This window comes from Amaranthus tricolor, chromosome 11, assembly GCF_026212465.1.
Source record: "Amaranthus tricolor cultivar Red isolate AtriRed21 chromosome 11, ASM2621246v1, whole genome shotgun sequence".
NCBI classification, from domain to species: Eukaryota; Viridiplantae; Streptophyta; class Magnoliopsida; order Caryophyllales; family Amaranthaceae; genus Amaranthus; species Amaranthus tricolor.
The window spans coordinates 25,009,588-25,068,946 of NC_080057.1; the positions used below are offsets into that span (position 1 = coordinate 25,009,588).

Here is a 59,359-nt window from a genome sequence, read left to right on the forward strand (position 1 = left end):
CTTTGGAGTAAGCTTTTTCCTTCTTGGAGGGTTATTTGGTTGAGATGTTTGTGAGGGTTGAGGTTGTGATATCTCATGGAAAAACCTCATCAACTGTTGGGGTAGCAAACACTCTTACATATTCAATCCCATCATCATCGATCAACATTCAAAATAGGGACCTCTACAGCCACAGTATATGCCAGCTGGGCCAAAAACTGCTCCTCAGCTTCTGCTTCCTCTGCCATCCTTCTATTCTCTTCCTCCATTAGCCTAATATTTTCAGCCCTGTTCTTCAAAGTTTTTGCCTAACTAGCTTCTGCAGAATGAAACACTAGACATGGTGTTTCTGTCTCTTCTATAAACACTTCAATTTCACTCTTCCCTTCATTCCACTCCCATATTTTTCAGATTGCCCCATCATCAACTAACTCTAACTTACGATTTGTTCTAGGTTTAGTGACAAACAGGGTGAAGTATTTAGGGAGATATACGTTCTGTTTCACTGAATCCTCAAACATATACTCAATCAACTCCATCAAATTGGTCTTATCAGTGTCATCAACCCTCACATCAAAAATACCCCCTGGAGCACTAACTAACAATCACATTGTACTCATCCTAACAACAACATTTACCAACAACACATTACATCACAATCCAAACTATAAATCGCATACAAAACAAAAACACATCACTTTAGCATAATTCAAATTCGCATGCAACACATCATACTTAACCCTAACCCTAACTCAATTTTGCAAAAAAATACAAAATAGAGAGTTTCTTGAATGGAGAAGAAGAAAGATGGATGCTCAATGTTTTGAAGACATACGTTGTGTTTGGGGAAGTCAACCCTAACAATGGCGCCAGTTGAATGCGTAGGGCATACTAGTAATTTACTACAAATGGCACACTGACGACAGTTGTCATGCTAATGGACGAAAACTCGTATATGGTGAATTAAAACATTTTGTGTGGTATATAGTGAATTTCAAAGAAACTCAATGGTATATCATGAAATATCCGTTTTTTTTATTACGAAGTATAAAATAAAGAAAGAGTCACCAAGTTATAAATTACATGAATTAAATAAACATTTTTAGAAATAGCTTTTTTTCTGAAAGTGAAAGATTGAAAGAAACAAGGGAGAAATTGTAAATATCGTTAATTTTTAATCAATTATAATTCATTATTTTGAATTAAAAACTTTCAAAAAAATATAATGTTTGACATATAAACACCTCAATAAGTCAACATTATTATAAACAAACAAATAAAATAACCATCATTATGATTAATAAATAAAATGTTATAACAAGTAAGAATGACGTTTTGTGTTAAAATAAATAATAATTCAGAAATACATATGATTACGGTTTAGAATCGAATCCGAGTCTAGAAACTTAGACGCAAAATTAAAGTCTATTTTTTTCACCTAGATCCAAATACATCAGTAAAGACTGTACTCATAAAATCAAATTATTAGACTCATACTCTTAAATTAGAGCGAGTCGAACAAGGCCTTGATAGGGTACTAAATCCATGCAGATGCTCATCCTTATTCGTCATAACTTTCATAATAGAACTAGGCTATCAGTGCTTATAAAATAGATGTTACTTTTACTGGTCTTCCAGCTGCTGCTGCTGCTACTTGACGATACTTGGAATCTGCAGAGAGCCCTTCCGGTCAAGGATTAACCACAACTGTATACGTTAGAATTACAAATGCCGGAATCAAACTCTACCCCGGCCCAAATTTGGTTTAATAAACATATCTGGTTCAATACACACCAGTATGCCGTATGCGACTATGCGTACTCCACTAAACTTCATCGTTAGGGTTAAATCATGAATTTATTAGCTGAACTTCGGTCCTTGATCCATCTGAATGCCAAAGACTTGGTATCTGAGCTGTAGGGCCAAAACATAAATGCCCATGAGATCCAGCAAGTCTGCAGATATGATAAAGTTGTGATTCGTAATAAGACCAATGACCGTGCTTTTTCCAAGGGACCAACTACCAAATCTGTAATATCTCTTATAGCAAGTTAGTAACCCAAGTTATAAACCTGCGGGTTGGTATGAACTATGAACTGTGAGCTATGGCTAATACATAAATGACACACTAGTAACACCTACAATTTCCACCTACCGCCAGGGATGAGAGGTATATATGATGAAAACATAGAAGAACAACGCTAAAGAAGCTAACGTGTTAAATTTTATAGTTCCAACTATAAAGAAAAAGTGAATATGTGAAAGATTACAATTATTGGGGGTGTTTGGCAAAACAACTTGTTGGACAATTTTACTTGGGTACAAATAAATGGTTTGGTGGTTAAACCATCTAATGCTAGTGTTTGGTAAATTGAATGTTTGAAACATCTAATTGTTCTGAACTAGCTAATTTACAACAAGTTGCTCCGACCAGCATGTTTAGAAGAATTTATTGGTCAAATCAGTTGATAAAATCAGTTGGTCAAATCAATCACACCAATCAGCTATCAGTCCTAATCTTTGTGTACGGAGTACATAAAAAAGTCAAAACATCACAGGAGCTAAGCGGGAGCCCCAGTCCTCGCAAAGTTCAAATTTAATAAAAGTTTTAATGTATAAAGTTGAACTGTTTTTGAAATATCGGTTCAAAGTGTTAACTTGGCCCATTTTAAAAACTTGATAAACAAGTTCTCCCCTTAAGAAAAACTCAAGTTCTGGCCCTGCTACAGTTATGCAAAGCAAGAGAATCCTATTACATTTACCTTCACCAGAGAGTTTCTTGCTAAGATTCAGTGCTGATGGGAATTGCTTCATCAATGTTTTCAGTTAAGTTGAAGAAAGGTGGTTTTGCCGCACCATAGTAAAAGAAAGCCATGATCTTAGATAATTCCTCAGCTGGTCGTATAGCTGTGACACCCAGAATAATATTGAATAACAAGTTAAAAGTTCTGTAGCAAAGACAAATGAGTAAATAAAAAAGGGTTACCTTTTTCACGATATAATATCTTTCCAGATTTTGTGAAAATGAGTTCTGGAAAAGTGGACACTTTCAAAGCTGCGGCCAACTCACAATCAACAACTGCATCTATTGCTATGCACTGGAATTGGTAAAGGAACTAGTCAGTTCTTAGTAAATGAGCCATACTAATATAAACATTCAAAAGAATAAGAGGCAGAGGGCTGACCCTAGGTGATGGTAACCTGCAGTTCCATATTATATTCACAGCTCTCTCCAATTCATCTCGGCATAGTTCATTTTCTCTTGGTCTGAAAAGATGCACATATTTAATAAAATTTGTGTGAAAACATCAGCATTCAGCACAATGTCTGTAACCCATTATCCTATAGTAATCCTACATCAGTATCTCATACCTGATATCACCAGTGTCAAGTATAGACCCCCTATAAGACCACTAGTTTAAGATGTAACAGACCACACCTCAATAAGCTTGAACAAACCACAAGTTTAGAGGCCTATGCTGATGAATTTGAAAACTATAGTCTATAGGTCTATGCTTATGAAAAGTGGTCATAGATTAGAGGAAATCATATTCTAAACAGCTTTGTGTGAGGACTGAAACCTGTAGTTAAGCCATTTGTCAAGGCATTCAAACCACAGACAGCAGTAAAAGTAATTGAATATGCTAGGTTGAAGGAAGATTCATAGAATGCTATGTCGTTCAAACCTAGTAAATCATCTTTTGAATCTCATGCTTACCAAGAACACATTAAATCTGCTCCATACAAAATAAACCATCATTACTTCAAAAATCAACAAAATGAGCCTACTTCATTTCTATTAACCAAATTCAACGCTAAATCTCCACAAGTTTACAAACAAAAGAATTTTAGTTTCTGCTTATTTGGAAACTGAGATTAAAATCAGTTATGAGTTCGACCTTATTTTTTTAACAGTCCATAAATTAGAGAATCATCAAGCAGCTCCTTCATATAAACTGCAAGGAGGTTTATTGAGACTTAACTTTATATAAGCAGTTGAGCTGATATTATGCAATGGCAGCATGCTAGCCTTGAAGGTAGACATACAGACAGAGATCATACATGCAGCTTAAAAGGCTGCTGGATTGAAAAGGGTAAAATAAAACGAAAGGCAATAAATTTGGAAATGTGTAACTTGCCAAGCTACAAAAACATGCACACAGAATCAATTTATGCCACATATTAAAGGAGGGGGAACCGGAGAAGGAAGAAACGATAAGAATGAAATCTGTTCAACATACTACTCCTATTTCCAACAGTTGCTGTTTTACACTAGTAAGTAGAACATTATTTAGCTTTCTAGGGTCCAAAGTTTAGACATTAATGACATTCCATGTAATCAAAAAGATTGAAGAAAGATGGATACATAACCTTCTATAACGGTTGTGCACCAAAATAATAAGAGGACTGATATCCTTGAACACTGTCTCCTCCCATTCTGAAGAGGTGATATCTTTAATTGGGCGAATGTAGTCATCATCCTGCCATATAATCTCATTGTCACTGTCATCATTGTCATTCCCATTATCATTATTTTTCTTCACATTCTTGATGCTGATCTTGTTAAAGAATTGATCCAGATTGAACCCTCGTCCATCTGAATCCTCAGGCCAATCAGGATCATCTTCATCCACAACAAGGGGATAATCGGCTAAAAGCTTCTGCATCTTCCTCCTCTTCTCCTCGAGATCAAGCTCCTCTTCCACGTTTGGGTACTTATCAATCACTTCCCATATCTTTTTTCTCCACTCACGCCTTTCATCTTCATCCATAAGACCATCCCCATCATTAGAGCTCACGTAATCCGTATTCTTAGCATTTCCACACCTCCACCTTCTGATATCAGAGTGCTGATATTTTGTAGAGCATGAAAACATTAAAATATACACCAAAGTCCAGCTACACTATAAATACGAAAACACAGCAGAAAACAAACCGTGAAAGAGAGAGCTAGAGGTTTCATTGAAGAAGCGCAAAGAATCCTTCCCCTTTCTGTAATCGGAACAAGGGTTGTCTTTTGTTGCGAAGTAGAGAGATTTCCACTAGAAATCTGGCATGCCTTCAAGCTATTCTCTAGTCCAAAGAGAGAGTACTTAAATGCTGCTACATATTGTAAAGTCATCTCCCTTGCAACCATTGAAAGGAAGATTAAGCAAAACCCATAGACAAACTTATCAAAAGTACTCCTTGTCAAACATCCTTACTCTCATAAGAAAAAGATAAAAGAATTGGGAAAAAATAATGACTTTGATGATTAAACTTAATATAGAATAGCCAAAACGACCACAAAAAACTTATGTGTTATCACTAGCAAAGGTAAGTTTGTTTACATCCGACCCCTAACTCCATCTAAGTTTTGTGGTAACCAGTAATGGAATGTTAGTTTAATATAAACTAAAATACAGCTTATGCATAGAGAATCTATCCAATGAAAACTATCTTCCAAAATAGTTTAATACAATAATCAAATTAGAGGAAACAAAATTGGTAGCATAATTTAGCAAACACAAGCAATATTCTTTTGGATCCTAACCATAAAAAAGAAATAAATTTAGAACAAAACATGACTACGTGTGAATTAAAAATTTCAGCGAAACTAATTTGCTATGGGCAGTACACTAGTACCTTTGTACAAGGTCTTAATTTTGCAAGGAACAACAGTTGTCTAAAACCCTTAGTAAAAAACCCATGAAATGTAAAATACAAAAATCAGCTACATCCTAAAGAAACATGGATTTGAAGTCAAGGCATGAGCATTTATAGTCCAAGCAATTCGTCAAACACATGGTAGGCAAACCCCCAAAAGCGACAGATAACACCATATGTCCATAATCTCAACCCCTTTCACCAAAATGGCAAAATACCACACAAAAAATGGTGGATATACCCACTTCACTCACCCCCACCCTTCCCCACCCCCAATTTACTACACAAATTATACCCCAGTTTTAGAAAATAAAACAGAATACAAACGGCAACTACCAAAATTCCATAAATTCGAGCGAAGAACCAAACAGTTATGCAGTAGAAGCAAATTTCAAGAAATAAACAAGCAGACGAAAAATTTAAAAAGAAATTATTGCAACAAAATTGCTAAGAAATTCAACCTTTACTGCTTGAATCCGAAAGTATTGCAAAAGAGATTGATTCCAGAGAAATAATCCTGCACACAGGTTAGTTGTTAGCACTAGCAGCATAGGTTGAAGCAGGAGAAAAAGAGTGACATTTTCTGCAAAAGAGCATGTTAAATATTCCCTCTCGTAGAACTTTGTTCATTTTCAATTCATGATCCTTAAAACTTCGCCACTCTTTTTATTTTATCGCCACCCCTTGAAAATACAAACATATCCCTAAACTTTAAAAAATTACAAATTTGCCCCTGAACTATAATAATAATAATAATAATAATAATAATAATAAATTTAATATTTAAAAAAAATTTAAAGGGGTGAGTCGCGGGTTTTGTGTGACCGAGCCGCGGCCGAGTCGCACAAAACCCGCGACTCACCCCTTTAAATTTTTTTTTAAAGTGTTTTTAAAATACTATTATTATTTTATTATTATTATTATTATTATTATTATTATTATTATTATTTTAATATTATTTTTTTATTATCATTATTATTATATTATTATTATTATTATTATTATTATTATTTTTAAATTTTTTATAAATATTATTTTTATTATAATTATTATTATTATTATTATTGTTAATAATAAATGATAATAATAATAATAATGATAATATAATAACAATAATAATAATAAAAATAATATTTTAAATTTAGAACAAATGTGTAAGATGTATAAACCCGAAGCAAAGGACAATTGATGGACATATGCTTTGTACATCCATTCCACAGAATTTGTTCAAACAATATTTAGTGGACAAACTAAAACATTAAAAACTGAAAATTAAAATAATCGAGAAAAATTGATAAGTTGAATGTGTGACACTGAGAAAAAGAGTAGGCCATTTAGGGAACTAGGGACTAAAATAGAAAAGGCATTGTTATATATCGTCATTCTTTTTATTTTATCGCCACTCTCAATGAAATTACAAATTTGCCCCTAGACTTAAAATAACAACAATAACAATAACAATAATAATAATAATAACAATAAAAATATTTTTAAAAAAAATTAATAATAATAATAATAATAATAATAATAATAATAACAATAATAATAATAATAATAATTATAATAATAATTATAATAATAATTATAATAAAAAGAATAATAATGATAATAAAAATAAAAATAATATTTAAAAAAATAATAACGATAATAATAATAATAATAATAATAATAATAATAATAATAATAATATGTAGAAAAAAAAATAATAAATAGTCGCGCGCAACAAATTTTTTTTTTTTTTTTTTAAATAAATTTAAAATATTATTTTTATTATTATTATTGTTATTATATTATCATTATTATTATTATTATTTATTATTAACAATAATAATAATAATAATTATTATTATTATTATTATTATTATTATTATTATTATAATAAAAATAATATTTATAAAAAATTTAAAAATAATAATAATAATAATAATAATAATAATAATAATAACAATAATAATAATAATAATAATACTAATAATAATAATACTAATAATAATAATAATAATAATAATAAAATAATATTAAAATAATAATAGTAAAAATAATAATAATAATAAAATAATAATATTTTAAAAACACTTTAAAAAAAATTTAAAGGGGTGAGTCGCGGGTTTTGTGCGACTCGGCCGCGGCTAAGTCACACAAAACCCGCGACTCACCCCTTTAAATTTTTTTTAAATATTAAATTATTATTATTATTATTATTATTATTATTATTATTAATATTATTATTATAATTATAATTCAGGGGCAAATTTGTAATTTTTTAGAGATTAGGAATATGTTTGTATTTTCAAGGGGTGGCGATAAAATAAAAAGAGTGGCTAAGTTTTAAGGATCATGAATTGAAAATGAACAAAGTTCTACGAGAGGGAATATTTAACATGCTCTTTTGCAGAAAATGTCACTCTTTTTCTCCTGCTTCAACCTATGCTGCTAGTGCTAACAACTAACCTGTGTGCAGGATTATTTCTCTGGAATCAATCTCTTTTGCAATACTTTCGGATTCAAGCAGTAAAGGTTGAATTTCTTAGCAATTTTGTTGCAATAATTTCTTTTTAAATTTTTCGTCTGCTTGTTTATTTCTTGAATTTTGCTTCTACTGCATAACTGTTTGGTTCTTCGCTCGAATTTATGGAATTTTGGTAGTTGCCGTTTGTATTCTGTTTTCTTTTCTAAAACTGGGGTATAATTTGTGTAGTAAATTGGGGGTGGGGAAGGGTGGGGGTGAGTGAAGTGGGTATATCCACCATTTTTTTTTTTTTTTGTGGTATTTTGCCATTTTGGTGAAAGGGGTTGAGATTATGGACATATGGTGTTATCTGTCGCTTTTGGGGATTTGCCCACCATGTGTTTGACGAATTGCTTGGACTATAAATGCTCATGCCTTGACTTCAAATCCATGTTTCTTTAGGATGTAGCTGATTTTTGTATTTTACATTTCATGGGTTTTACTAAGGGTTTTAAACAATTGTTGTTCCTTGCAAAATTAAGACCTTGTACAAAGGTACTAGTGTACTGCCCATAGCAAATTAGTTTCGCTGAAATTTTTAATTCATACGTAGTCATTTTTTGTTTTAAATTTATTTCTTTTTTATGGTTAGGATCCAAAAGAATATTGCTTGTGTTTGCTAAATTATGCTACCAATTTTGTTTTCCTCTAATTTGATTATTGTATTAAACTATTTTGGAGGATAGTTTTCATTGGATAGATTCTATATGCATAAGCTGTATTTTAGTTTATATTAAACTAACATTCCATTACTGGTTACCACAACACTTAGATGGAGTTAGGGGTCGGATGTAAACAAACTTACCTTTGCTAGTGATAACACATAAGTTTTTTGTGTCGTTTGGCTATTCTATGTTAAGTTTAATTATCAAAGTCATTATTTTTTCCCAATTCTTTTATCTTTTTCTTGTGAGAGGAAGGATGTTTGACAAGGAGTACTTTTGATAAGTTTGTCTATGGGTTTTGCTTAATAATCACTTCCCATATGTCTTCAAAAAATTGACCCCCCATCTTTCTTCTTCTCCATTCAAGAAACTCTCTATTCGTCTTCATTGATCTGGAACCCTTAAAATCCATCAAAAATTTGCAAAGTGTCGATTTGTGTGAAGTGAATTGCAGGTTTGTGAAGTGATTTGGAACCTAAACACAGGTGGTCGTGACTGAATTTCACACAAAGTTCGCTAATTCGGTAGATTTTATATTTTTTTGCAAAATTGAGTTAGGGTTAGGGTTAAGTGTGATGTGTTGCATGCGAATTTGAATTATGCTAAAGTGATATGTTTTTGTTTTGTATGCGAACCCAAACCATTAATAACAATTGCCGTCAGTGTGCCGTTTGTGGTAAGTTAATAATTCACCATATACCATTACATATTAATAACCACCTTTTTATTTTATTTTAAGAGAATAACCACCTTTCTTTTCAAAAATAATAAATAAATATGAAAATGAAATCTGAAAATTGCGAGTGACTTGCCTAATTAGTGTTGGAAAAAAAAAATTCTCAAATTGGGGCCCACCAAATTTATTTCCCAAACTAGTGTTCATTAAAAAAAAATTAATTAAATCTATTTGATTGTGGTATGAGAAGTTCCAAACCTATTAATTCTCTCCCAAGCAAAACTAAACTGGCTAAATTTATTCCAATTCCTATAGCAAGCCTATTAATTTTCTCAAATTCCTAAATTAAACATTTGTAAAACTGACGACAGAGAAGTTGAAGAGACCGACGATAACCACCATCCACGCCAACCGTCGGCTTCCCACCATAGCCATTAACTCTCTTTTTTTTAACTTGAGGTATATATGTATTACAATATTCAATGTATTATTTTTTATATTAAAAACTCACTTGATTTTTATGATAGATCACAAGGATGATGCTAACAACAGATTACAAGGATACACCATCTTCGACAAACATCTCTATTAATTTTGACTTTTGGACTTGATTGAGATTTTTGGTTGTATTTTGAAGTTTTTTTTTGATATTTTACTTTTTCTGTAAGACTTGTGGGATTTTTTAAATTTATTTAACACTATATTTGCTTGACAAAATAATTTTATCTTCTTGCAAGTTTGGAATTACCAAACCAAAAAAATATAGCTTAGTATAAATATTTTAATTATGAACACCATTTTGGGAATTAAGTTTTAAAGAACATCAAAAATGAAAATTTTTTATATTTCAACCCCAATTAGGCAAATCAGTCGAAAATCACTTCAAGTTTAGAAATTGTGTCTTTAAGGACATTGGCAATGTGAGATAGTCTTAAATTGGGTTGCATCCTACATTGTCCAACTAAATCAAACTAAACATTGACTTTCGTACTTAAAATATTCGTTTTAATAATTATTTGATGTTTAACATATTATTTTAAATATTAAAATTAAAATTCTAAATATAAATTAAACTAAACATTCATTTTTTATTTAATGTTCAACATATTATTTTAAATATTAAAATTAAAATTCTAAATATCATAATACTCATCGTAAAGACTTGTTACCTGACAAAGTATAAGTTTTCATTTAAAAAGATCTCATTGACTGTGAGGAAATTTTAAAATGGAATAAATAATCTAACTAAACTAATTAAAAACATTCAATTGTATAATTATCAATCAAGACGGCCGTATACATGCGACCATTTACAAGCCTAGTCGACAGCCTAATATTTTTTTCCCAAAAATAATTTTTCGATTGTCGTTTTAAAATTTAAAATGAAAATTGTAGACCTTGAAAAAGACATTTTAAGTTTTAGAATTGATAATTTTAAACTTTTAAAGTATAAAGTGGATATTTTAAGTCTTGGAGTAGTAATTTTAACCTTATTTAGTTTAATAAATATAACAATTAACCATTTTGATTATTCCATGTGGCAAATCAATGTAAAGAAATCTTTTAGTTAATTGTAAGATATTTAGTTTAATAAAGATAACATTTGAACAATTTGATTATTTCATATGAAAAATCTTTGTAATACATGGAATTTTCCAATAAGTTTAGTTAAGTGTATGATTTGATTATTCCATGTGGCAAATCATCATAAAGAAATCTTTTAGTTAATTGTAAGATATTTAGTTCAATAAAAATAACAATGAACAATTTGGTTAATTCATAGGACAAATCTTTGTAATGACACATGAAATAATTCAATAATTTTAGTTAATTATATGATTTATGCCTTGTAATACAATAAAATAAACTTTACTTTATTTAATTTAGTAAATATAACAATTAACCAATTTAAGTATTCTATGTGGCAAATCTTTGGAAAAAAATCATTCTAGTTAATTATACATATATATATATATATTAGGGGTGTTCAAAACCGGATACCGGGTCGACCTGGTTCTGAAAAACCGGGGTACCGATTTTCCGGATACTTAAAATTCTGTTCCGGATCCGATCCGGTTTAACCGGATACCCAGTTAAATCGGATCGGATACCGGATAGCCGGTTTTGTAAAACGACGGATCTTCCACAAAAGTTCCTACTATTCTTCACGAATTTCACACCCAAAATCTGCATTGTCTTAGATCGGACCAACTATATTCCGAATTCCCAAAAGTACAAACCAAACTTTCAACAAATCCCCCAAAAAAAAGATAAACATGAAAAATTCAACAACCCAACTGCAAAATATCAACCACAATTACAATGGGTTTTTGAGGATTTGGAAGTACAAACAAAAATCTCACCTTTAAGACTTGAAAATCCTTGTTTTGCAGCAATAAAATCCAGAAAAACTAGATGGGTTTTGCAAGATTTAATGATAGTTCGGCTTTAATTTTCACTCTCATATAAAGATCCACCAAAAAATTGTATCAAATTCTATAAGTAAGTAAGCATTAAGAACACAGTAGGTAAACATTAATCTTTAAATCTTGCAAAACCCATCTGGTTTTCTAGATTTTATTGCTGCAAAACAAGGATTTCCAAGTTTTAAAGGTGAGATTTTTGTTTGTACTTCTAAATCCTCGAAAACCCATCATAATTTTGGTTGATTTTTTGCTGTTGGGTTGTTGAATTTTTCATGTTTATCTTTTTTTGGGGGGATTTGTTGAAAGTTTAGTTTGTACTTTTGGGAATTCGGAATATAGTTGGTCCGATCTAAGACAATGCAGATTTTGGGTGTGAAATTCGTGAAGAATATTAGGAACTTTTGTGGAAGATCCGTCGTTTTACAAAACCGGCTATCCGGTATCCGATCCGGTTTAACCGAGTATTCGGTTAAACCGGATCGGATCCGGAACAGAATTTTAAGTATCCGGAAAATCGGGTAGCCGGTTTTTCAGAACCGGGTCGACCCGGTATCCGATTTTGAATACCCCTAATAAAAAGTATTTGTTCATTAAAAAAAAAAAAGGATATAATGAGATAATCTTAAAAAAAATACTTAAATAACGAGCTTTTCTATGCATTTACACCAAATAATAAATCCTCAAAAAGAGATACATAAAATGATTTACAAGTTGTTCCTATTTACAGGTTTGTTAAATTTGTTATGTTTGGTTACATTTAAAATCCCCTAATCTTTAGCCTAAAAAACAAATTCATGATAATTAATCTCTCCCTTATAGTTGTTCCTTTTTGCAAATTTAGTTTGTTTTATTTGTCCCACCTATAAAAATCTTTCTAACAAATTTTAGATAAAATTAAGGCTATTTTTGAAGGAACAAGGGGACTCTATTATATTAAAAATGAACCCTAAAAGTCCTAAATTTCTAAATATCAAAAACAATAAATTCTGAATGTTATGATTGTACGAAAAAAACAAACAAAAATAATAAAATTCATCCAAATTTGCAACATAATCAAAATTCAATAGTAAAGTAAAAAATTAACACTAAACATCTAAAACATATAGACAGGCTACAGTAACCAAGTGAGCTATTCCTGTTATCAATATCAATCAATAATCTAAAAAACATCCCTAAATATAAAACTTAAGAACAATTTCATCATAACCAAGAACAATTTCAAAATAAACCCTAAAATTCCTAAATCCCTATATTCAAAAACAATAAACTATTAATATCAAAATTCAAAAAAAAAAAATCAAAAATAAATTCATCCAGAATTTTGAAAATAATCAAGATTTAAGAACAAATTAATAAATAAAATTCCTTTTCAACAAAAAAAACCGCTAAAATTCCTATAAAATGCAAGAATTAAGAACAAATCACGATGAGAAGACTCACGGAGTAAAGTTGTGCACTGGTGCTACGTATAACCGTTGAAAAAGAAGGATGAACGGCGGCAGACGAAGGAGGATTAATGGCGGCAGACGAAGGAGGATTAACGAGATAGGTTAAATGGCTTACAGAGATTGAGGATAAAACACAACAACATATATATAAATATTAAAAAAAAAAAAAAAAAAAAAAAAAAAAACCCTTAAAAAACGAATGTTTTCCCATAATATTGCTTAAAAAAAATTAATTCCCACTTTGCATTATGTGGGAAAGTATTTCCCACATTACCGTCCACGTGGAAATTTTTTTTTTTTTTCAGACAAAACCGCCACTTGAGATGGCGGTTTGCCTTAAGCACTAAACCGCCACGTGAAGTGGCAGTTTGGTCAAGGCAAACCGCCATCTCATGTAGCGGTTTGGTCTTGGTTTTTTTTTTTTCATTTCCCTTAAATAGGGAACGCAACCTACATTAAACTAGTTCAATACCATCTATTCTATAATAATCAATTACGAACCAGCTTGATTTGAAAAAATTAATTATGAAAATAATGCGAAGATATATTACAATCATGGAAAGTCAGAAGTTCAAATCATATAAGAATATACAAAGTTTGTTACATTACAATTCCCGGCCCCTTTTGTTTTGCGCACCGGTGGATGAGTAACCAATTGGGCAGTGGAGCCCTCCCACGCAGCTATGCTCCTGTGTGTTGCCTGAAGCGTAAGCACTGATAGATCAACTGGGCCCGACATCGCCATGATCGCTGTTACATACATAAGTGTTATAAAAATCATATAAATATTACGTGAATCAACATGATATTACAAAATATTAAAAAAAAACATACTTTGTTGACCTTCGAGGGCATGTTTTCTTATTATGACCACTAAATCCACAAAAGCTACACGTGTTACGAGGACGCGTCAATGGTGCATCCATTTCGTTCCGTATACGAGTTGATCAGGGACGACCCTTTCCACGCTTCGTTGAGGGATCTGGAACAACTGTAGGACCGTTCCAAGGATCGCAGGTGAACATGTCTGGAACAGGCATGAAAGTCTTCTTATATGTCGATACGTATTTTGTAGTGCGAAACGAAGTGTCCACAAAAGCATCATACGATATGTTACGAGCTCGACATACTGCAAGAACATGTGAACAAGGTAACTTGAAGATGGTTGATTTCTGACAGGAGCATGATGTTGCTGTGAGGTCAACCATGTAGGATTTTCCACCTTTTCCTGCTATCCTGTTGCCACAACCAGTAGTAACCTCAAATATCCCACGCACTGTGTCATATATCCTAACATCATGAAAGCGTGCTTTTTCAGCATTCTTATCAACCGTATCAATTGGTTTCTTGGCATACACATGTCCATTGTCTATTCTGTTTCTCCCTAAATCCCTCCTTGTGGCAAAGTATTCGTTAACCCGGAAGAATGTCATCCTAACCAATGAAGTGATTGGGAGTGACCTGGCCCCCTTCATTACGCCATTGAACGCTTCAGACATGTTTGTAGTTCTCATTCCATATCGATGCCCAACGTCATCAATCAAAGTCCATTGGCGCTCAGGAATAGAACCATCCACTAAGTACTTATACGCATCCTCATGAAACTCTTTAAGCCGATTCATGTAGAAATTATATTTCCGAATCTTTGTCTGTTCAGAAGCTTTTCCAAATAAGTTTTTGACTGCTATGTTTTTGAACTTCTTATGCACGTTCGAAGCTAGATGACGTTTACAAAATCGATGGAATGCAAATGGCTCTTTCCAACCTTTTTCAACTCTATTCATTGCATGCAAAATTCCCTTGTGACGATCAGATATAACACATAAGCCGTCCCTCTTAGTGACATAATGCCTTATACAATCCAAGAACTAACTCCATGTGTCATTGCTCTCTCCCACCACAACGGCAAAGGCAAGTAGGAACAAATGAGAATTTGCATCTATCGCCATAGCAATCATAAGTGTGCCTCTGTACTTTCCGTACAAATGTGTACCATCTATAGAAATAAGGGGACGACAGTGGGGAAAACCCTTAATGGATGGTCCGAAAGCCCAAAAAATTCGCTTAAACATCACTCTGGTAGGATCCATTGCCGGTTGGACTTCCCATTGCACCACTGTTCTTGGATTAGATTGCATTAACGCTTGCAGGTACCTTGGAAGCTCCTCAAAGGACTTATCCCAATCCCCAAATACTTTTTGTAACACCCCGTCATTTATCGGGTTTAAAAATAAAATATAATATAATAAAATAAAATATAACAAAATAAAATAAATAAGTGATATTAAATTATATTATTTTACATAGTTAATTATAAGTAACAAAGTGGGGTATTTTTAACGGTAACGAGTTTAATCGCATGACGTTTTGTTTCAATTGTAATAATAACACAATAATTACTCAATTAATTAAATGATTAATTAAAAAAAAAAATAATAATAAGGGGGAATTTGGAAGGGGTGGCCGGTTATTGTGAGGAGGAATGGGAGGAGTTTGTAACTCCTCTCATAAGTGAGTATTATGGCACATTAAGCTCACCTCTTAAGTGCCTATTAATTCTTAAGCATCATTTGAATTTCCTCACATTTCCTAAGCTTTCAAAGTGAACAAAATTCAGAAAAATTTCCTCTTTTCTTGTTCTTGTTTCGGTATTCAAGAAGAAAAAAAAAAAAAACTTTGTTCAATCCAATCTTCAAATCAAAGGGTAAGTAAGTTGAGTTGTTATTTATAAATTTTATTTATAAGAAATTCTAGTATGAGATTATATAATATTTCTTTCAATATGATGACATCCTATGACTTATTAGGAGGATTGAGTATTTTATATAAGTTTTCTTTAATAATCCTTTGATAAAATTGATTTGTTAGAAGGGTTAAATCATATTTCTGTTATGCAAATTTTCCTTGATTTACATTCTTTAACAAAGTTTAAATTTGTTATAAGAATAAAGTCTATTCAAATGTTAAATTGAATTTATTTTACGATTTATATTTCTCTAACAAGATTTTAGTTTGTTAGATGAAATATTAAGTGTGTGGATTAAGTGATGTAATTATCCATGAGTTTATAAATCCTTTAACAAAATTTGATTTGTTTAAAGGATTGTCCTTATATATATATATATGTTCGATTTAAAAAAAAAATGTTGGTTTATGATTCTCTACAAAATTTAAATTTGATAAGAGGATCAAATATTTAATTTACTTATCATGGTTATGAAATTTTAAATGTTTTTGAAGATCTTGATGATGAGTATGTCTTAAGTTGTTAGCCTTATGTTTTGATGATGGCTTAGATTGTTGATTGGACTTTGTGTATTGCCAAATGTGTGGAAATATCAAGTGGTTGTGTGATAGGAAATTGGTCTTGTTGTTTTATTTTAGTAGAATGAAAATTCGGTTTCGGTTGGTATGTAGGTTATGAGATTTTAAAAAAAAAAAAAGAGGATTTAATAATTCGAATAATAAAATAATAAAAAAATAATAATTAAAGTAAAAGGGGATTCCGGACAGCAGCTGCTGCCTCGGTAGTGACGCCCCGATCCGGGTATCGGGTGTGTTTCGTTGTGGTTTTATTTAACCGATGTGTTTTTAAACCTCGTTAAAACGCTTAAAATAATTAAAAATAGTAATCGGATGCTAGAAATTATGAAATTTGGTACCCAAGATAATTGATGCGTTCCGGACGCAGCGGTGAAGTCGGATTTTTAATTTGAATTTTCTAAACTGTCCGATTTAGCCATAAAAGTTTCTGGTCAGAATGGGAATTTTGGAGCGAACATGAATTGGATGAAAACATTTGAAATTATCAAGTCTTTGTGATATTTTAGTAGTATGGAGTGGATTGTTTGTGAAAACCCGTTATTAAACGTGGTCGTTTTGTGTGTTTGTTAATTAGGACCTCGATTCATAAGAGGGTGAAATTCTTGTCGTGCTTGAACGTTGTTTGGAATTGCTGTGCTTAAAGGTACACGCTTAGACCATACTGTTTATATGGTTGTGCAAGTAATGTTGTTTTATTCCTAATCAAGGCATTGTAATCACATAAGGATTAGACACCTCAAATAATATGAAATGATTATGTGGAAATTGAGAATTTATGGATATGTTACCCAAAAGGGTTAACAAATGAATTGGAAAATTATCAACTATTTTTCCCATGGCATTCAGGGATCTTTATGATCACCATGGGGGTATGCATACTTAACCTTTGGCGACCCGAACAGGACGGGCAACGTCTTAGGTAGGTGGTTGCCATGGGATTAGCTCTCCTAAGTGTATTCCACCAAACAAATTGGAAATATGACTTGCACGACCCGCACATGTCGGGCAACGTTGCAAGGTTGGAAATAATGAACAAAGATTACATAATAGAGCCTTTGCATGCTAGGGTAAACTCAATGCTTGTATTCAACCTGTTTAATATATGTATGAAGTCTCTGACGTGTATTGGTTGTTCTTTGGAACCTGCTACGTGTTATCATACGACGTGCAGCAGGTTAATCGCAGGAGGGGGCTGGAGTGAGGATTCAGCTCAGAACCCGTAATTATCAAGTCTAGACTTACTTTGTAATGAGTCTAAATAATTCAGTTTATGTAACCAAAGTTTGTGATGTTTTCTTTTATCTCGTACAATTTTAGTTAGTCTAGAGGCCGATGGGCTCTCGAGTTGTATGTAAAGACTTCCGCTGTTTGTTTGGTTTTGTTTTGTTTAGCGCTATTTTCTTTGTTGACCATATTCCTTTACCGTTGGAACGTTGACGATCCGAGTAAGGATAAGTTTTCTTGCGTCCGTTTGTGAGCCGGATTCATGTTCTCACATGATATTCCGGGTCACTTAAACCGGGCCGTTACACTTTTGTTATAGCCTTATTTTTGGCCAACCAAGCTCTCTTATATGTTATAACAAATCCGTATTTATTTTTTACAAAATTAACGATTGACTTCACCTTAAACGCTGGATCAACTCTGATCATATCCACGATAAGATCAGCAACAAATTCAGAAGTAAGGAGAGGATGGTCGTCACTGTAATGTACTGAGCAATCTTTAATATGACCCTTATATCGCACAATCTTAAATGATCTCGTTGCGGTCATAACAGCTCGCATCCTCCATTCACAACCAATATCCTCCGCATTAGTGCATTGGATAACGTACTTTGAAGTCTCCGACTCAATTCACAACCGATTGCTTGGTTTTATAGCTACCTATCGTTTTTTCCATTACCCTGATAGTTCGCGGCTTCGACTTAGTCAGGTTTCAGTTGTATTTTCAACTTTTCATTCATCTTAAACTAGTTATACCAACTCCCAACAACCAATGTTGAATCTATTATCAATATTGTTTCAGATACTTATATTGCCTCCGTATCAACATAAAGGTTATGGACGACATCTTGTAGAGCTACTCAACCATGTCGCGATGTCGGAGGATGTCTATGACTTGACAGTTGAAGAACCAGTGGATTCCTTGCAACATGTTCGGTATTACATAGATGTACCCCGTCTTCTTACCTGCAGTTCTGTGCAACGTGCTGTTGAAACTGCAGCAACACACCTAAAAGAAGCGAATTTGTCAAAAAGAACGCAGGCTTGTCAGCTCCTTCCACCATTAGCAGCGGTTGAAGAAGCGAGGAAGAGCTTGAAAATTAACAAGAAACATTTAATAAAGTGCTGGGAGATTCTTGTGTATCTTGCCTTGGATCCCATCGACAAGTACATGGAAAACTACAGAATCTTCATCACAGATCAAGTGAAGATCAGCGTAATTGGGAAAGACTCGGGGACTAATGGAAAACAGGTAATCGAAACACCTAATGAATTTGGAGAAGCTTTTGTTTTGTACGAGCCTCAAGACGAAAAAGATGGCCAGATTGAGGTAGATGTTGATGAGGATCAAAAGAAACAGCAAGAGGAACAGCTACTGCAAATAGTCGATGAAAGGCTAAAGGAGATCCAATTGGTGGCTCAAAAGGTTTCGGCTACCCATTCAAATAGCTAAACTCGATCTATTGGTGGCTCAAAAGGTATTGACTACTGGTGCCTGAAGATCTTATGTTTTTAGACGTAGCGTGAGATCCTGATGTTTAGCGAGTCGTTTTAGATGTTATACTATTTTTCTTTTAATCTCCAAATGTAGTATTTGGAAGCTGTCTTCAGATGAGTTTAAGACGATCTAACTGTGCATACTAACATGAGAAATATGCATTCTTCTCCCTCCGGTGTCCATTGAGACAAATCCCGAGTTATAGTGTTTATTGGAAAACTGTTTCTTAAGTCTGTTTTCAGAGATAGTCAACTAGTTTTTGGGTTAACAATTTTTTAAGATCGAAACCAACTAATTAAGGCATTGATATTCAGATGGTTAATACCTATAAATTGAGATTTTTTACCACAATGCATTATATTGGTCACAGAATATCAAACCTCTATAATAAAAATACAAATATCCCTAATACGAGAGAGCGGATTTAACTAATTATTGGTCATAAGGCACCGAGTCATTTAGCCGGTACTAAATAACACTAATCAAAGTGAGAGAATTTTAAATGTAGTATAGCAAATTCAAAGGGCAGACGAATATAAAGAATATAATTTTATGTAAACATATTCACCATGGTAACATTTTAATTTAAAATCAAAGAATTAAAACTTCAGCTCAATTGAAAATGATTTCAAGGATATTAAGGATGATGATGATAACTGTATTGCTGAACTTAGGGTTTTATTTGAAACATCGTCAAAATTAGTGGTGTTCTTAGAAAATACTCCACATTGTTTGTCGGAAGTTTAATAAAGTAGCCAATTTCCATTCTTCAATTCCTGAAAGAACTTTGATCAATACACATAGTACGTAAATCAAGACTAGGACAACAGAAAGCAATAGAGTGATCAAATTCACAATCCAAAGAAAACCGTAAATTATAACATTCGATCCAAATTAAAGGTAATCAGAAACCCTAACCCTAACCCTAAAAATTATTCAAACTTCTTAACAAGAGCAAGATCATTAAGCATCTTTTCAATAGCTTCATCATCTAAATCTCTTCCTTTATCCTTAAGGGAAGGGACCATAGCAATAGCTTCTTCAACAGTTTCAGGGCAAAGATTCCCAAGAACAGCAAGCTCAAATTCAGCTAATTGATGTCGGCTAAGAATTTCTCTAACTTGTCGCACAGCATCTGGATTTTTGTAACGACTGAATCGCTTCACGTACTGCAAAGATTTTTCGAAAACTTGAGGCATCTGATTTAAAGGATCTTCAGAAACCTGTTGAAGTTGCTCTAATCTGTGCTCTAAAATCATGGAAACTTCTCCATTCATTAAACATTTTGCTTTGACGAAATCTTCACCCAATTTAAGCTCTGCTGCGTTCTCTTCCTCTTCTCCTGACATTGTTGCACTTCCTTGGTCCGTCTCTTCAGAAAATGCTGCAAATGATTCTCTCTCCAAATTATTTGCGATTTGGGGGTTTTTTATAGGAAGGGCTAGAATAAGAGGACGTTAATGCGTGAAATTAACCCAACTATTACTACTACACCTTATGAGAGATTTTAAAAAATAAGTTTTTTTTTGATATTTTACTTTTTCTGTAAGACTTGTGGGATTTTTTAAATTTATTTAACACTATATTTGCTTGACAAAATAATTTTATCTTCTTGCAAGTTTGGAATTACCAAACCAAAAAAATATAGCTTAGTATAAATATTTTAATTATGAACACCATTTTGGGAATTAAGTTTTAAAGAACATCAAAAATGAAAATTTTTTATATTTCAACCCCAATTAGGCAAATCAGTCGAAAATCACTTCAAGTTTAGAAATTGTGTCTTTAAGGACATTGGCAATGTGAGATAGTCTTAAATTGGGTTGCATCCTACATTGTCCAACTAAATCAAACTAAACATTGACTTTCGTACTTAAAATATTCGTTTTAATAATTATTTGATGTTTAACATATTATTTTAAATATTAAAATTAAAATTCTAAATATAAATTAAACTAAACATTCATTTTTTATTTAATGTTCAACATATTATTTTAAATATTAAAATTAAAATTCTAAATATCATAATACTCATCGTAAAGACTTGTTACCTGACAAAGTATAAGTTTTCATTTAAAAAGATCTCATTGACTGTGAGGAAATTTTAAAATGGAATAAATAATCTAACTAAACTAATTAAAAACATTCAATTGTATAATTATCAATCAAGACGGCCGTATACATGCGACCATTTACAAGCCTAGTCGACAGCCTAATATTTTTTTCCCAAAAATAATTTTTCGATTGTCGTTTTAAAATTTAAAATGAAAATTGTAGACCTTGAAAAAGACATTTTAAGTTTTAGAATTGATAATTTTAAACTTTTAAAGTATAAAGTGGATATTTTAAGTCTTGGAGTAGTAATTTTAACCTTATTTAGTTTAATAAATATAACAATTAACCATTTTGATTATTCCATGTGGCAAATCAATGTAAAGAAATCTTTTAGTTAATTGTAAGATATTTAGTTTAATAAAGATAACATTTGAACAATTTGATTATTTCATATGAAAAATCTTTGTAATACATGGAATTTTCCAATAAGTTTAGTTAAGTGTATGATTTGATTATTCCATGTGGCAAATCATCATAAAGAAATCTTTTAGTTAATTGTAAGATATTTAGTTCAATAAAAATAACAATGAACAATTTGGTTAATTCAATAATTTTAGTTAATTGTATGATTTATGCCTTGTAATACAATAAAATAAACTTTACTTTATTTAATTTAGTAAATATAACAATTAACCAATTTAAGTATTCTATGTGGCAAATCTTTGGAAAAAAATCATTCTAGTTAATTATACATATATATATATATATATATATATATTAGGGGTGTTCAAAACCGGATACCGGGTCGACCTGGTTCTGAAAAACCGGGTACCGATTTTCCGGATACTTAAAATTATGTTCCGGATCCGATCCGGTTTAACCGGATACCCGGTTAAATCGGATCGGATACCGGATAGCCGATTTTGTAAAACGACGGATCTTCCACAAAAGTTCCTACTATTCTTCACGAATTTCACACCCAAAATCTGCATTGTCTTATATCGGACCAACTATATTCCGAATTCCCAAAAGTACAAACAAAACTTTCAACAAATCCCCCAAAAAAACATAAACATGAAAAATTCAACAACCCAACTGCAAAAAATCAACCACAATTACAATGGGTTTTGAGGATTTAGAAGTACAAACAAAAATCTCACCTTTAAGACTTGAAAATCCTTGTTTTGCAGCAATAAAATCCAGAAAAACTAGATGGATTTTGCAAGATTTAATGATAGTTCGGCTTTAATTTTCACTCTCATATAAAGATCCACCAAAAAATTGTATCAAATTCTATAAGTAAGTAAGCATTAAGAACACAGTAGGTAGACATTAATCTTTAAATCTTGCAAAACCCATCTGGTTTTCTGGATTTTATTGCTGCAAAACAAGGATTTCCAAGTTTTAAAGGTGAGATTTTTGTTTGTACTTCTAAATCCTCGAAAACCTATCATAATTTTGGTTGATTTTTTGCTGTTGGGTTGTTGAATTTTTCATGTTTATCTTTTTTTGGGGGGATTTGTTGAAAGTTTAGTTTGTACTTTTGGGAATTCGGAATATAGTTGGTCTGAGCTAAGACAATGCAGATTTTGGGTGTGAAATTCGTGAAGAATAGTAGGAACTTTTGTGGAAGATCCGTCGTTTTACAAAACCGGCTATCCGATATCCGATCCGGTTTAACCGAGTATTCGGTTAAACCGGATCGGATCCGGAAAAGAATTTTAAGTATCCGGAAAACCGGGTAGCCGGTTTTTCGGAACCGGGTCGACCCGGTATCCGATTTTGAATACCCTTAATAAAAAGTATCTATTCATTAAAAAAAAAAAAAGGATATATTGAGATAATCTTAAAAAAAATACTTAAATAACGAGCTTTTCTATGCATTTACACCAAATAATAAATCCTCAAAAAGAGATACATAAAATGATTTACAAGTTGTTCCTATTTACAGGTTTGGTTTAATTGGTTATGTTTGGTTACATTTAAAATCCCCTAATCTTTAGCCTAAAAAACAAATTCATGATAATTAATCTCTCCCTTATAGTTGTTCCTTTTTGCAAATTTAGTTTGTTTTATTTGTCCCACCTATAAAAATCTTTCTAACAAATTTTAGATAAAATTAAGGCTATTTTTGAAGGAACAAGGGGACTCTATTATATTAAAAATGAACCCTAAAAGTCCTAAATTTCTAAATATCAAAAACAATAAATTCTGAATGTTATGATTGTACGAAAAAAACAAACAAAAATAATAAAATTCATCCAAATTTGCAACATAATCAAAATTCAATAGTAAAGTAAAAAATTAACACTAAACATCTAAAACATATAGACAGGCTACAGTAACCAAGTGAGCTATTCCTGTTATCAATATCAATCAATAATCTAAAAAACATCCCTAAATATAAAACTTAAGAACAATTTCATCATAACCAAGAACAATTTCAAAATAAACCCTAAAATTCCTAAATCCCTATATTCAAAAACAATAAACTATTAATATCAAAATTCAAAAAAAAAAAATCAAAAATAAATTCATCCAGAATTTTGAAAATAATCAAGATTTAAGAACAAATTAATAAATAAAATTCCTTTTCAACAAAAAAACCGCTAAAATTCCTATAAAATGCAAGAATTAAGAACAAATCACGATGAGAAGACTCACGGAGTAAAGTTGTGCACTGGTGCTACGTATAACCGTTGAAAAAGAAGGATGAACGGCGGCAGACGAAGGAGGATTAATGGCGGCAGACGAAGGAGGATTAACGAGATAGGTTAAATGGCTTACAGAGATTGAGGATAAAACACAACAACATATATATAAATATTAAAAAAAAAAAAAAAAAAAAAAAAAAAAAAACCCTTAAAAAACGAATGTTTTCCCATAATATTGCTTAAAAAAAATTAATTCCCACTTTGCATTATGTGGGAAAGTATTTCCCACATTACCGTCCACGTGGAAATTTTTTTTTTTTTTTCAGACAAAACCGCCACTTGAGATGGCGGTTTGCCTTAAGCACTAAACCGCCACGTGAAGTGGCAGTTTGGTCAAGGCAAACCGCCATCTCATGTAGCGGTTTGGTCTTGGTTTTTTTTTTTTCATTTCCCTTAAATAGGGAACGCAACCTACATTAAACTAGTTCAATACCATCTATTCTATAATAATCAATTACGAACCAGCTTGATTTGAAAAAATTAATTATGAAAATAATGCGAAGATATATTACAATCATGGAAAGTCATACAAGAAGTTCAAATCATATAAGAATATACAAAGTTTGTTACATTACAATTCCCGGCCCCTTTTGTTTTGCGCACCGGTGGATGAGTAGCCAATTGGGCAGTGGAGCCCTCCCACGCAGCTATGCTCCTGTGTGTTGCCTGAAGCGTAAGCACTGATGGATCAACTGGGCCCGACATCGCCATGATCGCTGTTACATACATAAGTTTTATAAAAATCATATAAATATTACGTGAATCAACATGATATTACAAAATATTAAAAAAAACATACTTTGTTGACCTTTGAGGGCATGTTTTCTTATTATGACCACTAAATCCACAAAAGTTACACGTGCTACGAGGACGCGTCAATGGTGCATCCATTTCGTTCCGTATACGAGTTGATCGCGGACGACCCTTTCCACGCTTCGTTGAGGGATCTGGAACAACTGTAGGACCGTTCCAAGGATCGTAGGTGAACATGTCTAGAACAGGCATGAAAGTCTTCTTATATGTCGATACGTATTTTGTAGTGCGAAACGAAGTGTCCACAAAAGCATCATACGATATGTTACGAGCTCGACATACTGCAAGAACATGTGAGCAAGGTAACTTGAAGATGGTTGATTTCTGACAGGAGCATGATGTTGTTGTGATGTCAACCATGTAGGATTTTCCACCTTTTCCTGCTATCCTGTTGCCACAACCAGTAGTAACCTCAAATATCCCACGCACTGTGATATATATTCTAACATCATGAAAGCGTGCTTTTTAAGCATTCTTATCAACCGTATCAGTTGGTTTCTTGCCATACACATGTCCATTGTCTAATCTGTTTCTCCCTAAATCCCTCCTTGTGGCAAAGTATTCGTTAACCCGGAAGAATGTCATCCTAACCAATGAAGTGATTGGGAGTGACCTGGCCCCCTTCATTACGCCATTGAACGCTTCAGACATGTTTGTAGTTCTCATTCCATATCGATGCCCACCGTCATGAATCAAAGTCCATTGGCGCTCAGGAATAGAACCATCCACTAAGTACTTATACGCATCCTCATTAAACTCTTTAAGCCGATTCATGTAGAAATTATATTTCCGAATCTTTGTCTGTTCAGAAGCTTTTCCAAATAAGTTTTTGACTGCTATGTTTTTGAACTTCTTATGCACGTTCGAAGCTAGATGACGTTTACAAAATCGATGGAATGCAAATGGCTCTTTCCAACCTTTTTCAACTCTATTCATTGCATGCAAAATTCTCTTGTGACGATCAGATATAACACATAAGCCGTCCCTCTTAGTGACATAATGCCTTATACAATCCAAGAACTAACTCCATGTGTCATTGCTCTCTCCCACCACAACGGCAAAGGCAAGTGGGAACAACTGAGAATTTGCATCTATCGCCATAGCAATCATAAGTGTGCCTCTGTACTTTCCGTACAAATGTGTACCATCTATAGAAATAAGGGGACGACAGTGGGGAAAACCCTTAATGGATGGTCCAAAAGCCCAAAAAATTCGCTTAAACATCACTCTGGTAGGATCCATTGTCGGTTGGACTTCCCATTGCACCACTGTTCCTGGATTAGATTGCATTAACGCTTGCAGGTACCTTGGAAGCTCCTCAAAGGACTTATCCCAATCCCCAAATACTTTTGTTATAGCCTTATTTTTCGCCAACCAAGCTCTCTTATATGTTATAACAAATCCGTATTTATTTTTTACAAAATTAATGATTGACTTCACCTTAAACGCTGGATCAACTCTGATCATATCCACGATAAGATCAGCAACAAATTTAGAAGTAAGGAGAGGATGGTCGTCACTGTAATGTACTGAGCAATCTTGAATATGACCCTTATATCGCATAATCTTAAATGATCTCGTTGCGGTCATAACAGCTCGCATCCTCCATTCACAACCAATATCCTCCGCATTAGTGCATTGGATAACGTACTTTGAAGGCTCTGACTCAATTCACAACCGATTGCTTGGTTTTACAGCTGCCTATCATTTTTTCCATTACCCTGATAGTTCGCGGCTTCGACTTAGTCAGGTTTCAGTTGTATTTTCATTCATCTTAAACTAGTTATACCAACTCCCAACAGCCAATGTTGAATCTATTATCAATATTGTTTCAGATACTTATATTGCCTCCGTATCAACATAAAGGTTATGGACGACACCTTGTAGAGCTACTCAACCATGTCGCGATGTCGGAGGATGTCTATGACTTGACAGTTGAAGAACCAGTGGATTCCTTGCAACGTGTTCGGTATTGCATAGATGTACCCCGTCTTCTTACCTGCAGTTCTGTGCAACGTGCTGTTGAAACTGCAGCAACACACCTAAAAGAAGCGAATTTGTCAAAAAGAACGCAGGCTTGTCAGCTTCTTCCACCATTAGCAGCGGTTGAAGAAGCGAGGAAGAGCTTGAAAATTAACAAGAAACATTTAATAAAGTGCTGGGAGATTCTTGTGTATCTTGCCTTGGATCCAATCGACAAGTACATGGAAAACTACAGAATCTTCATCACAGATCAAGTGAAGATCAGCGTAATTGGGAAAGACTCGGGGACTAATGGAAAACAGGTAATCGAAACACCTAATGAATTTGGAGAAGCTTTTATTTTGTACAAGCCTCAAGACGAAAAAGATGGCCAGATTGAGGTAGATGTTGATGAGGATCAAAAGAAACAACAAGAGGAGCAGCTACTGCAAATAGTCGATGAAAGGCTAATGGAGATCCAATTGGTGGCTCAAAAGGTTTCGGCTACCCATTCAAATAGCTAAACTCGATCTATTGGTGGCTCAAAAGGTATCAACTACTGGTGCCTGAAGATCTTATGTTTTTAGACGTAGTGTGAGATCCTGATGTTTAGCGAGCCGTTTTAGATGTTATACTATTTTTCTTTTAATCTCCAAATGTAGTATTTGGAAGTTGTCTTCAGATGCTAATTGTGCATACTAACATGAGAAATATGCATTCTTCTCCCTCCGGTGTCTTGAGACAAATCCCGAGTTGTAGTGTTTATTGGAAAACTGTTTCTTAAGTCTGTTTTCAAAGATAGTCAACTAGTTTTTGTGTTAACACCTTTGCTTCCCTCGGTATTAATTTTTTAAGATCAAACCAACTAATTAAGGCATTGATATTCAGATGGTTAATACCTATAAATCGAGATTTTTTACCACAATGCATTATATTGGTCATGGAATATCAAACCTCTATAATAAAAATACAAATATCCCTAATACGAGAGAGCGGATTTAACTAATTATTGTTCATAAGGCACCGAGTCATTTAGCCGGTATTAAATAACACTAATCAAAGTGAGAGAATTTTAAATGTAGTATAGCAAATTCAAAAGGCAGACGAATATAAAGAATATAATTTTATGTAAACATATTCACCATGGTAACATTTTAATTCAAAATCAAAGAATTAAAACTTCAGCTCAATTGAAAATGATTTCAAGGATATTAAGGATGATGATGATGATGATAACTGTATTGCTGAACTTAGGGTTTTATTTGAAACATCGTCAAAATTAGTGGTGTTCTTAGAAAATACTCCACATTGTTTGATCAATCACATAGTATGTAAATCAAGACTTGGACAACAGAAAGCAATAGAATGATCAAATTCACAATCCAAAGAAAACCGTAAATTATAACATTCGATCCAAATTAAAGGTAACAAATAAATGATTTAATTAGTAAAAAATATTTAAGAAATATAAACTGAACTCTCAAAAAGTGATTTAAAAAAAAACAAATAAATGTGTTTTTTTTAAAAAAAATAGCTTCGCCTGACCTAATTGAAGTTAAAAATAAGTGTTAATTTTTTTAAATTCAATGAATTTGAATAAAATTATATGCTTATTGGTTTAAATTTAACGTTTTCACTCCTTTTATAGTTTGAGACCTGCTTTAGATTCAAATTTTTATCAGATTCGCATTGGATTTTCACCATATATTTTTACATTTAAAACCTTGTATAATATTACTCTTTCATTTCCTTACTAATGTTCCAACAAATAATGTTTTATTAAAGGAAAAGTAACTTGTATATTTTTTCATCAATATTTATAATACGTATGTGAGAACCTTATAGATTCATTTCATCGTATTGAATTTTATTGTATACTTTTTATAATTTTATATGAAATGAAAATTAAGTCTCAATCATGTGTTTTATATAATTATAAGTTATTTTTAATTAAAACTTTTCAAATTATAAATATATAAGTAAAAAATCATAATTAATTGTAACATATGTTGTTAAGTATTTATAGAGATATTTGTGAATGATATAATTTTTTCAATTATATGTTGTTTGATATTTCAATATAATGAGTGGTATTCTATTTTTTTTAATTAATTGGTATTCCGTGTTCTATTATTATTAATTATATTTTCAAAATCAATGTTATATTGATCTCCTTTTAAATTTATTATTAAATTATAAAGTGATAATTTATATTTATTATTTTTATGTTAACACATAGGAATTTATGAGTGAATTTAATTATGACAAATGTACATTGATTAATTCATTATTGATCTAACAATCTAATATCCAGTAATGTAGCAAAATAAAAAAAACGGTGAAATACAACTACAAGACTAGAGTTGTCTAAAAAAGATTTAACGACCTAATATTCATCCGTCTTTGTAAAACTAATGTAAACACAAGAAGAACCTTATAATTTTATGTAAAACTAATTTAGACACAAAATACGAATAAAACACGATCTAAATAAATCCCCTGTCTGGTGGTCTGTCAAGTGTCACTGTGTCAGTAATGATCTACAAGCACTCCCTAAATCTGTAACATTTCTGGCTTTACTGCTACATTATCTTACAATCTCGAGTCTATTCCCAATGTATGGCCAAAATAAAAAAAAAATTCCCACTTTCCTTAAAATGGGAAAGTATTTCCAAGTTTACCGTCCACGTAGGATTTTTTAGGGATTTTTTTTTTTTTTTTTTTTAATAAAACCGCTACATGAAATGGCGGTTTTATTCATGCATCTGAAGTAAAACGCCATCTGAGATGGCGGTTTGGTTAAGTGAATTTTTTGTTTTTTAAAAAAAAAAAAAATAAAATTATGTGGAGTAAACCGCCACTTGAAGTGGCGGTTTGGTATCAATACAAAACAGCAGCTTCCTTCGACATTTTTCACAATTCATTTTGCTCTTCTTGCTTCTTGCCGGTATAACCCTAAAAAAAAAATTTCTTCACTCTCATTTACTTTAAATTTACAATTACTCTCATTCCACTAAACTAATCAACTACATTCCCATCTTCTCCTTGTGTTCTAGTTTATTTTCATCCTCATTTAAGGTATGAATAAAACCTTAATTTTTGTTCAATATGCAAATTGTTTATTTTGTTCATTATTGTTTTGAATTGAAGTTATAAAAACGTTAAATGTTTGTTACATTCTATTGTTTTCATGATTTATGCTTACGTTTTACACATTTATAGTTGAATTTTAGGATTTGTTTTGTATGCATATAAAGTGTTTGATGAAATGCTTCAATGAAAGTTTATGTGAAATCAAATGAAAAATATGTTTGTACTTGCAGAATATGGATCATTATCCCGTTATAGTGTATTGGGGTGGAGAAGTAAGTTATACTGGATCCGATGTTGGATATAATGGAGGATTAAATACAGTGATGTTTATCCATCGTCAAAATACGACTTTTGAGGTGTTTGTTAGCAAAGTGTATGATGTAATTGGTTGTGATCGCAACTCTTATATGTTAAAAATGGAGATGAAATACCCGGTGACTGGGAAAAATGTGTTAGTCCCTATGAAGAATGATGAAAGCATAAGTGCTCTTGCTTATGCGGCATCACAAGCCCCTGGAACGGCAATGGAGGTTTATGTTGAATTGGTTGCAAATTTGGATAATGCGAGGGAAGTCATGACTAGCATGGAACTTCCAGAATCAGGTCCTAGTGTACGCCATGATACATTCACAGAAATGTTAAGTAACCCGAATTACGTTAGTGAGCACTTGGATGAGTTTACCTCTCCAACTCATTCACGTGGCATTGGTGGTGGTGTACTGAACACCTTTTCCACGAGTCACTTGGGTAGGCTTAATGCGAACGAGGTTGACTCTTTAGATCAGGAGGATGAGCATATTGATTCTGATTCAGAAGAGGATGATGAAAGAAGAGAAGCTCTAGATGCAGCGATTAGAGATGGTGCTCCATCTCAAGATTGGCTTAGAATTGATGAGGTTGATCAAAGATTGATTGATGCATGGATGACCTGGAACGATGACAACTCCATGAATGAAAATGGAGACTTTAGGATAGGGCAAGAGTTTAGCTCCTTAGACCACCTTAAGAAGAATGTTAAAGCATGGGCGATTTCTAACAATAGAAACTTCCGTGTAATTGAGTCGGAGCCTTCAAAGTACGTTGTCCAATGCACTAATGCGGAGGATATAGGTTGTGAATGGAGGATGCGAGCTGTTATGACCGCAACGGGTTCATTTAAGATTGTGCGATACAAGGGTCATAATCAAGATTGCTCAGTACATTACAGTGATGACCATCCCCTCCTTACTTCTGAATTTGTTGCTGATCTTATCGTGGATATGATTAGAGTTGATCCAGCGTTTAAGGTGAAGTCAATCGTTAATTTTGTAAAAAATAAATACGGATTTGTAATAACATATAAGAGAGCTTGGTTGGCCAAAAATAAGGCTATAACAAAAGTGTTTGGGGATTGGGATAAGTCCTTTGAGGAGCTTCCAAGGTACATGCAGGCATTAATGCAATCTAATCCAGGAACAGTGGTGCAATGGGAAGTCCAACCGACAATGGATCCTACCAAAGTGATCTTTCATCGAATTTTCTGGGCTTTCGGACCATCCATTAAGGGTTTTTCTCACTGTCGTCCCCTTATATCTATAGATGGTACACATTTGTATGGAAAGTACAGAGGCACACTTATGATTGCTATGTCGATAGATGCAAATTCTCAATTGTTCCCACTTGCCTTTGCCGTTGTGGAGGGAGAGAGCAACGACACATGGACTTGGTTCTTGGATTGTATAAGGCATTATGTTACTAAAAGGGACGGCTTATGTGTTATATCTGATCGTCACAAGGAAATTTTGCATGCAATGAACAGAGTTGGAAAAGGTTGGGAAGAACCATATGCATTCCATCGATTTTGTAAACGTCATCTAGCTTCAAACGTGCATAAGAAGTTTAAAAACATAGCGGTTAAGAACTTATTTGGAAAAGCTTCTGAACAGACAAAGATTCGGAAGTATAATTTCTACATGAATCGCCTTAAAGAGCTTAATGAGGACGCGTACAAGTACTTAGTGGATGGTTCTATTCCTGAGCGCCAATGGACTTTGATTCATGACGGTGGGCATCGATATGGAGTGAGAACTACAAACATGTCTGAAGCGTTCAACGGCGTTATGAAAGGGGCCAGGTCACTCCCAATCACTTCATTAGTTAGGATGACATTCTTCCGGGTAAACGAATACTTTGCCACAAGGAGGGATCTAGGGAGAAACAGATTAGACAATGGACATGTGTATGCGAAGAAACCAAGTGATACGATTGATAAGAATGCTGAAAAAGCACGCTTTCATGATGTTAGGATATATGACACAGTGCGTGGGATATTTGAGGTCACCACTGGTTGTGGCAATAGGATAGCGGGAAAAGGTGGAAAATCCTACATGGTTGACCTCACAGCAACATCATGCACATGTCAGAAACCAACCATCTTCAAGTTACCGTGCTCACATGTTCTTGCAGTCTGTCGAGCTCGTAACATATCGTACGATGCTTTTGTGGACCCTTCATTTCGCACGTGCAAATACGTATCGACATATAAGAAGTCTTTCATGCCCGTTCCAGACATGTTCACTTGCGATCCTTGGAATGGTCCTATAGTTGTTCCAGATCCCTCAACGAAGCGTGGAAAGGGTCGTCCGCGGTCAACTCGTTTACGGAACGAAATGGATGCACCGTTGACGCGTCCTCGAAACACGTGTAGCTTTTGTGGATTTAGTGGGCATAATAAGAAAACATGCCCTCGAAGGTCAAGAAAGTATGTTTTTTTTTAATAATATGTTGCATCTAATAATATTTATATGATTATTATAACACTTATGTATGTAACAGTGATCATGGTGATGCCGGGCCCAATTGATCCATCAGTGCTTACGCTTCAGGCGACCCACAGGAGCGTAGCTGCGTGGGAGGGCTCCACTGCCCAATTGGTTTTTTTAACAAACTTTGTATATTCTTATATGACTTGAACTTCTTGTATGAGTTTCCATAATTGTAATATATCTTTGTATTATTTTCTTATTTATTTTTTTAGAAAAAGCCGGTTCGTATTTGATTATTATGGAATTGATGGTATTGAACTACTTTAATGCATGTTGCGTTCAATATTTTAAAATGAAAGAAAAAAAAATTAAAAAAAAAAATCAGGCCACAAGCAAACCGCCACATGAAGTGGCGGTTTACCTGGACCAAACCGCCACCTGAGATGGCGGTTTTGTGCTTAAGGCAAACCGCCATCTCAAGTGGCGGTTTTGTCTGAAAAAATAAAAAAAAAAATAAATTTTCCACGTGGACGGTATTGTGGGAAATAATTTCCCAAAAAATGCAAAGTGGGAATTAATCTGTTTTTTAGCATTAATCTGGGAATAGACTCTACAATCTCTCACTAGTCACTACCATAACTTAATAGTCGTTTGATTCATCAATGGCGGATACGCAAGGAAAAGTCATCACCTGTAAAGGTACTATTCTCTCTTGTTGCTGTTTGTCCAACCCATTTTAATATTGAATGGCTAATATGTGAATGATATTGATCTGTTTTATAAATGTTTTAGCGGCGGTGGCCTGGGAACCCAATAAACCTCTTTCTATTGAAGATGTGGAGGTTGCGCCGCCGCAAGCTGGTGAAGTTCGAATCAAAATCCTTTTTACTGCTCTTTGTCATACTGATGCTTACACTTGGAGTGGCAAGGTCGATTTCTTTTTATTCTTCTGTTGTTCGATTTTTGGTTTAATTGATTTTGGTTATCGTTTGCTGAGATTTTTCTGAATTAAATTGAATGGTTCCTGATTTTAGCATTTTTGAAGTGTTCCATTGATTATAATTTTTGTTTGCTTTGATTTTTCTCTATTGTATTGCTGTATGGTTGCTGATTTCGCTTTTTTAAAGGGTTTCATTGATTATAGTTATTGTTTGCTTTGATTTTTCTTAATTATAATTGAATAGTTGCTGATTACTATATCTTTTTAAGGATTTAATTGATTATATATAGTTATTGTTTGCTTTGTTTCTTATCAATTTGAGCAGTGGAGCGTTGCTGATAACTGCATTTTAAAAAGGGTTTCATTGATAATAGTTATTTTTTTGCTTTGATTTTTCTCAGTTTTGAAGGGTTTCGACATTCTGTGAATTACTGCATTTGAATTACTAATATGCTACTACACGTGGACACCTTAGGAAGTATACTTCATTTTCTTAACATAATTAAGGTTTCGAAATTCTGTGAAGGAAAGGATATTTGTTTTGGCTGGGAAGTGTCTTTTAGCCATAAGTTTTTAATGTATTATGAAGGTTAAGTTATGGTTTTTTGAGTTGAATGTGGAGTATGAATCCCCTTGAAAATCAAGAAAGAGTGTGGGAAGATATGAAGTAAGGTAATGGATGATTTGGATCAAATGAATGCTACCATTTAAGATTATTGCATACATAGATTACGCAGCAAAGTGTGAATCTGTGTTTGATGTTTGCCCATGCTAAAGCATCCCAAATGTTGTTGCAACATTACTGATTAACCCAACTTGTATGATGGCTGACATTTGAGTTTTTACTCTTGATCAATAAAAAGTTCAATATCTTTTGCATTTTGCTTAAAAAGTTTACTGAGAATGTAGTTTTCTTTGGTTCTTTTAAATTGAATTTTACTGTCACAGGACCCTGAAGGTTTCTTCCCATGCATCCTTGGTCATGAAGCTGCAGGGTATGCACTTTTGTAAATCGGTGGATTATCTATCATTGTTGCTTTCATGATGAACCCAGCCTAAACGTCATTATTGCAGAATTGTGGAGAGTGTCGGTGAAGGTGTAACAGAAGTGAAACCCGGAGACCATATTATTCCATGCTATCAAGCAGAGTGCCGAGAGTGCAAATTCTGCAAGTCAGGGAAGACAAACCTCTGTGGAAAAGTGCGGGCAGCAACTGGAGTTGGAGTTATGATGAATGACCGGCAGACTCGTTTTTCAGTTAACGGGAAACCTATTTATCACTTCATGGGAACTTCAACTTTTAGTCAATACACAGTGGTACATGATGTTAGTGTTGCAAAAATCGATCCACAAGCTCCTTTGGACAAAGTTTGCCTTCTTGGTTGTGGTGTACCGACTGGTATGGGGCTTCTTTTAATTACTACACAGTTGAACATGATTCTGCATGACCTTTCTCACATTACTGTTAGATTCAATATACATCTTTTGGTCTTGCTGCAGGTCTGGGAGCTGTCTGGAATACTGCGAAAGTGGAGCCTGGGTCCAATGTTGCTATTTTTGGTCTCGGAACTGTAGGCCTTGCTGTATGTTTCAAATAAACCATTTTATGCTATTTTCAAGAATTTCATTTTATTTTTCTAAATATTGATTTAATGCGTGACACCAACAGGTTGCAGAGGGTGCTAAAACTGCTGGTGCTTCCCGAATCATTGGTATCGATATTGACTCCAAGAAGTTTGATGTAGGTATTGCCTTCATTTCACCTTACAGATTGTCAGCATCTAATCCACACCTCTAGTGTTGTTTGTTTATTTATTGGAAAAATTACCAGGAATAATACAACCTTTTACTTATTTCTCTACAATAATACCAGCTTTTGATTAACCATAATAATACCAACTTAGGGAGGTGTTTCCCTAGAATATCCTTTACATGTTAAAAATCAAACCATAGGATATTATATGACAAAAAAATGGTAAATTAGCTAATAAACTAAAGTTGGTATTTATCTAGGAAAAAATCCCCTTAAGTTGGTGTTATTCATTATTAATCAAAAGGTGGTAGGGAAATTAATGAAAAATTGTATTATTCACGGTATTTTTTCCCTTTTTTTTTTCATTTGTTGGTTTTTTGCTCGTCTTCTTATGTGTTATTATAATGCATAATTCTCTTATAAATTCACCAGTTATGAGTTGTGCTTAAGCATAGATCTGGAAAGGATATTGACAGGTTTTGGGAAGTGCCTAATTTCCATTATCCTTCGGATAAATTGCCAACTCAGCTTTATGCTCATTTGTAATCTCTAACGAGCGTAAGCTTGCATATATTCAACCCCCCATGCCTCTATAGGTGGGAACCATTTAACGGCATTGGGGTAATGAAAGGATGTTGTATCTTTATGCTCATTGGTGTTATATATCCCTTTTTGTATTGATAGCGGGTTTGCTTGATTTTTATGTCAGCATAAAAGATTCAAGTTTGAGGAGTTTATGCTGCAACCTTCTTGGGTCATGAATATGTTGAACTCATCCTTTGTATATTTACTAAATCAACTTTTCTTCGTTTTTTTTTCTCCCCCACATTGTACGTTGCAGCTAAGAATTTTGGAGTGACGGAATTTGTGAACCCAAAGGATCATGACAAACCCATACAACAAGTTATTGTGGATCTCACTGATGGAGGAGTTGACTACAGTTTTGAGTGCATCGGAAATGTTTCTGTGATGAGGGCAGCTCTGGAGTGTTGCCATAAAGTGAGTTTACAGTCTATTGTTCTCATTCGGTGTCGTTAATCGAAAAATGTACTTTTAGAGTCTGGGGTAAAAATATGTGCAGGGTTGGGGAACATCTGTTATTGCGGGCGTTGCAGCTTCTGGTCAGGAGATTTCTACTCGTCCATTCCAACTCGTGACTGGTCGTGTCTGGAAGGGAACGGCTTTTGGTGGTTTCAAGAGCCGATCTCAAGTACCTTGGCTCGTCGAGAAGTACATGAAAAAGGTACCCTTATAAAACCAAATCTTTCAAATGCTCGACATATTCACAAAACCCGTCAAAGATAACACTCGTTTTGTCGATATCTTTTAACCTATGTGCAGGAGGTTAAGGTTGATGAGTACATAACTCATAACTTGGGTCTTGTGGACATCAATAAGGCTTTCGATTTGATGCATGAAGGTGGTTGCCTCCGCTGCGTGTTGTCTATGCATGAATAAATCGACAAATAAATCGTCATAATTTAAGGCGTGGCTATGTTTAGTCTATGATATTTTTCTTTCGTAGCTATCATTGATTTGTCGAGTGTGGCAACAGGAAACTGAGGAAAATGATCTTGTCTGTGTGTTGAACCTTTTTGAGTTGTCTTTGAATCTTATTAAGCTAATACGTCATGCGGTGAAATATCGGCCAAGATCACAATGTATCCTTTGAAGTTTGAACCGATCTAAGATACAATTTTCATATACCTTTATGATATGGGTAGCATCAATACGATAGATTTGAAAACTTTTACAAATCGATATACAATGTGCAGTACGGGTTTCTTTTTGCTGTTTGCCCTTTTGAAATTGCCCCATTTGGCTGTCCAAAAGGCCGAAAGATTATTACTTAGTCTTGATTTGCTTGTAAAACAAGTTGACGTCCTGTGACAAAAATAGACTTGACTAATGAAACATGGTTGTTAGGTAGTCAATTGATGATTATTATTAAGATGAAACTGTCCACAAGAAGCATCAATGCGGGCTGAAAATATTGGTTGATAAATTAGTTGTTTAAGTTAACTATTTAAGTTAGCTGTTAAAGAAATGTATAATAATAATTATTTGGAAGTTATTAGTTGATTATTGGAAAAAAAGTAGGTTAATAGGCTAACGAAAAAAGCTATGGTAAGTAGCCTTTTAATTTTGGCTTAAAACTGGCTTTTCAACTACTTTAAAAGCTATTTATCAAAAATACTTTTTGTTATTTGACAAAAAAAAAAGCCAATAAATAGCTAATTGTTAATGACCTTTTATCTTTATTCCACTAGAGTATGTTTCTTTATAAGATATGGACTACCATATGCCATGTGGGGAAGATAATAGTAGTATGGATCAATGATGGCTAATTTTGACACATTTTAAAAACAATGACTTACCGATGGAAATGATAATGTAATATATGCCAAATTTCAAAGATGATAATTGTAAAACAAATAATTTGAAAGTACTAAAACAATTTAAATCAGATTTTACATGATTCTTTCTAAATTTTTCAAATAATTCACCATCATATAAGGAAGCGAGGAGAGATGTCAGTTGCCTAGGGTAGGATTAGGATTCTTTTCAACTTTTGAATTCTCCTTCTCCGATATTGATTTTGGCTCATTCTATATATATAATCTATCTTTCGATCCTCCTTCTCAGGTAGGCCATGGCTTTTTTGACCGGAGTCAGACTTTCGGCCCTTTCGATAAATAAATAACATTAAAGTAACATTATATTGTTCATCATCATCCAATAGTTCCCATCATTTTCTATTTATAAAGCGTTTTAAATGTACATTGAAGTTCAAAATCTTATTATAATTTTACTTTAAAATTTAAACTAATATCATCCTTAAAAGATCAAATATCCCAATTAAGTGTAAATTGAAGTGAACTTTCACTTTAAAAAAATTAAACAATTCAAATATAACTCAACAAAAAACTCAATTAAAAATAACTCAATTTTTTCTATAAACATAAGTTAACCTAGCAGTTAAAGGTGAACAAAATCAAATATCCCAGTTGATTCCAAATTGAGGTGAACAATGGTTTTAGTAGTGATTCTATTATCACCACTCACACAAAAATTAGTGAAATTCTTTGTATATAATACAATTACCTAAATGCTCATATATTTTATTAATTATTAAGTAACCAACTCAACTAAAAGTTTAAGCTGATAATTGAGGTTTCAAAATATGTTATATACTTTAACACGCCCCCACACACGAGAGCCCATTGGGCTAGAAGTATGGATGTGATACAAGCCCCCTCATACTTAGACGTTGAATGTTACACTTTAAATGAGGGATAATAGAGATTCGAACTCAAAACCTCTTATCACGTTGTCTTCTAAAACCATATCAAGGAACCAACTCAACAAAAAGCTTAAGGTGACATGATTGAAGCTCTATAATATATCATATACTATAACATTAATCACCTATTTAAAGAAAGACAAAAAAATGACTAGGAAGTGAATTTAGGTATCAACCATAAAAGTAGCACACAATAAAAAGAATCCATCCCAATCCCAAATGGGATACCAATCAATCAATATACCCATTTTTGCGTCTTAATGCATTATTCAGTTATTTGTTCCATTTCATTTCCATATGTTCATTATCACGGATCATCATCATAATTCATAACCATCAAAACAACCTTTCCTCTTTCTCTTGATTTTTGTGACCCTTTTCCCAATTGGCGGTTTCATTTATGTCACTTTATCGTATTTATATAAACTTTCATCATCATCATCAGACCTGATGTATTGCTCACGAAAATTTTATAATCCAACATCATCATCATATTCGATATATACCGCTAATTAAAACTTTATAAAATCCTACATACTTGTATTGATTTGCTAAGTTCTTTATTCTTCCATCTTTTAAAGAAGAAAAAGAAAATGGGTGATTGGCATTCCATACATCTCAAAATCTTGTATGAAGTATTAGGATGGGTTGCTTTTGTTGCTTGGTCTATCAGTTTTTACCCTCAAATTATCATGAATTTTAGACGCAAAAGGTTCTTTTTTTTTTTTTTAATTTAAGAATGATTATATTTACTGCTTTTCTTTTTACTTGAAACTTGACTTATAATTTCAAGAATAAAATAGATTGCTTAAGGGAAAATTTTTCAATCATAATTGATGTTGTCTCCGTTAGTGAACATATACTATTTTTCAGAAAAATATATTGAATTTAATTCACACATAGTCTTTTTCTTTTCTCAGATTACCGTATAATAAAAAATTTAAAAAAAAAAATTAAAAAGAAATTGTTAAGAATTGAATTTTGTCTCCCTTCAAACATATACCAACTTTTCTCCTCCCTCACCCTGCCTTATACTCCCAATACTCCTAAATAACAATAAAATTGCCAAAAAAAGAAAATCGGCTCGAAATATTACTGTGTATTTTTATTCTGCCTTTGACTCGATTACTAAGAATGGGTTTTTGATTATCAGTGTTGTGGGTCTAAATTTCGATTTTGTGATCCTGAATTTGACGAAGCATTCATCATATTTGATCTACAATGTGGTTCTGTTCTTTAGTACGACTGTTCAAGCTCAATATCGTCACAAATTTGGCTCTAATCAGGTTTTTTTTTTTAATTATTTTCTTAATTTTTTTATTTCTTTTTTGGGAATTGTTTTTGTGTGCGTTTTTTTATGTAAAAAATTGGTAATGTAACAGATGATACCAGTTGCTGCAAATGATGTTGCGTTTTCAACACATGCTGTTTTGTTAACTGCATTTACCCTCTTCCAAATTTTCATTTATGAGGTATAATTTCAATTTAAAAACAATAATAAATCATTTTATAATAGGGTTTTATTACCTCGATGTCATGAAAATAACTCGCTTTTCATTTAGTAAGGATATGAGAGGTTAGAATAGTTGAGGTGAGGTTACGACTTTAGACGAGAAAAAAAGGGTGGGAACGTTAAATTGTATGATAAGATTAAAAGAGAGAAAAAAATAAAAGAAAATATGTTGATGCGAGTTAAAGAAAATGATGGCGATATTACCAACAAGGAAATGTTGTTGAGTAAAAGAAATGTACCAAAATAGGGTAAACTAAGGATACGAGAGGTTAGAATAGTAAATCATTTCCATTACCATTATTTAGTATCAGTAACCAAATAGGCCGTTAGGGTCTGGGGAGGAAAAGAGATAAGGAGTGATCAGTGTAACATAATTTGCTAACTAATTCGATTTTTGAATCTGCGATTCACTCAACTTTGTCCAATAATAGCCCAAAACCCATCATAATTCGCTTTGTTCGACTTACGATTTGCGAGGAGATTAACAAATCATGTGACACTGATTGTGACTAAAGATTATAGCCCATTACAATCAGAAGCTAACTTGTAATTATTTTGGGTTACAGAGGAAGACTCAGAGATTCTCAAAGGTTGCCATTACAATTGTCTGTATTGTATGGTTGTCTGCTGCTGTTTGTGTTTTCATAGGCATTCACAGACATTCATGGCTCTGGTTGATCTCTGTTTTCAAGTAAGTTTCTCTATTTGATTCATTTTATGTTCTCATATTCAATCATAGTGCAAAAATATGAACAATACGGATGATTTTGCAGTCAACACGACTTATATTACAATTGGATAAAGTAAAAACTTTTACAATACAGTCATGAAAGAGTGATACGACCTTATTTTTACACTATAATTTAATACTCATTTCTTTTTTAACATCCACACATTTTAAAAATTTTGCAGTACTATTCAGGTTGTCATGACAGTCATCAAATATGTGCCTCAGGTCTGTTTTTCTACTTGAACAGCATTTCATTGCATCAAAATGTTGGTAATAATTGCATATATATTAGATGGGTTAATCCTCTTACTACCATATGGTTTTGGGAAATAATAGTGAACCTTACTAAGTGTAAGTGCAAGTCAAGGCCCTAGACCAGTGGGTTTGTGGGCCCAAGCCCACGGGTGAGCCAAGGTGAGATTATGTGACGAATTGTCACGGCCTAATACAAAACCAGACCAGATCATTTAGACAGTACACCAGACTAAATACTAAAATTACGGTTTGATTTGCGGTTTAGACTAAACTTTATTCAGCCCTAGGTTTGGGGATTGGACGTACGCCACCTTACCCTTGTATACACTTGTTAGTGATGATAAAAATTGTTTTTGATTGACCCTTGGTAATAAACATCATAATGCAGGCGTTCATGAATTTTCGACTAAAAAGCACTGATGGGTTTAGCATTGGAAACATTTTGCTGGATTTGTTGGGTGGTGTTACAAATTATGGACAAATGACTGTGCAATCTGTAGATCAGAGTAAGTATTGACTCGTTTCTAGTTTCGTATGGTTGTTTAGGAGTAAAAGATTTAATATTAATAAAATTTAGATCAAGACGAATCAAATAAGATCACACCGGACTATGTATTTGTCTGGGTTGAGCCTTAATTAAGATAAATTGATTGATGGGTACTACCTGAAAAGCAAATAAAAACTTAGTTCCGGAAGGAAAGGAAGTATATGTATCAGTCTCAATTCAGTGTCGTATGATTCGCTAATCGCCTCGCGAATAAAAAAAAGTAAATTATGGTTGATTTTATGCTATTTTTAAACCATATTGAGCAAATTGTGAAATTAGAAGGCGAAATAACTAGCGAATTATGTTTCAATGTGAACTTATATTAACATTGAATATGACATTTTCCTTGCAGAATCATGGGTCAATTTCTATGGAAACATAGGGAAAACATTACTATCATTGGTATGATTTCATTGTCTTGATTCTAGATTCTCTTTCACCTTCATTTCAAGCGGAGTATTTAACATCATGTATTAAGAGGTCCCACGCTACGTTTGCATCTATACTTTTAACCCAAAGGGTTCTTGTATTAAAGGGTGTTATAAAGTACTATACATCTTACAGCTTCAACCATTAGCTTAAGCTCTTTTGCTTCAGCTGGTTCCACGTAAAAGTGTAAGGTTGATGTAGGTTTGTGACAAGTTGACAACTAGTATCAAATATCGTCACATTTTATAGCATAAACTGAATTTGATAATTGGGATTAAAGTTCTGACGTTATTGCAATTATGCAGGTGTCTATTTTCTTTGACATTCTATTCATAATCCAGCATTATGTGCTATATCCAGCAAAGAAAAAGAAGGATGAGCTCCCTATACAATCCTCAAGTTAAGACATAATACATACATCAACCAATAAACAAGTGGAAGTCATTCACTAACATTGGAAACTTGGGGTAATGATCAAATGGAATGAACATACATCAACAAAGACTAATCAAGGTATAGAGGTGGGATTTGGCGACCAAATTGATTGTGATTTTAAGAGATAAGAATGTATATATAGGTTAAATCTTGATAAGGATCGTGTTAGGAGCTACTTTTGTGAGAAACCGTCTTTCAGTGTGACGACCTCAAACCAAGGAGCTTATATGTTAATAATTGTATTAGTTCGGCTATTCAAACCATATATAAAAAACTTTTCACGATGGGACTATCTCACACAAGAATTGTGTTATGGTGATTGATGTGTATTCAATTTTTCTTGCCAATATGAATATATGTTAATTGTGCTAATTAGATGGAACATCATTCATTAAGTTGTTATTACTTCTAGCAAAACTCTTGTATGCTTTTGATACACAGTATAGTAGAATTAGAGTTGTCCATCAGTTCCACCACTTGACTAAAAGTGGTTAATGGACGGGGCGGGTTGGTTCAAAAGCGGGGCAACAAAATATATTTGCCTAGTAGGGCGGTTGTAGGTCACGTTGGTTCATTGGTTGACATTGTAGGTGATTGAAAGGAATAAAGAATTCACATGGACAACTAGTTGATTATTATTAGGAATATGCAAAGAATATTATTGGATTATTATTAGGAAGATATTATGCTAGGAGATAATTGAGATATTTACTCCTTGATTATAGGGTTGACTAGAATATATCTTTATACCTAGATTGATCCTAAGAAACTGTATTAATATCTTTTCCTTGGAATGAATGTGGGCAAGAATAACAAGCCCTTTCTCTGTTTTTCTTTGATTTATCATGGTATCAAACGCTCGGGAAAACTAAAAGAAAAAAATGGAGGAGACTAAATAAGATGGAAATAAAAAAGGGTTATCAGGCTTGGCTGATTAAACAAAAAAAGAGAAAAGCGATTAATTTTTTTAACCCCATTTATAATTTTTTTTCCAGGATCATGAGTTAATTTCCTTGGAAATCTAGGGAAAGCTTTACCTCTGGTATGTTTTTGATTTTACTTTGTAAAAGTTAATTTGTATGTATAGTGGGTTAAAAACTATATTTATGTGTTATACAATATATAATTCAAAATTAGTACAATTAGTGAAATGATCCGAATTGTAACCTATATAGATCCGAACTTTGATTTCCCCCATATTATTAGCTTTTCCATATAATATAACTTATATTTCATTACATGGAGTAAGGTACTTTTGAAATATAGAAATTATTACTTCCTCTATTTCACTAATATCTTTTCATTTCTATTTAGGAATCGCTTGAATTGAGTATAAATATTTAAGAGATAAAAAAGTCAAACTAGTGAAATAAAGGTAAGTGGAAGTGCAAATGAAGTAATTGAAATACTTGTGAAAGATGTAGAATGAGAATAAAGTAAAAAAGATGAATAAAAAAGGATGATGATTTCCCTCATTTGGAGTAAAATATTCCTCCACCCTTTCTTAGGGTAAATTTATACCCCTAATATGAGGGAAATAATTGTTGTTTTATCCATTTTCATACCTTCTAACCAATTTTTCCACCTTTCTAACAATCAAATTCCTTTAAACTTCTATCTAATGAACTTTGTTTTCCTACTTTCATTTTTATTTACCCCTTAAATATTTACACTCAATCCAAGCGACCCCTTAGAGCTGTTTATTACTAATACTCCCTCCAATTCAGAGTTAATGATTCATTTGCATTTTGATTACTATTTACTATTCACTTTTAATTTGTATTTTATTCTTAATCTATCAGTTCAAATATAGTCAAGTGAGATCATATTTAATTCGTAATATCAACTTTTTAAACTTTGTAGTTACATACAATTAGAGATATTATAGATTGAATTAGTGCATTAACAAACGTACAAATTAAAAACAAATGAAACAATAACTCTGAATTAGAGGGAGTAATTTTCAATTTCTATTTTTGACTATGTTTCTTTAACTGATCCCTTTTTTTTTTTTTTTACCCTTTTAAGTAGTTTTCAACTATTATTATATCCATTAAATGCCCAACATAAGCACATGGGGTTTTTTTTAGGTGGTTCTGATTTCTAAATGATAGTTTAAAAATAGTGTATACTGAAAATGAGAAGAATACAATGCCATTAAGAGAGTATAAATTTCATTTGTCTCAATAATACAAATGATTATGATTGTAACTTGTAAGAGACTACATGAAAATCTATCAATTTTACATGTATGATGTATTAAAGGGCCGAATCTAGGATGCTGGTTTAGGGTTAATCGTCGAACAATTAACTCTATATATTATCGAATCAACTCAAGTATCATTCTTGATTAATTTTATATATTTATATAATTCAACATATTAATAGATTTTTTTAATTAAATGACTTAAATCATGATTTAGGTAGGTTCAGGTTTAAATTCCCTTCGGTATAATATGTATAATTTAAATCTTAGTTCACATGTGTTATAAACATCATCAAGATTGTGCTAATTGACATTCAAGGCGAGTTTAGGATGTTGGTTTAGAGTTAGTCAAACACTCATTTCTGTATGTTATGGAACAACATGATCAACTACCATTCTTGATCAATTTTATGCATTATATAATCCAACTTAGTAACAGATTTTCAATCAAATAACCTGAATCATAATCTAGTTAGGTTGGTGTAAATTTTTTAACCAAAACATTGAAAAGATAATGGAAATTATTCAGCTTGATGCTTTTTTTTTTTAATTTCAATTCAATTAAAGGTTAGAAAAGAATAGTGGAAAAGCGTTAAGCAATAACTTAAGTAACACAATTTGTTGTTTGTGGGATGATAATCTCCAGATGAAAGTGCTTGAGTTTGAGTTTTGGGAAATTCGTGAAAAAAAAAAAAAAAAAAAAAAAAAAAAAAAACTAGAGAATATAGTAGAAATATAGTTAAATTTGAATGGATTCATTAATTAATTGGAATAATTAACACTACCTAAATATATAATTAACCACCCATTGATTATATCTATTATCCAATATTGGAATAAGATAAAATATGTGAAATATATTCTTTGTGGATTTACTTTTATTAATAACTCTAGATTAGGTTAAATCTGGATTTAGGTTAAATCTTTTCTTACTTTTCAAGTCATTTTGTAATACCAAGGCAAATATCTTTCCGTTTAATTAATAACTAATAATTGATTCTTAATCAAAATATTTTAGAAAACAAAACATAAATTACCTTGATTTTTTTAAAGATCTTCATCATTGAGACCATTCTAAATTCTTTTATTTTTATTAAAGATAAACAAAACTTATAAATTTCGCATGAAAAAACCTAATTAACAAAAACTTGCATAACAAAAAACCTGATTAGCAATTGACATTGATAAAACTCCTATAATCATATCAACGTTCTAATAAATGTTTACTTAATCTGTTTACTACATTTTTAATTTTAACTGATAATTCATAAATAAAAATGTCGCAAAATAAATTAAACGTGCGGAAAGAGCAGTCGTGGACCCACCATGACTAATACAATCCATTCCTTCAATTTCTTCTTCATGACTAATCCTCAGAACATTCAGCTTATGCAACAAATAGAACAAACTTCCCATTGTTACACTTACCCATAGACATATGGCTAAAAAAGGTTCCACCCATCAGAAGCCCATAATGGGTTGCGGGTCGACCCGGGTACACTTCCTGAAGGTACCTTTCTTGGCGAATAAGGCAGTGAAGATCATACTAGGGATGGCAATTCAGTCCGAATCCGCCCCTGATCCGACTCGATCCGAGGATTTTAATCCGATTCGACTCCGAAGTGGAAAATATCCGACTCCGAATCCGATTATATAATCCGAGTCCGATTTAGAGTTGGACCGGAGCTGGACCTCATAAAAAATCCGATAATCCGACCGACTCCGACTCCGACTCCGACTCGACCCGATTCGACCCGACATCCGACTCGACTTTTAATTTAAGGCATTTTTATATTTTGAAAAATTTGAACATTATATGAAAATAAGTTTATTCTAACAAAAATTGTAAACTTGACTATCTGATTGACTAATTACATATTTACATTGTAAGTGAGACTGAATTATTGTAAGTTTAATCAAGTTGAGTGACTGAAACTTATTAAAACAATCGATTAAATAATTATAGACTTACAGTCTTACATAGTTTTGAAGTTTTTAAGTATAATGAAGCCTAAAACTAACTAAAACAAACGATTAGAAATATAGTATTAGTCTACATATTAATTAATATTAATTAATTAGATACTTAATTGATCGTTTAATAAAGATTTAATTGGAACTTGTCTAATATAGACTTGAAGCTTTGTCGTTACATTGTAAATGAGATTGAATATTGTAAGTTTGATCAAGTTGAGTGAATGAAACTTATCAAAACAATCGATTAGATTATTATAGACTTATAGTCTTACATAGTTTCGAAGTTTTTTAAGTATAATGAAACCTAAAACTAACTAAAATAAACTATTAGAAATATAGTATTAGTCTATATATTAATTAATATTAATCAATAAAATACTTAATCGATCGTTTAATAAAGATTTAATTGGAACTTGTCTAATATAGACTTGAAGCTATGTCGTTACATTGTAAATGAGATTGAATATTGTAAGTTTGATCTGAGTGAATGAAACTTATCAAAACAATCGATTAGATTATTGCTAATTAGCTTTTTTAAGAAAATATTCATTAAAATAGTATTTACCATTAATTAAATTTAAGCCATTGATGATGTGTAATGTAGATGAATGAATGGTTTTGATAATGTCCACCTCATCTTTCAATAACCAATTAATTACAACTATGAATGCCACATGAATTTTGGATTTTAACCATTGATTTCAAAATGATTTCAATCTTAACCCTTCATTAATGTTGACATAAGAATAAAAAAAAAAGAAAAAAAGAAAAAAACTAAACCTAACAATACTTCCTTCACTCCTCACAGCCGTCACTCATTCTGACCTAATTCCCGCAATTCATCCCTTCCAAAACAAAAGAAAAAAACTCTACTCTACAGCCGTCATTCTCAGCCTCTGCCGCCTGCCGCCCTCGCCGTCACTGCCTGCCGCCGGTGACTCAGACGCAACAACTTCTACTCCTAACAGTACTTCACTGCCTGCTCGCTGCCTCACTTGGTCGAAAGTCGAGGGTCGACTTTACTCTACTCTTCTTTACAAATTTTTGATTTTTTTAGGTATTTTCACTCTTAATCGTAATCTTAATCTTAATCTTAAATTCTTAATCTTGTTGTTCTAATCTTTATTCTTAATTTTGATTCTTGAATTTTATTAGAATGTTGTTTCTTGATTTTTTTTTTGTTTATGTTTTTTGAGTGATTGAATCTTTGTTATTGTTAATGTATTTGTTTATCTTGAATTTTTGAGTGATTGAATTTTATTAGAATGTTTATCTTGAATTTTTGAGTGATTGAATTTCGTGCACCACCGGTAGTTCCATGTTTGTTTTGCAGTGATTGTTTTCTTGAATATTTCCTGTGATTGTTTTTACAGTTCCACTTGAATATTGTTTTAGCCATGGACAGATGGACTCAATTACTCCAATAATCGTTTTTGGAATTAGTATCTAATTGTTTTTTATTTAAACAGGGATGGACTTTGAGAATGAAATACCTAGTCCGAAAACTCCTGTTACTCCAATAATTAATTTCGAAAATAATGAAGATGTTGAATGTGAAGAGGTTTGTATTATTGGTGTTAATGGTAGGAAACTTACTTCTGCTGTATGGAAATATTTTACTCAGGTACAAGTTGGTAAAGAAATAAAAGCAAAATGTAGTGGTTGTAAAAAGTTGTTTACTGGTGGTGGTAAAAATGGAACCACACATCTAAAGGATCATTTGAAAAGATGTTTGAAAGTGAAAAACTATGTAGATGTGAAACAACAACTTTTGAAACCAACTATGAAGGATTCTCCTAATACATTAGGAATTGGTAGCAAGTACAAGTTTAATCAACAATATTCTAGAAATGCGTTAGTTAGCATGATTGTGAATCATGAGTATCCTCTTGCTATGGTTGATCATATTGGATTTAAGAGATACTCTAGTAGTTTGAATCCTGATTTTAAAGTGATCTCAAGAAACACAGTAAAAGCCGATATATTTAGGGAATATAATGAAGAAAGGCGTCGGTTAGAAAAAGTTTTAGCGAGGAACAAATCTAGGATTGCTTTCACAAGTGACATGTGGACTTGCACTAATCAAAGAAAAGGGTACATGGCTGTGACAGCACACTATATTGACGATGATTGGATTTTACAGAATCAACTTATCAGGTATCTTTCCTTTACTTTAATCAAATAATATGTTATATTATTAGGTTTGCAAACTTATATGATTTCATATGATGTTATTTAGGTTTCTTTATTTACCATGCCCACACAACAAGTACACAATAAGTAAGATCTTGGTTGAATGCTTGAAAAGTTTTAATTTGGATGAAAAGATTTCTACCATTACCCTTGATAATTGCACAACAAATGATGCTGTAGTAGATGTTTTGCTTGAGAAACTTCAACCTTCTAAGCTTATGTTATATGGCTCTTTTTTGCATATGAGATGTTGTGCACATATTTTGAATTTAGTTGTTCAAGATGGTTTAGAAATAATTAGTGGTGCAATTGAAAAAGTCCGAAGTGTAGTTGCCTTTTGCACTTCATCGCCAAATAGATATGAGAAGTTTGAAATAATTAGTGATTGAGTCCATGGCTAAAGCAATGATTTTAAAGTTTGATAAGTATTGGGAAGTGGTTAACGGCATGTTGTCTGTGGCTTCAATATTGGATCCAAGAAGAAAATTTGAATGTGTGTCTTTTTATTTTGAACTTCTTTGTGAAGATACTGCTAAATTAGAATGTGAAAGGATTGGAAGGATTTTGAAGGATTTGGTTAATGAATATGAAACGGTGGCTAATGAAAAATTTTCTCCTTTTTCACCCTCATCAAATTCAAACAATAATAATAAGAGGATAATTGATGATTCAAGTGATGTTGAGGGCTTGTGGGAAAAGCATGTTTCTAGCCAACCAAATAAAAAGCCACGAAAATGTGAATTAGACATATATTTAGAGGAGGAAAGACTCGTGGTGGATGAAAACAAATTCAACTTGTTGGCATGGTGGAATGCGGAATCAAGTAGGTTTCCTACACTTTCTAAGATTGCTAGAGACATACTTGCAGTGCCTATTTCAACTGTTGCTTCTGAGAGTGCTTTTAGCACTAGTGGAAGAGTTATTGGACCTCATCGTAGTAGGCTTCTTCCTGAGACAGTCGAAGCTTTGATGTGCCTTCAAAGTTGGAGGCGTATGGAATTCAAAGGTATTTAATTTTTTTTCATTAGTACGTACAATTAAGAAATTATATAATTATATTATTTATTAATCTTGTTATTTCTAATTTGTAGACGCTAAAGCAAATCCCCTTCAATATGCACCAATTTTTGAAGACGAGGATGTAGAAGGTATAGAAGAAGAATGATAATGGGTATGTTTAGTTTTGATTTATTTAAAATTAAGTTTTTGCTTACGACATCATTTATGCTTATATTACTTTTTTTTATAAACTTGTGTTAGGGAACTAAGGATGGATTTAATGATGTTGTAATGTTGAGCATGAAGAATTCAAGACTTCATCATTTATGTAATTTTAATGTTTGTTAATGTAATTTTAAAGAACTAAGGACTATTTTGTTTATTGTAACTGTAACTAAAGACTAATCTATATCAATTTTTTCGTGCTTTAAAATCATTAATATAGTATCGATATGAATAAATCTTGATAATAATCCGAACTCCGTCGGAGGTCCGAGAGTCCGAGTCGGAGCAATGTTGGAGTATGCATAATCCGACTCCGAGTGGAGGTGGACTGAAAAAAAAAGTCCGAGATTTATCCGGAGCAAAGTCGGAGGGTGGATAGTCCGAGCCGAGTCCGACCCATTGCCATCCCTAGATCATACCTAGAGGTGTTCAACGGGCCAAGTCAGGGCAAAAATTAAACGGGGTTGGGGCGAGGCGGGTTATATCAAATGTTAACGGGTCGGGTCAAAGCCCGTTAAAAATCCGACCGACTTTAACCCGATTTTTAAAAGTTCATAAAATAATTTTTTTATTATACTTTATTGGCCGTTGGATCAACCCACTTATGTATATAATAATATCAATTAAAAATATTAAAAAAATGACAAATTTTTTTTTGCAATTAATTCTTATAATTATTCGACCCGGACCGGATCAGCCCTTTACACCAAGACCCGTTAATGACCCGCCCTATTATTGACCCGACCCACTAATAACCTATTAAAATATGACCCAACCCTTAACCCGTTAGATCGACCCGCCCCGCTGAACACCTCTAATCATACCCCATGTTCCACACCCTCCATGAAGTTGTAAAGCTTCTAAGGCATCATTCTAGTGGAATTTTTCTGCTAGGATGTTGCATGTTATTAGGAGTAGGGCGGCAATTACTCCCTGTAGACAAGCCGCCCATGGATCCACCACCGAACAACCACCTGTTATGGCGGCAAATCCTCCTAGGAGACCGTTGCACGTCGATTATGTTCCAATGTCCTACTAATAATCTATAGAGAATATAATTTTAGTACGTTTGGTTATGAATATTAAAATACTAAAAACGAAATTGAAAATTTTATGTCAATATTTATATAAACAATTTATGAAAATTAATACATCTTAACCAAAAACTAATAACACGCCTAAATTTCCTAAGGTTGTGGTTGGATATATATATATATATATATATATATATATATATATATATATATATATATATATATATATATATATATATATATATATATATATATATATATATATATATATATATATATATATATATAATTATAAATAAAAAATTTGAGAATTACAAAGTTTAAAAAACCAATTAAATTATTAATTGCTTATTGATATGAAATAATATTTATTGAAAAAATTAAAATTCTACAATGGACATAATTTATTGGCGTATTTAGAAAGCTACGTTAAATATGTTAAATAATATTATGGCAAAGATAACTACTTATAAAATCTGAAAAATTTTATTAAAAGATAATAACAATGTGTAGAAAAATTTTAATCATTATTTTTAAAATTTGGAAAAATTTAAATGATAATAAAATAATAATTAATTAAATAAATAAATCAGGTTTAGTATTACTATAACATATTAATTAATCGTGTTAATTTATATTTTTAAATATGAGATTTTTAAAATTTTCAAAAATATACAATTAAAAATATTGGAATTTCACATGACAATAAAATCTTTAAAAATATACATATATTCGAAAAAAATAAGAAAACGAATTAATGTATTGGACTATGTGAAAAATATATATATATACGAAAAAAAAATCTTTAAAGAACACCTTAATTTGTTTTTTTAATAAGGATATAAATTAACTTAAATAAATATATGATGCTATAAGATACTTTCTCCATTCCAACTTAGTCGCAATATTAAAAAAATGACACTATTTATTCATCATTCTTAATTTGTGAGTAGTCAAGTGTGATCTTATTTGATTCGTTTCATTGCAAAGCTTATAATTTCAAATTTTTATAATTCTTATTATACATAAGGCAAAATGTTAAAAAACTACCTAACATAAACCCCATTTTGCAAATAACTACCTTAAATAAAAAGTTTTGCAAAAAACTACCTTACATAGTCCATTTTTTTGCAAAAGAGTACCTTGTAACGGATTTAGGCGTTTGATCGTCAGATTTAACCTTTGACTAGCACGTGCCAGGCACGTGGTCCCTTTAGTTAACCTAAATCGTCTTCTTTTCAATTCACAGCCTTCCATTCAATTCCATTCTTGCTTTCTCCCATTTGCAGCGAAAAACCCTAATACTTCTTCTCTTGCGCCTTTCTTTCATTGTCGTTGGCATTCGAATCCCTAAAACCTTAAAAGATCATCGTTTTCTTCTAATTAATCAGTTATGTCTTCTTGTTCTTCAAGCGAAAATTCTTCAATTGAAAAATGTGGGTGTGGAGTTCCCTTTGCAAGGAGGGTTTCATGGACGAAGGAAAATCCTGGAAGAAGGTTTAATACTTGCGTTTTTTATGATCCTGATACAAAATCGAGGGGTTGCAAAAAGTTTAAATGGGTTGATGAACCTGAAATGGCTGTTTGGCAAAGAAAACTCACTAACAAGCTTGTGGAGGAAAAGCGACAATTGGCAACCGAAATCAAGATTTTGACATCAAGGATATCTTGCTTGGAACATGAAAAGGAACAAGCTTTTTCGGAAATTAAAATGATTAAGAAGAAATGGATGAATGAGAGGGAGCATTACAGTCAGATTAGAAGCTTTGTTTTAGGGTTTTTGTTTTGTTTTCTGTTGGCTTTTCTTGTATTAATCAAGGGTGCTAATTGAAGTTTAGCACCTAGTTAAGCATAATTGTGAGATTGATTTGGATATTGTAACATGATGATTCTGAATGAATGAATGAACTTCTTATTTTTTCCATTAAATTTTCTTTGCAGGTATTGTTCTGTGCTTCCTGTGTATGATGTGTTTGGTGTGTATGATTTTGTGTTTGATGTGATGCTGCGTATGTTTGCTGTGTTTGCAATGATGAACTGATTGTTTGCAGTTAGATGGCTCACTTGCATACAGCATACAACAAGTAACACTGATGAACTGATTTGCTGCATACAGTAATCAACACTTGCATACATACAGCAATTTCAGTTCATTGAACTCATTTCCTGCATACTCAAAAGTGTATGAAAATTGAGTGTCAACACTAAACAATACAGATGGTTTCAATATTGATTGTTTGCTGTGTTTGTAACATTGATTTTCAACATTGATTGCTTGCAGTTAGATGGCTCACTTGCATACTCACTTGCATACAGCATACAACAAGTAACACTTATGAACTGATTCATACAGCATACTCACTTGCATACAGCATACAGTACATACTAAGGAATTGATTCATACACAAATCTCAGTTCAGTCTGAGTTATTTAATTGAACTGATTCATACTGATTTGCTATTAGTACAACTTCAAACACATAGTACAACTGATCAGTACATGCACATATTGCACATATTGCTGCACACAATGCACAAGATATTGATTCAAACAAATAGTACTACTGATTCAATAACTGACTTGCTGCATACTCAACTTCAATGGGAAAAACTGATTCAAACACAATGCATACATATTGTTGTATTAGTCAAGGCTCACTTGCACACAATGCACAGTACATGCAGAACACAATGCACAGTTCAATTCTTGATTCAAACACATTGCTGCACATATTGCTGTATTAGTCAAGGCTCACTGATCAGGGTACAGCAACATATTGCACAATGCACATTGCTGTGTTAGTCAAACACATTCAAACACATATTGCTGTATTAGTCAAACACATTCAAACACATATTGTTGTATTAGTCAAACACATTCAAACACAATGCACAGTACAGCAATAACCTTAAAACAGTACAGCACACAATGCACAAGATATTGATCAGGGTACAGCAACAATTACTGATTCAATTACTAATTCAAAGCACAACATTCTGAGTTCATTTGCTACACTAGTTCATTTGCTAAACAGGGTACAACAACATTACATTCTTATTTCAACATAGTACATTTGCTAAAATACAGCAACTTTATTCTAAGTCTATATTTGACTATTCTGATCCATTAGACATGAAGTAGATGCAGCATTTTGCGTTTGTTGTTGACCACTGGAGCTAGATTGTTGAGTAGATTGTTGAGTAGAAGACGATCCCATTTTAGGCCTTCCACCTTTTGACTGGGTCTTTGTTGGTGGTGGTTTAGGTGGATTCTTGCAGCCCTTTTTATAGTGACCTAGGTCACCGCAATTACCACATCTCCGTTGCTTGAATTCTTTAACAGCCTTCTTACCTCCTTTACCTTCACCAACTTCCTTCTTTCTCTTCCTCTTGTTAGGCCTTCCAGGCATCTTTCGATATGGTGGAGGAAGTGGTTTGGCTAAAGTGGTTGTTGGCCACATTTTGTGTCCTGGCATACCATAAAACTTTGGACTATACGTTTTTCGATACGTTTCTATGAGATACGCTTCGTGGACAAAGTCGTTGGCATCTAATTTTCTAAGAACAATACAAGCAACGGCATGTTTGCAAGGAATCCCTATTAGGTCCCAACTTCCACAATGGCAAGTTTTGTTGGCCAAGTTTACAACGTAAGAGTCGTCAATATCATCCACCTCAAACTCATACACATCCACTGGGATTACCCTTAAACCGTATATTTCTTTTGCATGTTTTTCAATCATTTTGGTGATAGCTGGCATCAACACACCTTCAAAGTTACTAAGCCCTTCCCTTTTGGCTGCGCTTCGTTGCATTACATATCTCCTAATCCACTCCATTAGAGAAATTATAGGCTTCCCCCTTGCTTCTACTAATACATTGTTGAATGCCTCACAAACATTGTTCAACAACATCCCAGACTTACTCCTACTACAAAAAGCATGCCTAGACCAGTGTTTTGCAGGAATAGCAGCTAGATATTCATATGCGTCAACAGAAATATTCTTTATTACATTCATTTCTCTATCAAAATGATTCTGTAAACACATTGTTACTAATTAGTTTGACATTATGTCAGATATTTATTACATTCTATAAACATAAATGATTCCATACCTTGTTGTAGGCTCTGGCTGCACTCCAAAAGTATTGTTTGAACAACTCTCCAGGGAACTTGATCTTGAAGTTCGCCCATATATGCCTACAGCAGAACCTAATTTCACATTCAGGAACCACTGAGTTCAAAGCTTCAACCAAACCCTACATTTTCCACAAATTAATATTAGGGTTATAGCATTAGTTACATTTCAGTTTCATGGCATGAACCTTAAAATAACACTTCTTCTCCTTCCCACAAACACAGTTCACAATTCTACCTTTCAATTTCATGCAATCGCATCTGTTGTAGCAATACACACTTATCCTATTTGTACCATTATGCAGGTAATAATAATTGTAACCACATTCAATAGCATGGTACCTTAGTGCTTTTCTAAACACATATGTCGAAGGAAACTTAAGGCCTAAACACAAATTAATCTTACCCTCGAAATCAACCTCAGGGTTGAATGTAGGATAACTGCATATGCCTTCCTCATCATCATTCAATGCACTCAAATCATTATCATCAGACTGCGGTTCATCATCATTAAAGTATATGTCTCTGCTGTTTTGTTCATCAACCTCCTTATCTACTATCAACCTAAGTTCCTCATCATCTATAAACACATCATCAAGACCATAAACTACATTTTCAGCAAACAAATCAGAATCATCCTCATATTCATCTTCATTAACACATGTATAATCATCATCACTACTATCCTCAACCTCATCAGCATTACCATCTACATTTGCTAAAACCAACTCAGAACTATCAATCAACACCTCATCTACCGTTACATTACCCACCTCAGTTGACAACTCAGACTGCTTCTTTTTCGAATCACTGGCTTTTTTACGGATTGTCAATTTCTTCATCTTAGCTAATTTTTATATATTGATTTAGCTAATTTTAAGAACCCTAATACAGTATTCAGATACAACAAGAGTCAATTTACAAATTAAAAGATATGAAACAACAAATTCAATACAAAAATCGCACAGCACAAGAAGCAAATCTGAAAAACGAAAAAAAATTTAAATTATAGCTACAGCAATGAGATGAAACATACCGGATTTGCTTAGAGATTTCAATGAGATGAAGTTACGAGGTGGATGGGAGCGAAATATGAAGCTACAACAATGGAAGATTGGCTGGAAATGGCAGGATTGAATACGATTTCGAATGCTCTGAATTGAAAAGAAGACGATTTAGGTTAACTAAAGGGACCACGTGCCTGGCACGTGCTAGTCAAAGGTTAAATCTGACGGTCAAACGCCTAAATCCGTTACAAGGTACTCTTTTGCAAAAAAATGGATTATGTAAGGTAGTTTTTTGCAAAACTTTTTATTTAAGGTAGTTATTTGCAAAATGGGGTTTATGTTAGGTAGTTTTTTAACATTTTGCCTATACATAATTAGAGATACTAAGAATTGAATTAGTATGTCGGACTGAGTCAAAAAGTAAATGTTGTAAGTAAATTGAAAAGAAGAAGTATATTTTTTTAAAAAAAAAAATTGACTTGTAGATGGATCTGAATTTAGTCAAACTTAAAACAATTAGAATCGATAATAATCGAACCAAACCAACTCGTCCAGAAAATAATCTGACCTCCTTCAAATTTCAGCTCTCCATTTCCTCCATTAACTGGTATCACTTTCTCTCTATTCTTCTCTGTTGAATTGTTTCCTTCATTGTTTTGATTATCAAAGTTAGGTTATTTTCTTCGTTATTGATTTCGATTCAGAAATTGATGTATTAATTGATGCTTGTTGTTTAATTTGATTACATTTCATTGTTTGATTGTAATTTTTTGCGTAATTGTCCTTCGTTTAATTTTTGATTTGGCTGTTCTGATTGTAATTTTGTATTAGCTGATGAATTGACATGCATTCTACCTGAAAATTGATATACTTTTGTTCAAAAACTATTATGCATTTGTATATCCTCTCAGCAGAGGCAAAGTCAGGACTATAGGTGAGGGTGCATCAAAAGTTCACTAAATTTAGGGTTTTTGAGAAGTTTTGCTATATTGACACTAACATCAGCAAACATTGTGGATGTAGAGTTAAGTTGATTTGCAGGTCAAATACCCCATATATACTCTCTAGGTGAGGGATGGGGATTATTTTTATAGAAGAAAATGGTTTGAGGTCATAACCTGTGCTGAAATTATTTAGGGGCAATCGAAACTGTACCCCTCTGTTTGTCTCCAATTTTTAATAAGACTAAGCAACTACCATATTGTCTCTAAGTGCGTGTATGAGCTAAGTTAGTGTGAGCTTATAATGATGAGTACCAGAGTACCAAACACAGTGCCACAAAAATATTAACGTGTTCTTTAGTAGAAGGCAGATCACCACTATGTAATTATACTTGGTGTATACTTCTATTTTACAAAATGTTATGTTTTTAAGTGTGTTGGCCCCTCTACACCTAACAAAAATATACTAATAATATTATAATGTTTTAATGCGGGAATATTTTGGTTGTGGAATTAGGTTTTCTTGAATGTTATGTAGCCTTATAGCCATTGACTGCTGATCATTGGTGGTTCTTAGCATGTGCAAGGTGTCTGACTTGCACAGGACCACCTAAATATTAATTGACATTAGTTGACATTGCTTTTGCTTTAGTTTAATTATTTGTTTTTAGGCCTTAAAATTTCCAAAAAAAAAATTGTAAAACAAACAAGGCTTTCAAATTTATAGTGTAGATTTGCTCCACCTCTGGTGGTGATCTAGCCATCCAGGTAGATTAGTTTGGTAGTTTAGCATTTACAAAACAGTGAATATTGAGTTAAATTCTCTTTTCAATGGTGGTAGACTTGCATATGTATAGAAGGGTCACTTTGATGTTGCTCCGTCTGATTGTTGGATTACTTGGTGCAGGATCCACATGGCTTCTAAATTTCAAGCATTTTTGAACAGTCCAGTTGGTCCTAAAACTACTCATTTCTGGGGGCCTGTTGCTAATTGGGGATTTGTTATTGCTGTATGCTACTAAGCTTTTGTTTAGTCTTTAGATTTGTTTGGTGAATTTTTACATGATCTTTGGGCTTACTAACTTTCTCACGTGCATGATTTTTGGAGCAATATAGGGGCTTGTAGACATGAATAAACCACCTGAAATGATATCAGGCAACATGACTGCAGGTTGACGTTTCTGGCTTTGCTGCAAAGTTGATTATAGTCTTAACAATTCTGTGAAATAAACTGACGTGAGTCTTCTACTTGTCCGCAGCAATGTGTGTTTACTCAGGACTATTTATGAGGTTTGCTTGGATGGTACAGCCTCGTAACTATCTTCTTTTAGCATGTCATGCTTCAAATGAAACTGTACAGTTATACCAACTCTCACGGTGGGCAAGGGCTAATGGGTAAGATATTTGCTTACCAATTTCAATTCGTTAATTATGATCTGTCTTACTATGCCCAAATATAAGCTCAGGCCATAATTCATCTCTTTAGTCAAGTAGAGTTCGGCAAATGGTTTACAATTGTTCCAAACCCTATTTTGACCTGACGTGACCTAGGAAATGACAATTATAAAATTTACCCGAAGTAAATATTTACCAAGGTAGGCATAAAATCCAAAAGATGACCCGACCCAAACCACCAGACCTGAAGGCTGAAACCTGATCCAAGGACCCAAACACCACCTCTACCTAGTATATTCCTTATGAAAATCTGTTTTTCTGTTTGTTTGGACAGAAATCGAGCTCTATAGATAAACACGATCCCAAAGTTGATACTTAATGCATTCCCCAAATATAAGCACTATGTAGTCCATACTGCTGTTACAATACCTGATTTACTACAAGACGAACTACAGAACAAGTGTTACAAATGAGGTCTAACAGAACAACAACCAAATGAGCTAATCCCTTGAAGCAGCAATAAAACAATAAATGTATTTGGACCTATATTTTGTGATGAA

At 32.9% G+C, this 59,359-nt stretch overlaps 7 protein-coding genes across 16 annotated transcripts in view; 5 read left to right on the plus strand and 2 right to left on the minus strand.

Moving 5' to 3' along the window:
* Nucleotides 1-1,291: 1,291 nt before the first annotated feature.
* On the minus strand, nucleotides 1,292-13,472 carry LOC130827717 (thioredoxin-like fold domain-containing protein MRL7L, chloroplastic). 10 transcript variants are annotated; one of them, XM_057693552.1, is made up of 8 exons: nucleotides 13,342-13,472; nucleotides 6,087-6,142; nucleotides 4,916-5,105; nucleotides 4,351-4,829; nucleotides 3,165-3,246; nucleotides 2,966-3,077; nucleotides 2,742-2,886; nucleotides 1,292-1,893 (listed from the first exon to the last, which is right to left on the minus strand). In XM_057693552.1, the coding sequence occupies exons 3-7, from the start codon at nucleotides 5,099-5,101 to the stop codon at nucleotides 2,762-2,764; spliced, it is 984 nt and encodes a 327-aa protein (XP_057549535.1). In that variant the 5' UTR covers nucleotides 5,102-5,105; nucleotides 6,087-6,142; nucleotides 13,342-13,472; the 3' UTR covers nucleotides 1,292-1,893; nucleotides 2,742-2,761. The 10 variants fall into 10 exon arrangements, 8 of the variants coding, with proteins under 8 accessions (XP_057549535.1, XP_057549534.1, XP_057549531.1 ...); XM_057693551.1 differs by having other exon boundaries at nucleotides 1,292-1,934; XR_009047237.1 differs by lacking the exon at nucleotides 13,342-13,472 and having other exon boundaries at nucleotides 1,292-1,650; nucleotides 1,774-1,893; nucleotides 4,916-6,394.
* A 1,862-nt stretch (nucleotides 13,473-15,334) lies between these two features.
* LOC130826692 (histone acetyltransferase type B catalytic subunit-like) lies at nucleotides 15,335-19,364 on the plus strand. The gene is made up of 3 exons (XM_057692259.1): nucleotides 15,335-15,467; nucleotides 18,517-18,608; nucleotides 18,702-19,364. Exons 1-3 carry the CDS (start codon nucleotides 15,335-15,337, stop codon nucleotides 19,350-19,352), a joined length of 876 nt encoding a protein of 291 aa, XP_057548242.1. The 3' UTR covers nucleotides 19,353-19,364.
* A 785-nt stretch (nucleotides 19,365-20,149) lies between these two features.
* On the minus strand, nucleotides 20,150-24,257 carry LOC130827719 (DNA-directed RNA polymerase II subunit 4). The gene is made up of 2 exons (XM_057693554.1): nucleotides 24,117-24,257; nucleotides 20,150-20,781 (listed from the first exon to the last, which is right to left on the minus strand). The coding sequence occupies exon 2, from the start codon at nucleotides 20,744-20,746 to the stop codon at nucleotides 20,330-20,332; it is 417 nt and encodes a 138-aa protein (XP_057549537.1). The 5' UTR covers nucleotides 20,747-20,781; nucleotides 24,117-24,257; the 3' UTR covers nucleotides 20,150-20,329.
* Nucleotides 24,258-26,116: 1,859 nt separating this feature from the next.
* Nucleotides 26,117-32,698, plus strand: LOC130826693 (probable histone acetyltransferase type B catalytic subunit). The gene is made up of 8 exons (XM_057692260.1): nucleotides 26,117-26,210; nucleotides 26,638-26,729; nucleotides 26,815-27,438; nucleotides 28,149-28,268; nucleotides 31,465-31,615; nucleotides 32,096-32,252; nucleotides 32,319-32,403; nucleotides 32,618-32,698. The coding sequence occupies exons 1-8, from the start codon at nucleotides 26,117-26,119 to the stop codon at nucleotides 32,696-32,698; spliced, it is 1,404 nt and encodes a 467-aa protein (XP_057548243.1).
* A 649-nt stretch (nucleotides 32,699-33,347) lies between these two features.
* LOC130827720 (alcohol dehydrogenase class-3) lies at nucleotides 33,348-37,281 on the plus strand. The gene is made up of 9 exons (XM_057693555.1): nucleotides 33,348-33,477; nucleotides 33,571-33,707; nucleotides 34,667-34,713; nucleotides 34,793-35,118; nucleotides 35,220-35,302; nucleotides 35,389-35,464; nucleotides 36,314-36,471; nucleotides 36,554-36,715; nucleotides 36,814-37,281. The coding sequence occupies exons 1-9, from the start codon at nucleotides 33,441-33,443 to the stop codon at nucleotides 36,928-36,930; spliced, it is 1,143 nt and encodes a 380-aa protein (XP_057549538.1). The 5' UTR covers nucleotides 33,348-33,440; the 3' UTR covers nucleotides 36,931-37,281.
* Nucleotides 37,282-38,946: 1,665 nt separating this feature from the next.
* On the plus strand, nucleotides 38,947-42,969 carry LOC130827721 (cystinosin homolog). Its single transcript, XM_057693556.1, has 8 exons — nucleotides 38,947-39,488; nucleotides 39,930-40,062; nucleotides 40,159-40,248; nucleotides 40,856-40,980; nucleotides 41,202-41,244; nucleotides 41,663-41,780; nucleotides 42,174-42,223; nucleotides 42,556-42,969. The coding sequence occupies exons 1-8, from the start codon at nucleotides 39,370-39,372 to the stop codon at nucleotides 42,652-42,654; spliced, it is 777 nt and encodes a 258-aa protein (XP_057549539.1). The 5' UTR covers nucleotides 38,947-39,369; the 3' UTR covers nucleotides 42,655-42,969.
* A 13,995-nt stretch (nucleotides 42,970-56,964) lies between these two features.
* Nucleotides 56,965-59,359, plus strand: part of LOC130827381 (mitochondrial pyruvate carrier 1-like) — a 3,439-nt gene continuing 1,044 nt past the window's right edge. Inside the window, exons 1-4 of the mRNA XM_057693085.1 lie at nucleotides 56,965-57,070; nucleotides 58,312-58,414; nucleotides 58,521-58,575; nucleotides 58,664-58,799. Coding sequence (XP_057549068.1) covers nucleotides 58,319-58,414; nucleotides 58,521-58,575; nucleotides 58,664-58,799 — 287 coding nt within the window. The 5' untranslated portion in view covers nucleotides 56,965-57,070; nucleotides 58,312-58,318. The remainder of the gene's footprint in view (nucleotides 57,071-58,311; nucleotides 58,415-58,520; nucleotides 58,576-58,663; nucleotides 58,800-59,359) is intronic.

Bases quoted from the DNA above. Each gene is read 5' to 3' on its own strand.
- LOC130827717 (XM_057693548.1), bottom strand. From the start codon at position 5,116: ATGGTTGCAAGGGAGATGACTTTACAATATGTAGCAGCATTTAAGTAC. The intron at 3,247-4,350 runs GTTATGTATCCA...GCATCTTTTCAG, and splicing joins GTGCACAACCGTTATAGAAG to ACCAAGAGAAAATGAACTAT. The intron at 3,078-3,164 runs GTCAGCCCTCTG...TACCAATTCCAG, and splicing joins GCAGGTTACCATCACCTAGG to TGCATAGCAATAGATGCAGT.
- LOC130826692 (XM_057692259.1), top strand. From the start codon at position 15,335: ATGTGTACCATCTATAGAAATAAGGGGACGACAGTGGGGAAAACCCTT. The intron at 15,468-18,516 runs GTTCTTGGATTA...CGTACTTTGAAG, and splicing joins GGACTTCCCATTGCACCACT to TCTCCGACTCAATTCACAAC. The intron at 18,609-18,701 runs GTTTCAGTTGTA...ATATTGTTTCAG, and splicing joins CGCGGCTTCGACTTAGTCAG to ATACTTATATTGCCTCCGTA.
- LOC130827719 (XM_057693554.1), bottom strand. From the start codon at position 20,746: ATGTCAGGAGAAGAGGAAGAGAACGCAGCAGAGCTTAAATTGGGTGAA.
- LOC130826693 (XM_057692260.1), top strand. From the start codon at position 26,117: ATGTGTACCATCTATAGAAATAAGGGGACGACAGTGGGGAAAACCCTT. The intron at 31,616-32,095 runs GTACACATTTGT...ATCGATATGGAG, and splicing joins TCCCCTTATATCTATAGATG to TGAGAACTACAAACATGTCT. The intron at 32,404-32,617 runs GTTGACCTCACA...ATGGTCCTATAG, and splicing joins AAGGTGGAAAATCCTACATG to TTGTTCCAGATCCCTCAACG.
- LOC130827720 (XM_057693555.1), top strand. From the start codon at position 33,441: ATGGCGGATACGCAAGGAAAAGTCATCACCTGTAAAG. The intron at 33,708-34,666 runs GTCGATTTCTTT...TTACTGTCACAG, and splicing joins CTTACACTTGGAGTGGCAAG to GACCCTGAAGGTTTCTTCCC. The intron at 35,119-35,219 runs GTATGGGGCTTC...GTCTTGCTGCAG, and splicing joins TGGTTGTGGTGTACCGACTG to GTCTGGGAGCTGTCTGGAAT.
- LOC130827721 (XM_057693556.1), top strand. From the start codon at position 39,370: ATGGGTGATTGGCATTCCATACATCTCAAAATCTTGTATGAAGTATTA. The intron at 41,245-41,662 runs GTCTGTTTTTCT...ATCATAATGCAG, and splicing joins TCATCAAATATGTGCCTCAG to GCGTTCATGAATTTTCGACT. The intron at 41,781-42,173 runs GTAAGTATTGAC...TTTTCCTTGCAG, and splicing joins TGTGCAATCTGTAGATCAGA to AATCATGGGTCAATTTCTAT.